Source organism: Aquarana catesbeiana, linkage group LG03 (assembly GCF_042186555.1).
Source record: "Aquarana catesbeiana isolate 2022-GZ linkage group LG03, ASM4218655v1, whole genome shotgun sequence".
Classification (NCBI taxonomy): domain Eukaryota; kingdom Metazoa; phylum Chordata; class Amphibia; order Anura; family Ranidae; genus Aquarana; species Aquarana catesbeiana.
In genome coordinates, this window is record NC_133326.1 from 451876226 (window position 1) to 451948314 (window position 72089).

Here is a 72089-nt window from a genome sequence, read left to right on the forward strand (position 1 = left end):
GTACCACCTGGTTAATATTTTGTATGCATTCTCTTGTACCTGAACGTTTAGAGTTCCCTTATGTACACTTGTGTGGATATTTTCCCACTCTTTCTCTGTAAGGCTAATGGAGAGCTCTTGTTCCCATTTTTTGTTGGTCCAGTGAAGGTTGGAGTCATGGTTTGAGAATAGCATGGTGTATGTAATAGAGATTAAGTGTTTTTGGGGCTCCTCTTTCAAGCATAGGTCTTCGAAGGCCGTGGTACGTCTAGACCATTCTGGCCAGGGTTTAGGATTATCAAAAAAGTGTCTTAGTTGTACATACATCCAGAAGGGGAACGAGGTCTTGGACATTTTAGTAGCCAGTTCCGTTTGTGTTAGAAGGCGACCGTCTACAAAGAAGTGTTCTGCTTGAATGTTCGGGTGAGGCCAGCCATCCTCTAGAAAGGAGGTATGTGTGCCTGGGGTGAAATCTGGATTTTGAGCTATTGGTGTCATTGGGCCTAGAATGGAAGAGATTTTGTGTTTAATGCATGCATCTCGAAAGGTGAGTAGGGTTGGGTTAATGAGTAGGTGGGATTTACATTCTGGGGGAATGTGTTGAGGTGTGATCCATGGAAGTTGGGCTAACGGCAGGGGTGATATTGATTGTTCCAATTGGATCCAATCTTTGTACTTGGCATGTATGTTCCAGTCTATGAGCCTAGCAAGGTGGCTTGCTTGTTGGTATTTTTTTATATCGGGTAGCCCTATACCTCCTTTGAGTTTGGGAGATGTTAGCTTGAGGTAGTTAAGTCTCGGTCTTAGTTTGCCCCACACAAATTTTATGCAAGCTGTACGGTACGTTGAGAAAAAAGCAGACGGGAGTTTAATTGGGATTGTTTGCAAAAGGTACAATATTCTGGGCAAGATATTCATTTTAATGATTGCGGCTCTTCCAAACCAGGAAAAGAGGCCGGAGGCCCATTTTGTTAAATCTTTTGTTATGTTTTGTAGTAATGGTAAGTGGTTCAAGGAGTACAATTCAGTAAGGGATTTTGGGAGTTGTATGCCCAGGTAGGTGATCGCTCTATCATTCCAATTGAATGGAAACATTGTTTGGCAATGTCTGCATGTTGTGGATGGTAGCGTAATGTTTAGGGCTGTAGATTTCGTGAAATTAATTTGTAGGTTAGTTAGAGACCTAAAGGTGTCGAAATCTTTGAGTAAGTTCGGGATCGTGATGAGCGGGTCGGTAAGAAAGGTCGTCCGCAAAGGCCGCTAGTTTGTATGTTCTTTTTTTAATCTGAACACCTTTGACATCTGGATTCTCCCTTAATCTTCTAAGAAGAGGTTCAAGGGTGAGGATGAATATTATAGGGGAAAGGGGGCAGCCCTGACGTGTTCCACTCGATATGGAGAAGGCACTCGACAGGTGGCCGTTTACTCGGACTCTGGCGGTAGGGTGGGAATATAGTGTCATTATGAGGTTTAGCATTTTGGTAGGGAGGCCAATAGCCGGTAAGGCTTCCGTCATGTAGTCCCAAGCCACTCTGTCGAATGCCTTCTCCGCATCGAGGGAAAGTATGAAACCCTGTTGTGTGGAAGTAAGCCAGTGGGGTATGTTGATGGCCTTGAGCGTATTATCTCTCGCTTCTTTGCCCGGGACAAAAGCAACTTGGTTGGGGAAGAAGCGGGAGAAGTCGGTTTGCTATTGTTTTGGCATACCATTTGAGATCTACGTTGAGTAGCGAAATGGGTCTGTAACTAGATACTACCGATGGGTCTTTGTCTGGTTTCGGTATTACGGTAATGTGGGCAGTAAGTAGATCTCGTGGGGGTACCGCAGAGGACGCGAATGAGTTAAAGGATGATAGAAAAAAGGGGGAAAGGATACTCGCATAGGTTTTGTAGTATCCTACAGTCAGACCGTCAGGCCCTGGGCTTTTGCCCGGTTTCATTTGTTTCAGTGCTCTGTCAACTTCTTCTGTGGTCAAGGGATGATCAAGTTCTTGTGCTAAAGAATCGGAGATAGGAGCTGGGCTGTATTGTCGTAGGAAATCAACAATCAATTGTTTCCTTGTCTCCTCGTCTGCTGATGGGGTCGTTGGGGAAAGGTTCTAAAGTTTAGTGTAGTATTTAACGAATTGGTTCGCTATGTCAGGGGTCGAGTTCATTCTTGTCCTAGTGGCATCTGTGATTGAGTGTATCGTTGTTGAAGCTTTTTTGTGTTGTAGGGATCTCGCCAGCATTTTACTAGCTTTGTTGCTGTATTCGTAGAATGTTTTCTGAGAGAGGATGTATTTGCGGCGTATTTGTTTTCCTAAGAGGTCTAACAATTCACTTCGTGCTTGGATAAGATCAGTTAAGGCCGTTACCGCTTGCGTGTGTTTGTGTGCTTTTTCTAGTTTTTGGATCCGCTCAGTGAGAGTTGTGTAGTGTTGTCTTCGTTCCCGGTTACGTTTTGCTGCCGCGGCGATAAGAAAGCCGCGGATCACACACTTGTGGGTTTCCCAATTAGTAATTGGGGAGGTATCAGGGGGTTTGTTCTCTTGGAAAAAGAGTTTGAGACGGTTTTCAACTTCGGCTGCTATCGTAGGATCAGTAAGTAGGGAGGGGCCCAGTCGCCAAATTTGTGAGCGAGAAGGAGAGTCAGGGAATGTCATTATCATGGAGATAGGGTGGTGATCAGAGATGAGCATCGTGTCTATGGACGCTTGTTTGAGCATGGGCAGATCGTTTTGTGACATGAATATGTAATCTATTCGGGAGTAACGGTGATGTGGGGCTGAGTAGAAAGTGAAATCTTTGCCATTGGGGTTTAGTGTCCTCCACGTGTCGTGAAGTAGCAAATTTTGAAGGAGAGATTTTATTGTTCGGAGGGCTGCATAGGGGAGAGAAGAGGTGCCTGATGAGGTATCTTGTGTGGGGTTAAGCGGTATGTTAAAGTCTCCACCGAGGATGAGAATACCTTCCTGGAAGGTGGATAAGGAGTCAGTAATGTTCCGAAAAAATTTAACTTGGCCACTGTTAGGGGCGTATATGTTGGCTAGCGTGATTTACTTATTGAGGTATGAACCTTTTAGAAAAAGGTATCTGCCGTCTTTGTCAATCAAGGTATCCGTTGGTTGAAAAGGGCAGTTCTTTGCAATGAGAACAGAGACTCCTTTAGATTTGGATAGTGGGTTGGTTGCATGATATACCGTTGGATAATGATGGTTATGTAATTTCGGCGTGGTATCGGCGCGAAAATGCGTTTCTTGTATAAAGATAATGTCAGCTTTATTTTGCTGCATGGTCATAAGAAGTTGAGAGCGTTTTTCTCGTATGTTGAGTCCTTTAGTATTAAGTGAGATAATTTTAAGCGTGGGAGTAAGTGCAGGTTTTTGTGAAGCACGCATCTTAAACACTTATCTGCGGGTCTTTTTGTAAGAGGGTGGTAGGTATGGTCGGAGCTGTGGCAGAGAGGCAGATATGTTGGAGGTTTGGGGTCCCACAGCCCGCTGTGAGTATTCCTTAATCTGTGTTAGTCTGCGAGCAGATGGTGTTCTGCGGAAGATGAGGTGGGGTAGAGGAGCGGGTTAAGGAGATGGGAAGGAAAAAAAAAAAAGTTCCAAATAAGAAGGGAAGGGAAAGGCGGGGGTGTTCCGGTGGCAAGTGGCAATTTGCTCACCTGTCTGGGTTGGTGGGATACACAAATGCGGGTAATCCGGAAAATGTCAGTGGCGTGCGATAGCCGGCACTGTGTGGGGGTTGATCTATCAAAAGAGAGATGTAAAAGAAGTTCTACAGTCGGAGTCGTCGGACCTATAGCCTTATTGTGCAAAGAGGTAGGTTGGTAGGGATTGAGTGTATTGGGTGGACGTGTTGGACTTTATCTCGATGGTTAAGTGGTCGAGTTAAGCACGGTAGTACACGGAGAGTGAGTACGTTATGGCTTGTCTCTATAGTACAGTTATGGAGGCAGACTGTTAGAGTGAAGCATTTGTATGAATTTGCTTTATCTGAGCGTGATAAATGTACTGTAAAACACCATCTAGTTGGCAAACGATAAAACTTAACACTTGTAACCTTAAACAATAGTAGATCTTTAGTTAAGTAATTAAATACTCCCTTTTTTAATATTGTGGCATGACTAATGCCCCGTACACACGGTCGGACTTTGTTCGGACATTCCGACAACAAAATCCTAGGATTTTTTCCGACGGATGTTGGCTCAAACTTGTCTTGCATACACACGGTCACACAAAGTTGTCGGAAAATCCGATCGTTCTGAACGCGGTGACGTCGTCGGGACTATAAATGGGGCAGTGGCCAATAGCTTTCATCTCTTTATTTATTCTGAGCATGCGTGGCACTTTGTCCGTCGGATTTGTGCACACACGATCGGAATTTCCGACAACGGATTTTGTTGTCGGAAAATTTTATATCCTGCTCTCAAACTTTGTGTGTCGGAAAATACGATGGAAAATGTGTGATAGAGCCTACACACGGTCGGAATTTCCGACAACAAGGTCCTATCACACATTTTCCGTCGGAAAATCCGACCGTGTGTACGGGGCATAAGAGGGGGTGATACAGCAAAAGGAGAAGCAAGAGAGAAGGGAAGGGTCTGTTGTCTTTTTCTACTCTGCTTCTTTCCCCTCAACCTGTCTTTTTCTGTCTAATCCTTTTTCTTACTCCCCCTTTCCCTTCCGCTTTTTACTGCATTGAGGCTTTTAGTCGGCCTCACGACAACAGGTAATCTGACGTAAAATATCCTTCATATTCTAGTGTACAGAATATTATTTCACAGAAACAGAGTACAGCAGTGAAAATGTGAGGGTGAGGGTGTACGCGAGCAGCCACCACCCATGCCATCCGCGGGGCAATTGAAATCACAGGACATGGTAGGTGTTGCTTCCATCTGGAGGACTATAGGCGTCATGTGCGGGTCGGCTCGCCCCATGGGGATGATTCAGTTGAGGCAACTGGTCCCCCATACTACCAAAGACTCCTTTTGCTGCTATGGAGCGGGGACATGGGCTGAGCTGGGGTTGTGTTCATTTGGCACTATGCTTCTTAGTTCCTAACATTGTTAAGCCTGTGACCTACTTGTTAAAAAAAAAAAAAAAAAAAAAACACAAAATCGAGCAGTAAAAGCTATACGGTACAGTAAGAGAGTAGGTAACCAAAACATTTTCTTTTTTTTTTTTTTTTTTTTTCTTTTAAATTCTAACTACTTACTAAGAATTAATTACCCCAAAAGAAGACTACAGGTGAGAAGAGTCAATGCATAGGCATCCGCTGATCTCCAGTCACAGTGTGTTGTGGTAGATCATGTTCAGTCTGTGACTGTGATTGTGATGCCCGTAGAAGGGAGTAGGTAAACGTTCGTCTCGCCTGGCTATGTAAGCTCACCTTGATGGGATCAGTCTCCTGGAATGGCGTGTGCATTTTTTGCTGAGAGTCTGAAACCCGTGTGCGTATTGGTTCTTGGAGAACTGCTGATGGGGATGTGCTGAGCAAAGAGCAACAACTTTCCTGGTAGGCTGTATGTTTATCGGACGTCTCCTCCGGTGTAGTCAGTAGGCGTCGTCATTCACTATGTCTGTTTCTGCGGCGTGGCGTCTGCTTAGAGCTGGGTTGGCAATGCGGCCATTATAGGACTCCACTTCTTCAGTGCATAGCTGTGTGGGGTAATGTTAGTATATTATACTTTAGCAGAATACGTCGCCTGGATGTCGTGTGGGATGATAAAAAAGGGTGAATAGAACAACTAAAACCAGATAATAAAGAAAAACTGATGAGTAAGATCTGACAAAAACTCATGTACTGAGCCGGGTATTCTTCAGTGCTGTGTCTCTCAGTAATCACGGCGTGCTCTACGGGGCAAGGGAGCAGTCATAGGGCTCGCTGGATGCCGCAGCGGTGTTGCAAGAGAGCCGTGCCTGTTTGCTGAAGGAGATCTGTGTCTCCTGAGGCTCATGTTTTGGGCGTCCATCGGTTCCTCTCTGGAGGGGTGTTCAGGATTAGAGAAGGTAAAGTCCGCGTACCAATTTGGGACATCAACGGAATGTCCAGGGTTTGGCAGAATGTCTCTAGCTCTTCAGGGACTCTCAGTAAGGCAGAGCTACCTTGATACGTGGCCTGTAGACCGAACGGGAACTTCCAGTGGTATCTGATTCCTTTATTCCTGAGGACATCCAGGAGAGGACGTAGATCTTTACGGTGCCGGAGCGTGATCGCTGAAAGATCCTGATAGATGTGGATCGGGCGACCCTCAAAGGTTAGTTGTTGTTTGTCTCAGGCTTTCTTTAGGATACTTTCTTTTAGAGTAAAATCATTTACGTAGCAGACCACATCTCTCGGTGGGTCTGTGTCTCTGCCTCGAGGCCTAAGAGCCCTGTGTATGCGCTCCATGGCAATAGGGGTATGGCGTGGCTGATCGAGGAGGCGGTTGAACAGGTCTGTTACCGCTGGTAGGATCTGGTCGTTGTCAATCGATTCGGGGAGGCCTCTCACCCGAAGATTATGTTGTCTTCCTCTGTTATCGAGATCTTCCACGTGTCGCTGAAGATCTCGTAATTGTAAGGTGTTTGTGTCAACCTTATGGTGCACTTTCCGGATGGCGGACTGGTGTTGTGCCGTTGTATTTTCTACTCTCTGGACTCTTCCCGCTATGGCCTGAATTTCGTGACGGAGATCCGTTATGGCCGCAAACAGAGTGTCCTTAATATCTGCCGCTACCGCTCTGAGATCGTTCAGGCTCGGTTGTTGGTTTAAGGCAGGATTGTTTTCTACCTGTGCTGGAGTTTGAACTGTCGGTGACAAATCCCCGTGGGGATCTGAGCAGACGCTGAGGTGGGTGCGGGAGCCGCCATGTTGGATCTCTGGGTTCTGAAAATTTCCGGTATATTCTGGCTTAGGCGTCCGACAAGTTCTCTCGGTGAGCGGGATCTGGTTGCGGAGGGTCCACGGGAGGAAGTCCCCATGATGGGTGAACTTTTGGTAGCTGAGTTCCCCACTTGAGGGCTTATTGTAGGCTATGGTCCGACGGAGCTCGGGAGTTAAGCAGCCATCTTCCCTCAAGGCAAACCACGCCCCTGTTCTATTTAATCTGTAGGAGATTGTTTGGTGTTGTTGTTCCTTGTTAATTTCACATTTTATGTTAAAAATGTACCTGAATCGTCACAAACAAACTGTCCTTTTTGGATGAAAACACACAGGAGAATATAATTTCCCAAAATAAAACTTTTATTAAGGGCTCACAACTAAACAAAGAGGGAGGCAACACTGGAAAAACAGCAGAAATGGGTGAAGCCTTGGACCCCCAGGGCAGACATCAATTATTTTCAAGCAAAATTGGTGGCCTGAGGAGTCCTTATCTAAGGGAGTGCAGTCTGGTCCAGAAGTCCCAGAGATCCGGAAAGCAGCAGATGACATCTGTGTCCCCAGGCTGTGGTCATACAAGAGACTGCAGCTTTTGTCGGACCAGACTGAACCCAGGTCATCACTTTGCCTTCCACGCCTCCTTCCACGCGGTGGCTCTGGTGGTGGAGTTGTGGCAGCAGGAGGAGGAGGATGGTCCAACTCAATCACGTCGGTCTTGGGTGTTAGTTCCCCACTCACCCCCTTAGTTAGGACTTTATAAATAAGTTGCTCACACAGGAGGCGTTGACCCTCCTGCATTCCCTGCAGTTTGGTGGCAGCCATGCAGGCAAAGGCCTCTTCAGGAGTGGGTAAGGCTCGGAGGGATGCCGAAGCCTCCTGAATGAGCCTGAGCGCTGAATCCTGCATGGGAGTCGCCTTCCTCGCTCTTTTGTATGGAAGGCAGAGGGGAGGAACCTGCGATTCGGTCAGGCTGCGACTGGTCCCAGGCTTCTCCTGGCTGCCACTTTGCCCCGCCTCCTCCTGGCTGCCACTAATCCCCGCCTCCTCCTGACTGCCACATTCCACAACCTCCTCCTGGCTGAGGTCTTCCTGTGTATGAAAAAGGGACATAGTTTTAGTTTTTTATTCATCAATCACACACAATTTTCACCTCCTGACTGTTGCAAATTCAATGTTAACAAATATAACAGACTATACTTCTGAGCCCAGGATTTTTCATTCTTGTCCCAATTTTGGGTGCCCACTACTGTCTATTGATATGTAAAACACTTTTTTCAATCAGCAATTAGTGATCAATAATAACATCTAATAAACATCATTTATTTATTGACCAGAAATCAGTAGAACAATGCTATACCTGACTCCAGCTGGGTTCCTCCACTTCTTCCTGGCTGAAAGGCCCAGGTTGGACATCGGAAGCCTCAGCTGGGGTGGAAGGAAGAGTGGAAGGAAGAGTGGAGAGGGATTCCCTGACTTCAGTGTGGTCTGACAGAAATCGCAGTCTCTCATAGTACCACAGCCTGGGGACATAAACGTCATCTGCTGCTGCTCCAGACCTCTGGGAATCCGTGACCTTCTTGCGCTCCCTAAGATAAGTGCTCCTCAGGCCACCAATTTTGGTTTTTAAATAGGGGATGGTTGCTGTGGGGACCACCGGCTTCACCAACTCCAGCAGTTTCTCCAGCGCTGCCTGCCTCTTTTGTTTATTATTGTAATGGGGATGTCTCACCTGCCAGAGACAGGGCAGCTCCCTGTATTTGTCTATGAACAGGAGGAGGAAGTTGTGGTCATTGAAGCCATCCATTTTCTCTGCAAGACACAACACAAGACAAACCCTAAGGTCAGGCCATACTCCCCTAATCTGGTTACAATATAGGCTTCCATTTCGAAGCAGTATAGGCCCAAGTTTAGATCTTACCTTCGTTATCACGATCGGCGCTTTCGATGCTCCTTCCTCCGCTCACAGATCGTACGTAATACGCACGCGTGTTACGCTTTATACACACTGCGCATGCGTGTAACTCCGCCCGCCCCTGACGTTCTTTCTAGTCTATTCCCCGCCCCTTTTCGTTCTGCACAGTGGGGGTAGAGCACATGGCGGATACACAGCAGGTGCGTGCTAATTATAGCAACGAGGAGGAAGGGGAGGAAAGCCCGGAGCCTGAAACGTCCCGATCCAGAAGGAGACAACTTAAGGCATCAAATATGTCCTTTGGGGAGATGTTGGAGATGGTGGACATCCTGAAGAAGGCCGACTATGATGGGAAGTATGGACTTTACCCCAACCCCAATGTCAGAAAGGCCAAGATCATGGCGAAAGTGGTCAAGAGTCTGCACCGGAAATTCGGGGTACGACGATCGAAAGATCAGCTCAGGAAGCGGTGGTCGGACCTGAAATTACGCGAACATGAGCAGTACAGAAAGATCCGGAGAGTGCAGCAAAAAAGTAAGTAGTTGTCCTGTGTTCCTATTCTTTATGTTTCTTATGTTCGTGCTGCTCCATGTGGTTTTCTTACAAGTGTACATTTTTAAATGGCAACTTTCATGTTCATGGGCACATTATTCGTTCGTCTAAAACATTTTTCTTTCGGCCTATAAAACACCATTGTTTAGGCCATATGCATTTGGCCACAATTTTTACGCCCTACTTGTCTGAAACTATTTTGGTTGTGTAGATGGCTTTGTTACTAGAATGAAATGCAAACTAGATTCTGTATAAGGAGAGGACACTCAGCAGCTGTTTTCACATCTGGACACTGGAGCACTAGTGTGGGACACAAGAACACCATTTTTATTAGGGGGCCACACAGGTGCTCCAGTGTATACTATAGGGGGGGGCTACATCTGTGAAGCTTGTACCAAACAGGTAAAGTATTGAAGCTTGACAAAGGACACTGAAAATGCTCCATTTTGGAACTCTGCCAAAATAGACAATTGTACCCCACTTCCAAGCAATGTTTCCTATTTATAGTTCTGCCATCAAATATCTGTGTGTTAAGTATAGCATTTTTGTTTTACATAGGGGAAAAAAGACTCGGAGGACACCCCTCATCCGAGGAGACCACAGACCCCCCACCTCTGGAAGAAGGGGAAATCCCACCAACCCAAGAAGAGCAGGAAGAAGAAGATGTGGTGGAACTAGTCACCACAACAGGTGAGTGTCTGCGACCACAGGCTCAGGTAAGAGATGGATGCCGGCATATTTTTGATACCTTTTTTTTTTGGGTTTCTCTCTTTTTAGTTGATCGTGATGTTGCGGATCCAGATCCTTTCACATCAGAAAGTGCCCAGATCCTGATCGGGGAGATCATGGGGTGTAATTTACAATTGGAAAACCTCAAGAAAAACATCAATGATGTTATTCAAAAAAATAAAAACATCATTGATGTTTTGGGGCGAGTTTAAAACCCCTCCAAATCCCTTACTTTTTTGTGTGCTACAATGTTCAAAATGTTTTCGCAATTTTTAGAAAAGCCTAATTTGGAGGATGCACACAGTGTGCCAACATGTGCTATCTGCCATCACAGGAGATCAATGGACACGTTTTGGGGGTGCAACCCCTTCCTCAATAATAAAGTAGCTGAGAGGAAGGGGTTTCTCCCCCAAAACACGTCCCTTGATCCCTCGTGATGGCAGCTAGCACATGTTGACATTGGGAAATTTGTGTGCATCTTCCAATTTTGGCTTTTCCTGGGGTGACTTTACCCCATCTGAACGCAATATCAAACACAGTTCCTAAATACTCATGTCTGATATCGCCTTCAAGTTCTACCAAATGTGAACTTTGTAAGTTCAAGATTTTTGTCTTTCTTGTTGGTTTTACACATGCCTGTTTTATCTTAAATGGACATTTCTATTTTTTATAATGCTACCTCAAAAATTGTTATACAACAAACATGTTGGTTTGTTTGAAAAACCTTTTCTAAATGCACATGTGATTGTGCAGGTATTAAAAAGATTGTTAAGCAAGAATGTGTGGATTATTGTGTCAACGCTAAAACACTTTGGTGGTGATGTAATTGTTGTTTTCTGTGAAAATGGGTGTTATTTCCTAAGGGCAAATCCTCTTTGCACTACAAGTGCAGTTTCAAGTGCACTTGTAGTGCAAAGTGTCTTTGCCTTTAGTAAATAACACCCAACAGTGCTTTGTATAAGGTTACACAATCACGCCATTTTCTGGACTCAACACATTTCTGTCAGGATCAGCTAAAACAAACACAAGCAGTAAATGTCCACAAAGATGTTCTTTTTTTTGTTTTTTTTATTTGATAAAGGCTTCACAAATTTGCTGGCATATTGATGGCCCCCCTACCTGCAAAGAACTCCAGGTATCGTACCCGGACCTCACGGTTACTCAGGGAGGGCAAGCCAGGACGGCCACTTTCAAGCGCCGTCAGTGCTGTTTCATGTATCATTCTGGCCTCAGGCCCAACTGAGCCAGCATAGTTGGCCAAATGTTTGCGTAAAAAGTTATGCAGAATACAGCACGCCAGGATTATATGATTAAGTTTATACTCCGCCATATGGATGGGTGTCAGAAATAGGCGGAACCGGCTGGCCAGGATTCCAAATGTGTTCTCCACCACTCTTCTGGCTCTGGCCAGCTGGTAATTAAAAACCCTCTGTTCCGGGGTGAGGGTCCTCATAGGGAATGGCCGCATAAGATGGTCCCCCAGTGCAAACGCTTCATCAGCAATGAAGATGAATGTGAGTCCTTCCACATTGTCCTCTGGAGGTGGCAAGTCCAAGCTGCCATTCTGGAGACGCCTGTAAAACTCCATCTGGGTGATGACTCCGCCATCTGACATCCGGCCATTCTTCCCCACATCCACATACAAGAAGTCGTAATTAGCCGACACCACCGCCAACATCACAATACTATTGATCCCCTTATAGTTGAAATAGTACGACCCCGAGTTGGGTGGTGGGACGATGTGGATGTGTTCCCCATCAATTGCCCCTCCGCAGTTAGGAAAGTCCCACCGCTGGGCAAAGTGGGAGGCCACAGTCTGCCATTCCTGTGGCGTGGAAGGAAACTGTTGAGGAAAACAGAAATAAATTACTATTTTGGCACATAAACATGGCAAGCAGATTTGACACAAACATTCTTGGCCAACCTCCAGATAGCATTTATTAAGGGGAATTTAACAACACCAAATTATAAGGTACACCTATCATATTCCCCCTCCCCCCCTCTCATGGGCCATTTCTAACATTATGGGGGGCGGGGGGAATCTTGGACAGGTAACCCTCTCCACTTCATTGAGAGATGAATGCCTAAATACAGGGTATTACTTGGAACAGCCCCTCCTTAGTTACACTATTGGCAGCCCACTGGACAGGTAAGAAGTGTCATAATACAAAGATATAAATACACACTGTACACATTTGAGGACATTTGGACATTCTGCTATTACCTGTCAAGATAATAACAGGATACAAAAACTTTAAACAGTACCATTTGAAAGTATACAGGCAGGCCCTTGCACTACATGCTTTGGGTAATTCGTCCATAAATCTGAGCACAAAAGAGATGGGTATAGTGTGTATGGGTTTGGCAAAGTCAGCAGATAGATGATTGAGGATAGATAGAGAATTGGTATCAGCTGACTTAGCAGTTGGGGGGAGGGAGGGTTAATAAAAATGATTTGGGGACACCACAAAAAAAAACCTCTGGCACTCTGCCTGAATTTAAAGCACAAATCACATTTCTAAACATTTTAGGGGTTGTTTGGGGTAAAGCACTACTATGGAGCTGATAAAATACATTGTTAAGTGACTACATGAGGTGAATATAGGGGCAGGAGAGCATGCTGGGGAGGCTATTGAAGGCCAATCTGTATGAAGGACTAAAAAATTAATTACAGAAAAATCAAGCATGCATGAGGACAAAGGGGACATTCACAGCATATTCCAATCATGGTAATTAGGGAATGAGGAAAGAAATACAAGATATTAGCAAACATTCACTACAATAAAATGTGATATTAAAGGATAAAAATCTTACCTTCATATATTCCTTCTGCAGAACCTGGATGATGGCAGAACAGGTCTCTGGGATAATGATCCCCAGAGCCTGGGGGGAGATGCCTGTCGAGAACTTGAGGTCCTGCAGGCTTCTCCCTGTCGCCAAGTACCGCAGGGTAGCGACGAGCCTCTGCTCCGGAGTGATGGCTTGCCTCATGCAGGTATCCTGCCTGCTAATATAAGGGGTCAGCAACAAACAAACCAACAAACAGTGAAACACGGGGTCCGTCATCCTGAGAAAGTTCCTGAAATCATCAGGATTATTCTCACGGCTCTCACGGAGCAAAGGCATATGAGAGAACTGGTCACGCTGAAGCAACCAATTCTTGGTCCATGAACTCCACCCCACCCTGTTCATGGACTGGACTTGTGTCAAGGTCAGGACCCCAAAACCAAGCCCCCGCACAGCACGAACTCTACGAGGAGCACGTATACGCAACATGGCTAGAAAACGGTCGGCTGCTCAGAACGAAGTAACAAAACGCACTGAAGAACAGCAAGGCCTGTGAAGAGCGACCTGAAAAACAGTAACTAACGAACAAGAACACAATGACTAATTAAAGTCACGCGGAACTTGCTTGCACACACTGAAGAGCAGATACAAACCCACAAGCACAAACTGAACCGCAGAAAACGATCTGAAAGCCACGAGTCTGAAAAAGCGTGAATCGTCTCTCACCAAACTTTTACTAACACGAGATTAGCAAAAGGAGCCCAAAGGGTTCTGCGCTTGGTTCTGAACTAGCCTTTTCTAGTCTCGTTGTACGTGGTTGACGTCACCGCGTTGTTGGCGATCGGAAATTCCGACAACTTTGTGCGACCGTGTGTACGCAAAACAAGTTTGAGCCAACATCCGTCGGAAAAAATCCTAGGATTTTGTTGTCGGAATGTCCGAACAAAGTCCGACCGTGTGTGCGGGGCATAAGAGTAGGCAAGATAATTGATAAAGGTATTTAACAAATGTCCTAACATATGATCTTACTTAATTAATATTTACAATATAGTAAGCAACAGAAAAATCCTGAGTATAAGGGTGGAACCAAAAAATATATCCCCTACAAAAATTCTGTCACGTACCGGATAAGAGACTGAAATGATGAGGTCGGCCTCTCTTGTATCTCCTGCCCAGGCCCCACTGAAGTTGGAGCAGAGGGTACAGAGGGACAGGAGGAACATGAGTGCCTGTGGAAGTTCATGGAAGAACTTGCAGCAGGAGATGTGATTTCAAGGAGACTGTTGAACCAATGAATCAGGAACACTAGAAGTGTTCAGAAGTCTAGTCAAGGTTAAAGAGGCATTGCGCTGGCTGTTCAGGACATGCAGCTTGTCAGGGCTCTTAGCAGACTTGAAGCAAGAACACTCAGCGGTGCACAGTGTTGGTACAGCAGACAGCTGAACAGGCACTTGAACAGGACAGGAAGCCAGGATCAGAGACAGAAGTGTGGTCACAGGAAAAGCCAGGGTCGTCAACAGACGGGCAATGAGGTACTAAATCATGAGCTAAGCCTAAGTCAGGAACGGAGCCAGGTCAGGAATTATTGACAGATCAGAAGCAGAATCCAAGATCAGGTCAGGAGCTAGCTGAGTCAGCAACACAGGGATCATACATGATAAAAACGCAGGACACAGAAAACAGCTGAAGATCAGTCAGCACAAAACATCAGCATCCTTTAAATAATCCTTTAAATAGCCTGTCTGACACCAACAGGAAATGTGTGCATGCGCATTCACGTTCGCAAATTCTTGTGCGCATGCACGCGTCTGTAAGCCATTCTGCAGGAAATACCATACGCATAGCTGCACACCAGACATCTGACAGGGATTCCTGGACAGATGCTATCTGACAAGTCAATAATATTCATGAATCCTTATAATGTGAAAAATAGCTGTGATTAAATAAATATAATATACACTCACAGGCCACTTGTTTATGTACACCTGTTCAATTGCATGGTAACACAAATTGCTAATCAGCCAATCACATGTCAGCAGCTCAATGCATTTAGGCATCTAGACGTGATGAATATGACTTGCTGAAGTTTAACCGAGCTTCAGAATGGATACAAAAGGGGATTTAAGTGACTTTTAACGTGGCATGGTTGTTAATGCCTGACGGCTGGTATGAGTATTTCACAAACTGCTGATCTACTGGGATTTTCACACACAACCATCTCTAGAGTTTACAGAGAATGGTCCAAAAAAGAGAAAATATCCAGTGAGTGGCAATTGTGTGGACAAAAATGCCTTGTTGGTATCAGAGGTCAGAGGAGAATGGGCAGACTGTTGTTTGAAATTATAGAAAGGGAACAGTAACTTAATAACCACTTGTTACAACCAAGATATGCAGAACACCATCTTTGAATGCACTACACATCAAACTTTGAAGCAGATGGGCTACAGCAGCAGAAGACCACACTGGGTGCCACTCCTATCAGCTAAAACAGGATACTGAAGCTACAATTCGCACAGGCTCACCAAAATAGGACAACAGAAGATTGAAAAAACGTTGCCTGGTCTGATGAGTCTCGATGTCAGAATTTAGCATAAACAACATGAAAGCATGGATCCATCCTGCCTTGTATCAATGGTTCAGGCTGCTGGTGGTGGTGTAATGATGTGAGGGATATTTTCATGGCACACTTTGGGCCGCTTAGTACCAACTGGGGATCCTTTAGGCTGGGTTCACACTGCTGCGGTGGCAGACATCGTATGTGATTTTTGCTGTTCACATCACATGCGATGTCTGTGCTGTGCGATATCAGCCATACAGATAGTATGGCTGATATCGCACCGCATTCGGTCCAAACTCGCACAGGAACCTTTTTTTTTGTTCGGACCAGAATCGGATCGCATGGGTGTTCACACCTATGCGATCCGATACATGTCCGAATTGTCAGTTCGCAGTGCGATATGTGGGCTGAACTGGGGGTGTCATTAACATTGTATGACACTCCCCAGCAGTTCTCATATGGCAGTGTGAACTGCCGTGCGAGTTGGTGCGATGCGGGAACCCGCAGTAAATTTGCTGCGTTCCCGCACCGCAGCAGTGTGAACCCAGCCTTAAACACCGTGACCTACCTGAATATTGTTGCTGACCATGTCCATCCCTTTATGACTATAGCGTATCCATCTTCTGATGGCTACTTCCAGCATCATGTCACAAAGCTCAAATCATCTCAAATTGGTTTCTTGAACATGACAATGAGTTCACTGTACTCCAATGGCCTCCACAGTCACCAGATCTCAATCCAATAGAGCACCTTTGGGATGTGGTGGAATGGGAGATTCACATCATAACTGCGTGATGCTATCGTGTCAATATGAACCAAAATCTCTGAGGAATGTTTTCAATACCTTGTTGAATCTATGCCATGAACAATTAACTGCTTGCTGACCGCCGGCCGTCAATTGACGGCCAGGCGGCGCAGCTCTCGTGGCGGGCGGGAGTCATATGACGGCCTCGCTTTCCCAGGCCACCTGGGGATGCGCGCGCACCCGCCGTGTCACTAAGCACCCAGTGCGCGTGCCCAGCGGCCGCGATGTCCGCCGGGCACCCGCGATTACCGGTAACACAGCAGGACCGTGGATCTGTGTGTGTAAACACACAGATCCACGGTCCTGTCAGAGGAGAGGAGACCGATGGTGTGTTCCCAGTACAGAGGAACACCGATCGGTCTCCTCCCCTAGTGAGTCCCCACCCCCTACAGTTAGAATCACTCCCTAGCAAACACAGTTAACCCCTCAATCACCACCTAGTGTTAACCCCTTCCCTGCCTGTCACATTTATACAGTAATCAATGCATTTTTATAGCACGGATCGCTGTATAAATGTGAATGGTTCCAAATATGTGTCAAAAGTGTCCGATGTGTCCGCCGCAATATCGCAGTCACGATAAAAATCGCAGATCGCCGCCATTACTAGTAAAAAAATTTTAAAAAAATTAAAATTTTATAAATCTATCCCCTATTTTGTAGACGCTATAACTTTTGCGCAAACCAATCTATATACGCTTATTGCGATTTTTTACCAAAAATATGTACAAGAATACATATCGGTCTAAACTGAGAAAAAATTTGTTTTAAAGAAAAAAAAATTGGATATTTATTATCGCAAAAGGTCAAAATTATTGTGTTTTTTTTGTAAACTTGTCACTCTTCTTTTGTTTATAGCACAAAAAATAAAAACCGCAGAGGTGATCAAATACCACTAAAAGAAAGCTCTATTTGTGGGGAAAAAATGATAACAATTTCATTTGGGTACAGTGTTGTATGACCGCACAATTGTCATTCAAAATGTGACAGCGCTGAAAGCTGAAAAATGGCTTGGGCAGGAAGGGGGCAAAAATGCCCTGTATTGAAGTGGTTAAGGCAGTTCTGAAGACAAAAATGAGTCCAGCCCAGTATTAACAAGGTGTACCTAATAAAGTGGCCGGGGGGGTGTAATATCCACATACACAGACAATGCTAAAACATTGTGGACTTTGAAACATTGTATTATTTGTAACACATATTTGGAGATTAAAGCTGGTTGTGTATGTCGATATAATAATATAAGTGTTGAACCACTACCAAATGCACAAAGTGCAAGAGTCTGGAGTAACATAAAGAGTGCTGCTGTCAGCGTCAGGTTTAGGAATACATTGCACAGATTGCAAGCATCATGGGTGTGTAATACACATAGTTCAGGAGCCCGGGATGTGTAATATAAAGAGTTCAGGGGTCAGAAGTATGTAGTGCTGCAGTAGTGTACATACAAGGTGGTATCAAAAAGTTTAAAGACTAGTTTTGTAACATGCCAACAGATGGCAGCACAGGGCTGCACGCAGTCACAGTGAGCACCGACCTTCATAAGTCAGTGTGCCAAAAGACATCCTCCTGTGTAACTCGGAAGCTGTGAAACTGGTGCTATTCTGACCACGCGCGTTACCACTTCTATTTCATCATGGACAGAAACTTAGAACAAAGACCAAATGTGAAATTGTATGTGTAATTGGCCAAATCTGCCACGGAGACGTTTGACATGATTCTGCAAGTTTATGGTGATGCTGCAATGAGTTGAAGATCCAGCTCAAAGGTTGCCGCTTTGACACGATTGCAAAGATCCAGCGCAAATAACATAGGGTGCTTGACACACTTCGAAAAGAAGATTTCAAGGACATATTCCAGAAGTGGCAGGAATGCTGGTAGTGCTGTATTGCTGTGCAAAGGGACTATTTTGTAGGTGATAGTGTGTAAACGTAGATAAAGTACTTTCCTGTAAACAGAGCTTGTCTCAAAACTTTTTGATACCACTTTGCTCTCAGTGGAGGAGATATACTAAAACTGGTGCACACAGAATCTGGTTTAGATGTGCATAGTAACTAGGGATGAGCTTGATGTTCAGGTCGAACATAAGTTTGACTCGAACATCAGGTGTTCACCCATTCGCAGAACAGCGAACATTATGGGGCATTCATGGGAAGAGATTGCAGTGCATTGCCGTATGATGATTGACAGAAAAACACAGAATTGTTGCCAATTTTGCAGATTTATTAAAAAAGAAAAACTGAAATATCACATGGTCCTAATTCAAACCCTTTGCTCAGTATTTTTGGGAAAGATGCAACAAGTTTTTCACATCTGGATTTGGGGATCCTCTGCCATTCCTCCTTGCAGATCCTCTCCAGTTCTTTCAGGTTGGATGGTAAACGTTGGTGGACAGCCATTTTTACGTCTCTCCAGAGATGCTCAATTGGGTTTAAGTCAGGGCTCTGGCTGGGCCATTCAAGAACAGTCACGGAGTTGTTGTGAAGCCACTCCTTCATTATTTTAGCTGTGTGCTTAGGGTCATTGTCTTGTTGGAAGGTAAACCTTTGGCCCAGTCTGAGGTCCTGTGCACTCTGGAGAAGGTTTTCATCCAGGATATCCCTGTACTTGGCCGCATTCATCTTTACCTCGATTGCAACCAGTCGTCCTGTCCCTGCAGCTGAAAAACACCCCCACAGCATGATGCTGTCACCACCATGCTTCACTGTTGGGACTGTATTGGACAGGTGATGAGCAGTGCCTGGTTTTCTCCACACATACCACTTAGAATTAAGGCCAAAAAGTTCTATCTTGGTCTCATCAGACCAAAGAATCTTATTTCTCACCATCTTGGAGTCCTTCAGGTGTCTTTTAGCAAACTCCATGCGGGCTTTCGTGTGTCTTGCACTAAGGAGAGGCTTCTGTCGGGCCACTCTGCCATAAAGCCTCGACTGGTGGAGGGCTGCAGTGATGGTTGACTTTCTACAACTTTCTCCCATCTCCCGACTGCATCTCTGGAGCTCAGTCACAGTGATCTTTGGGTTCTTCTTTACCTCTCTCACCAAGGCTCTTCTCCCCCGATAGCTCAGTTTGGCTGGACGTCCAGCTCTTGGGTTCTGGTCATCCAAAAAATCTTCCATTTAAGGATTATGGAGGCCACTGTGCTCTTAGGAACCTTAAGTGCAGCATAATTTTTTCTGTAACCTTGGCCAGATCTGTGCCTTGCCACAATTCTGCCTCTGAGCTCTTCAGGCAGTTCCTTTGACCTCATGATTCTCATTTGCTCTGACATGCACTGTGAGCTGTAAGGTCTTATATAGACAGTTGTGTAGCTTTCCTAATCAAGTCCAATCAGTATTAAACAAACACAGCTGGACTCAAATGAAGGTATAGAACCATCTCAAGGGTGATCAGAAGAAATGGACAGCACCTGAGTTAAATATATGAGTGTCACAGCAAAGGGTCTGAATACTTAGGACCATGTGATATTTCAGTTTTTCTTTTTTAAAAATCTGCAAAAATGTCAACAAATCTGTGTTTCTCTGTCAATATGGGGTGCTGTGTATACATTAATGAGGAAAAAATGAACTTAAATGATTTTAGCAAATGGCTGCAATATAACAAAGAGTGAAAAATGTAAGGGGGTCTGAATGCATTCTGTCCCCACTGTGTATATATATATATATATATATATATATACACACACTCTGCATTTAGCATAGACTATATATTCAGTGTTTACTCTATATTCAGTCAGTGCAAGAAGCCGATGGAGGAAGTGAGAGGGTGTATCTCCTTAACATACACCTGTCGGAGAAGTGTTTACAACTGGACCTGGATTATCTGCTGTCCCCAGGCCGTTTACCATTGCTGCAAAGGAATCAGTGGAACCTGCCGGATACGCCTCTTCATCGAACACCTATTTGGATCGATTGATCCACAAGCCTGTACGACACCTAGCCATAAGGCAAACGTGTCAACCTGTTCCGGTAAGCGTATTTGCTCCAGATATTTCTTGCTGTGGATACTGAGTATTGGAACACCATCTCTGTGAACCACGTAGCACCCCTGAGAAATCTTTCACCTATTTTACACCTATACCGTTCACTTTTGTTGGACATTTATATGGCCATAATGTTCACTTAATTGGACATGTACATGGTCATGGACTTACCACATTATTGTTTTTATTTTTATTTCTCTATATTTGGTCATTATACTATCACGCTGCACGGTTGATAGTCACATATGTGTGGATTACCCAATCCTGATTTTTATGCTTAGCGCTGCATTGTTTCTTCCCAATATTTTTTACATTGTCACTACTTTGTTGATGCTGGCTGCTATATGTGTCATCTGATACTCTTTTCACAGTAGCGCAACTACACTATTGTTTTATATTTTGCAACAGTAAAGTTTGACCAATTTTTTTTATATTGTGAAAGATAATGTTACGCCAAGTAAATTGATACCCAACATGTCACGCTTCAAAATTGCGCCCGCTCGTGGACTGGCATCAAACTTTTACCCTCAAAAGTCTCCATAGGCGAAGTTTAAAAAATTCTACAGGTTGCATATTTGCATTACAGAGGAGGTCTAGGGCTAGAATTATTGCTCTTGCTCTACCGATTGCGGCGATACCTCACATGTGTGGTTTGACCACTGTTTTCATATGCAGGCACTGTATATGCGTATGCGTTCGCTTCTGCATGCGAGCTCATCGAAACGGGGCATTTAAAAAAAAAAAAAATTTCTTATTTATTTTTACACTGTTTTTTTTTAAAAAACTGGGTCATTTTTATTCCTATTACAAGGAATGTAAACATTCAACATAAAAGAAAAAAGCATGACAGGTTCTCTTAAATATGAGATTTGGGGTCAAAAATATTTTGACTTAAATGCAATAAAAAAAAAAAAAAAAAATTGTCATTTGATAAAATGACATTGAAAAAATGTGCCTTTAAGAGGTATGGGCGGAAGTGATGTTTTGATGTTGCTTCTGCCCTGCAGTGTCATGGAGACGGATGGGGGCCATCTTCCCTTCACTCGTCTCCATGTCAGCCCAGGGGACAGACGCGATCGCCTCTGCCACTACCGACGGCTCTGGTAAGAGGCGGAGTGCACCAAATCGCGGTGGGAGGGGAGTGCCTCTCTCCCGCCACTGATAAAAGTGATCTCGCGGTGAATCTGCCACAGAGACCACTTTTACCTTGTAGCCGACCGCCGGCCGAACATGGGGATACTGGGGTTATGGCAGCTAGCTGCTGCCATAACAACGATATCCGTCCCCAAAAAAGGGACGTATATGTACATGCGGTGGTAGGCAAGTGGCTACAGTCAAGCATCGTGGTGGGAGTGTCATGGTCTGGGGCTGCATGAGTGCTGCCGACACTGGGGAGCTACAGTTCAGGGAACCATGAATGCCAACATGTACTGTGACATGCGGAAGCAGAGCATGATCCCCTCCCTTCGGAGACTGAGCCGCACGGCAGTATTCCAACATAACGACCCCAAACACACCTCCAAGATGACCACTGCCTTGCTAAAGAAGCTGAAGGTAAAGGTGATGGACTGGCCAAGCATGTCTCCAGATCTAAACTTTATTGAGCATCCGTGGGGCATCCTCAAATGGAAGGTGGAGGTGTGCAAGGTCTCTAACATCCCCAGCTCCATGATGTCAATATGGAGGAGTGAAAGAAGACTCCAGTGGCAACCTGTGAAGCTCTGGTGAACTCCATGTCCAAGAGGGTTAAGACAGTGCTGGAAAATAATGGTGGCCACACAAAATATTGACACTTTGGGCCCATATTGGACATTTTCACTTAGGGGTGTACTCACTTTTGTTGCCAGCGGTTTAGACATTAATGGCTGTGTGTTGAGTTATTTTGAGGGGACTGCAAATTTACACTGTTATACAAGCTGTGCACTCGCTACTTTACATTGTAGCAAAGTGTCATTTCTTCAGTGTTGTCACATGACAAGATATAATAAAATATTTACAAAAATGTGAGGGGTGTACTCACTTTTGTGAGATACTGTATATATATGCACACACTAGACTGTCTGTTGTATTATATACTGTGTACAACGCCTGAAGTGTATTAGAAAGTATACACCACCGAGGAGTGCGCATGCACGAGAGCTCCAACATGGCTGCCTGAGCCAGGAGCTCCGCTCCACCCCAGACCGACGAGCCGCACACCAGCCGCCTCAGCCCACTAACGGCGACACAGCTCCCCACCCGAGTAGGGGAACAGCTGGGGACCCGAAGGAGATGTCGGGGCCCCCTGCGAGACGCGATCTTGGCCCCCAATTTGCTTCGGCAGGCGCGGACGGGAGTCCCAAGATGGCCGCCAGCACGGACGGGCCGCTGCAACAGGCAAGCATCCACTCCAGGATACAGGAGAACAGGCCAGTACTCTCTCCTCCGACCCTGACCTACGCACAGGCAGCACAGGGACCCTCACAAACACCCCATTTACCCCCGCAAGGCCACACGAAGCCCCAGGCCACAGCAAAGGCCCCCACTGTGACGCTGAGCCTCTCACAACAGGAGATGTACTCACAGGCCCTCCCTGCACAGGCCCAACTTCCACCTCCAGCCATACAGCAACCTGGCTTCTCAGTAACTGACCTCACAGCAATGCAGGAAGACATGTTTGCTAAATTCTCATCCCTTTTAGAGAAAGGACTGGCTAATACAGCAAAACAGATCACCAACACTATTAAAGCAGACCTGTCCAATTTAGGCGCTAGAAATGAAGCCATTGAGGATAAAGTGGAATGCACAACTGCTAGAACCAACCAAAACGCAACATACCTCATGACCATTCAAGAACAATTAGATGTCACCCTCTCTAGGATCGACAAACTCGAATACCGGTCTAGGAGGTATAACTTTCGGATTAGAGGCCTCCCGGAAACTTTTTCGGACATCCCCTCCACGGTTCAGAACATTATTGCAGCCCTTATTCCTAACATACCCCCCCAACGTCTTGAACTTGACAGAGCACACAGGTCTCTTGGCCCCCCCAGACAAGATGGCTCCCCAAGGGACATAATTGTCAAGCCGCACTTCTATGCGGTAAAGGAAGAGGTCATGCGTCAATCTCGTCAAAAGCCTAAGCTGCAACACCAGGGTCACCAGATCCAGATTTTTGCTGACCTCGCCCCTACAACTATCCAAAGATGCAGGACGCTAAAACCGCTTCTCACGGTCCTCTCTCAACGGGACATCAAATACCGCTGGACCTTCCCCTTTGCTGTAAAGTTCACCATCCAGGGCAAGACCCCCTAGCCTCCAGGAAGGGGAAAGGCTGTTTCTCGCCCTCAGGCTGATTTCCCATGAGGCTCCAATGGACTTTTCGTCTGCTTCCTCGGGCTCCACTAAACGCCCTCCTCCAGGCAGCCCGGTATCCCCACTCTGGATGAAGGGCCCTTCCAAGAAGAGCAAGGATGGGAAACCACCCTAAGGATGGCCTAACTCATCTCTTTCCTTCAGTCTCTGTAGAGACATTTTTGGGCCAGTTCTCCCCCCAAGTTGATGGAGCAGGTGCTCCAAAACCTTCTCACGTCTTATGGACATGGTAAACCCCACATCTAAATTCTCATCGAGTTTCACTGTTTTGTACCCCATTTTCTACATTTGCAAAATTATCTCGATAAAGGAGGACTGAAACATTCACTTACTTCCCTTTTCTTCAACCTGCTTCCTGCAAGAACCAGCTAACTTAGCTGGCAACCTTCCCAGAGGAAGAAGACTTCTACAGAGAATATGCTCCTACATGAAGACCACGGTTCCTCTAACATAAAGATCAGAATACAGGACTAAAATTCCAGTGTTAATTAAGCTAGGTCATTTCTTAGTTCAGTTAGAAGTCTCGGTTTGTCTGAGATACCCATATATCTTCCCCACTTTCAGAAGGAGGTCATGTTCGCTAGGCCATTAAGGCCTCCCTCATTTTCAGGGGACCCCCAGGAATTTTCCCTCACACAGTCAGTTAGGGGGCAGGGGGACTTCTGAGGATGAGAAGGGGGCGGGATTCTCAGGTTCTTGATTATATGTTCCTGCCTGGGTTGCATGTTGTTTCAGGTGTTGAGAGCCCCGTAAATAGGGCTGACACTACAGTTATTCTGTTTACCATTATTGTGTGTTTATTTTATGGTTCAAATTTGACATTACAAGGGTCCGGGGTGGACCCCTTGTGCCTCCACTCGATTCCAAAGAACCGTTGGTGTCCTTTGGTGTTGGAACTTCAGACGCCCCACAGGGCGGTCTGAAGTGGTTCATTGGGGCTATAGCGGATTATGATTCGCATAACCCCAAGGGTATTTTCATGGTACCCATGTCTTTGTTTGTGTCTTTATTTGTCAGTAAGTCTCTTATCTTTTTCTTCCCCATCTCATCCCTTTTCTTCCTTCTAGCCATCCCGGGGGGGGTTCCCCCCACGCCCCAGAGTCGATCCTGGGACTACTCCGCACAACCTGGCCTAAATCCAGTATCAGAAGACTCCCAAGGGTAAGTGACTGCGTGATTACTAGCTTCTATCCCCTCTGCTCCTATGGCTGACCTGAACGTGAAGGGTAATGACCTCAAGATAGGTTCCCATAACGTCCAGGGCCTAAACTCTCCTAGGAAAAGGAGACTAGCTCTGGATCATTATAAATCACTGAGAATTGATGTGGTGCTCCTGCAGGAGACGCACTTCCACACCCCCAAGTTCCTACATGCACACTTTCCAACATTTTATTTAGCGAACGCCCCTAATAAGACGAAGGGGGTGGCTATTCTCTTCTCTAAAAATTGCAAATTTTCACATCTCTCTGACTTCAGGGATCCAGAGGGCAGATTCATTTTGGTGAAAGGTACCCTGGAAGGCGTTTTATATTCTTTCGTCTCATACTACGCCCCAAACAAGGGCCAAGCGTCATTCTTCCAGGACCTGTTCTCAACTTTGGAACCGCTCCTGGAAGGCAAAGTTATCCTGGGAGGGGACTCAAATGTTGCGTTTGATCAGGGTCTAGACAAAACCAAGCCCCCTAAAGACCAACTCACACGCCCCACAAAACTTAGCATGAGGATCGCCAAAATGGTCCACTCACAGGGCCTGGTAGATGCATGGAGGGAAATGAACCCCAACAAAAGGGACTACACGCACTTTTCCGCTCCCCACCAGTCGTACGCTAGAATTGATCACATCCTCACCCAGACAGCCCTCATTCCCTTGTCAACTAAGGCAGCAATACTAGACACTGCATGGTCTGATCATTCATTGGTTATCCTTACCCTGAGAAATGTTCTGTCTGGGCGAGGAGGTTTCTTTTGGCGACTAAACGAATCCCTTTTAGCTGACCCTAGCCTGGTTCAGGAAATAGCTAAATCTATCAAAGAATATTTCCTCTTAAATGATGTGGAGAACATCTCCCCCGAAACCCTGTGGGCAGCCCACAAGGCAACTATTCGAGGAGTTATAATTAGATTAGCGTCCAAATTTAAGAAGGAGCGATTGATCGACATTCAAAGACTCGAAAAATCCTTCCTCCAACTAAAAGCGGAACATAAAAAACACCCGTCCAGGACCCTTTTAAGTAAACTTGACGCCACCAGACTTGAGCTGAATCTCGCTTTAATGGCTAAAGCAGAGAAAAATCTTAGATGGTGTGGAGCCAAATTTTACTGCCACAAGGATAGATTCGGCTCAATGTTGGCATCTAAACTCTCACCTAAATTTCGTTCTCTCTCCTTCCCCAAATTGAAGATAGCAGGTCAACCTCCAACAGCAAATCTGATCAGTATTATGTCTGCTTTCCACGATTTTTATGCTACTCTCTACAACCCACCCCAACCAGAGAAAGGCCCCTTAGTTAATGAGTTCCTGTTGAATCTACAACTTCCCTCACTCTCCAGAGAATGTAGAGACTTAATGGAAGCTTCCATCACGGAGGCTGAAATTAGGGAGGTAATTAAAGGTCTTAGATCCGGCTCTGCCCCAGGGCCAGACGGCCTCTCAGTCCCCTACTATAAGGAATATAGCGCTATCCTAGCCCCGTATCTGGCGAAGTTCTTTAATTCTAAAAAGACAGGATCCCCCCTGGAAACCCAACTAAACACAGCATTCATCTCAGTGATCCCCAAACCCAACAAAAACCATGAGGAAGTTGAGAACTACAGGCCCATATCTTTAATTAACAATGACCTCAAAATTCTTACTAAAATTCTTGCCAACCGCCTTTCCTCTTTCATCAATCTCTATGTACACAAGGATCAGGTTGGTTTTATACCCGGTAGGCAAGGACCCGACCAAATTAGGAGAGCAATAGATATTGTATCCATTCTACAATCTAACTGGGAAGGGGGGCCGAAACAAGAAGGTATGATCCTCTCGCTGGATCTCCACAAAGCTTTCGACTCGATCGAATGGCCTTATCTCTTCTCCATACTGGAGAAGTGGGGCTTTGGACCCAACTTTTTAGGGACCCTAAAATCACTATACTCCTCCCCTCAAGCGGTGATTCGCTTACAAGGTCAATACTCTAAACCCCTAACCATTGCAAGAGGCACTAAGCAGGGATGCCCACTCTCCCCCCTAATTTTTGCTATTGCGATCGAAACGTTAGCAATAGCAATAAGAGCAGATCCCAACATTCAAGGGGTTGCCTGTGGTGACCAGGTCCACAAATGTGGGTTGTTTGCGGACGATATGCTCCTTTTTATCACGTCCCCAACCACCTCCCTTCCGAACCTTTGCAAGCTCCTGAAAGAGTTCTCGAAGGTTTCTGGGCTGAAGGTCAATTATGCCAAATCTTCAGCCTTGAACATCTCCCTTAACCCATCTTTACTGGCATCCCTGCAGAGTGCCTTTGAATTCAAATGGAGTGACTCATACATTGATTACTTGGGGATAAGGCTCACAGCTAAAACAGAACTCCTTTATGCAACCAACTTCCCTCACACATACCGCAAACTGGAGGCAGACTTATCCAAATGGGCTAGGGGGGGTTTATCCTGGTTAGGGAGGATTCATGCAGTCAAGATGACTTTGCTCCCCAGAATCCTCTACCTCTTTAGAGCCATTCCAATCAACATCAATAAAGAGCACTTGAAAGCGTTCCAAAGGAAAATAATAAAATTCATTTGCGGGGGGAAGGGGTACAGACTTCAACAGAGCACATTATACTTAAATAGACCACAAGGGGGATTAGGCCTTCCGCAGCTATTTTGGTACTACCAATCAGCCAGGCTAGCCCAGATTTCAACGGTATACGCGAAGGCGGAGAGACCGGATTGGATACAGATTGAGAGACAGGCAGTTCCTTCTTTCACTATCGATTTTCTTTTGTGGGTCCCCCCCAAAAAACGTCCCCCCATTTTATCCCCTATCCTCTCGCAATCCTTTCAATTATGGGATTCTCTAAGAAACCTTCAAACCATAACTTCCTACAGACACCCACTGGCTCACATCTTCAATAACCCTGACTTTCCCCCGGGAACTGACATTAAAGCATTCCGATGGTGGTTGAACAAGGGGATGTACCGGATTGGACACTACTTCACATCAATGGGGCCTATCACCAGGGCCTTCTGTGTGAGTCAGCTGGAGATGCCTAGCTCTGAGAACTTTCGTTTCCAGCAGATCAGACACTTCCTCACTCATATGGGAAAAGACAATTCTTCAAACCACTCATTCACCCCTTATGAAATATGGTGCGGTCAGTCTACAGAGCAGAGGGGTGGAATCTCCATCATCTACCAGTCACTCTCTAATCAAACCGCCAAGACCTCATACATGTCAGCTTGGGAGTCAGACTTATCCTTGGAGTGGGACCTAGAGAAGTGGAGGGTCACTTTTAATAGGGCATACAAGAGCATTTTGAACATCTCACTGGTTGAGTCCAGCGTAAAGGTCATCACAAGATGGTACCTTCCACCGGAGAGACTGGCCAAAATGTTCCCCTCCACGGACCCCAGGTGTTTTAGGGGTTGTCTACTCAGGGGCTCCTTGGCCCATATCTTTTGGGAATGTCCACGTCTGAGGTCTTTCTGGAGTAGGATTTTTCACATGATTAAGAAAGTCACTGGAGTTCAGATCCCGAGAACCCCCGCCTTAGCGCTTTTAAACGATCATTTACCTAAGACTCCCAAACTGGCCCGTAAATTGATACACTTCATTATGCTGGGAGCTAAGCTATCTATAGCCAAGGCATGGAAACAACCCAAGGTGTCCTTCAAAGCGGCTATCCGCAAAATTTCGTGGATCATGGCCCAAGAGAAGCTTGCTAGTACCCTGAACAATACCAAAGAGAAATTTGAAGCTATTTGGAAACCATGGGCTAATTTCATGGGCATTTCCTTGATCCCAGGGGTTCAACCTTGAAGTGTCAGGCTGTCTCGGGGTCTGGAGGGACTCCTCCCGTGGACTGGCTTTCGACTACTTTCTCCTCTCCCTCTCTCCCCCCACTCTCACACCCATTTCTCCTTTTTTTCTTTTCCTCTCTTTTGTTTTTTATCAGGTTGATTTATCAAGACGATGTCTTACCTGTTTTAATTTAAACCATTGTAGGGACCCCTGGAAGTCTCGCTCCCAAGGGAAGCATACAAAGTAGGTCTTTATTTCCTGGTTCGTTGACAAGAGACCTTTAGCACTAACTAAGGGGGTGCTAGGGGCAAGTTGGAGTGCTCCGTTCAGGCACAGTGTGTTCCCAGTTGGGGTGCAGACGGTCTCTCCTTCTTTCCCTTCTCCCAACCATCTCAAGTCTCAGGGTTCTATGGTTTAAGTGAACGAATTTTGACCCATAAAGGTATTAATGCAAGGTCACAGACCGGTGATATACTCATATCTACTGTCGTAAGTTTGACTTGTAACCCCTAAGGGGTTCGAATTTTTCTGCTTTGTACTCCCTCATTTAACGCTAATGATTTGTATGTTTTTTTTTGAAAACTCAATAAAATATTTTGAAAATAAAAGAAAGTATACACCACCGAATGCACTGTATATATAGGCTACACTGAATGAAGAGTATATATACTAGACTGTATATATATTAATACACCGCCTGTATTAGAAACTGTACACACTGTATTAGATACTGTGTACACCACCTGAAGTGTATTAGAAAGTGAGCCGAACACCCCCCTGTTCGGTTCACAGCAGAACATGCGAACAGGCAAAAAATTTGTGCGAACAAGCAAACACCGTTAAAGTCTATGAGACGCGGATGTGAAAAATCAAAAGTGCTCATTTTAAAGGCTTATATGCAAGTTATTGCTATAAAAAGTGTTTGGGGACCCGGGTCCTGACCCAGGGGACATGTATCAATGCAAAAAAAAGTTTTAAAAATGCCCATTTTTTCGGGAGCAGTGATTTTAAGAATGCTTAAAGTGAAACAATAAAAATGAAATATTCCTTTAACCACTTGACGACCGCCTCACGCTGATGTATGTCAGCAGAATGGCACGGGCAGGCAACATCACGTACCTGGTACGTGATTGCCTTCCCGCGGGCGGGGGGTCCGATTGGACCCCCCCCCCCCGGTGCCAGAGGCGGTCATCATCTCTTCCCGGGCGATGAGAGGTGAGGGGGAGGCCATCCATTCGTGGCCACCCCCTCCCGATCGCTCCCGGTGAATGAAAACCCTTCCTGTGCCTCTGTAATGTAAACAGAGGCACAGGAAGTGATGTCATCCCTCCTCGAGCCGGTCTTTTCGATCCGGCGCCGAGGAGAGAAGACATCAAGTAAGTCTGCACAACACTACACTGTCAGTAGAACACGCCAGGCACACTTGTCACCCCCCTTCACCCCCCGATCACCCCCCTGTACCCCCTGTCACACTGACACCAATAGCAGTTTTTTTTTTTTTGCATTGGTGTCAGTTTGTGACAGTTATAAGTGTTATGGCAGTTAGGTTAGCCCCCTTTAGGTCTGGGGTACCCCCCTCTAGGTCCAGGGTACCCCCCTAACACCCCCTAATAAAGGTTAACCCCGTGATCACCCCCCGTTGCCAGTGTCGCTAAGCGATCGTTTTTCTGATCGCTGTATTAGTGACACAGGTGACGCTAGTTAGGGAGGTAAGTATATAGGTTCGCTGTCAGTATTTTATAGCGACAGGGACCCCCATATACTACCAACTAAAGGTTTTAACCCCCTGATTGCCCCCTAGTTAACCCTTTCACCAGCGATCACCGTATAAGTGTTACGGGTGACGCTGGTTAGTTAGTTTGTTTTTTGTAGTTTATTATAGTTTTAGGGCACCCGCCATTAATTACCTTATAAAGGTTTAACCCCCTAATTGCCCGGCGGTGATAGAAGTTACGTTTTTATCAGATCAGATCAGATAAGGTCTGCGTCGCCCCAGGCAACATCAGATTAGCGCCAGTACCGCTAACACCCACGCACGCAGCATACACCTCCCTTAGTGCTATAGTATCTGAACGGATCAATATCTGTGTTAGCGGGATCAGCCCAGATACCTGCTAGCACCTGCGTTTTGCCCCTCGGCCCAGCCCAGCCCACCCAAGTGCAGTATCGATCGTTTACTGACACTTACAAAACACTAAGCACACATAACTGCAGCGTTCGCAGAGTCAGGCCCGATCCCTGCGATCGCTAACAGTTTTTATACAGTCGCTAACAGTCAGGAGCTTTTTTGCCTGTGAGTCTCACTAGTGTACCCCTAAATTTAGAGCCCAAAATGGCAAATCGAAGGTACACTAGTGAAGAGGCCTACACGTTTCTGAGCATGACAGATAGTGAAGAGGAAGTCACTCATCTGTCAGATTCAGGCTCAGAATACGATCCTGTAGAGGACAGCGGCTCCATGACAGATAGCTCTGACGATGGAGTTGTGGTCCCTGCTAAGGTCAGGCGTACCACACCCCAAACTTCTTCTTCTGTCCTTGAAGTGCAAGAACTGCAGTTCCCTCGTATGGAGCAGAGAAGTACTAGTGCCGCTATTCCTTCTGGTGAACTGGCAAGCACCAGCGGCCTAGTACACCCTGGTCGTATATCCAGCACTGCAGTATCACGTGGTGATGTGACGAGTCCCATAAGTGCAGTTCAAGCTGGTGAGGTGGCAAGCACAAGTAGTGTCCCGCTGCCACCAAGAAGACAAAGACAGGCCCATCGTGCCCATAGTGCCCTTCCTGCTGCATTCGCCAATCCAAATTGGGAACCCACCACTTCTGCAGCACCCGTACGTCCCCCATTCACTGGCCAACCCGGAATTCAGGTGGAAACAGTTGATTTTACGCCACTGGATTTTTTTTCGCTGTTTTTCACCGAAGATCTCTATAGATCTATTGTGGACCAAAGCAATTTATACACTGGTCAACACATCGCCGCTAATCCCCAGTCCTCCCTTGCCAGAGATTGGAGACCAATTACGGTCTCCGAATTTAAGATCTTTCTGGGCCTTTCCCTCAACATGGGCTTGAATAAAAAGAGTAAGTTGCGGTCATATTGGTCCACTGACCCAATTTACCATGCGCCCGTGTTCTCTGCCTCTATGGCCAGGGCACGATCCGAGCAGATTTTGCGGTTCATGCACTTCAACGACAATGAACTCTGTCGTCCTCGTGGAGACCCTGGATACGATCGGCTCTACAAAATTTGGCCCCTTGTAAACCACTTCAACCAACGTTTTGCAGACTTGTTTACTCCCCATCAAGTTGTCTGCGTTGATAAGTCCCTGATTAAATTTTCTGGCCGCTTGTCATTCAAACAGTACCTTCCCAGCAAGCGTGCCAGATACGGGGTCAAGATGTATAAGCTCTGTGACAGGGCCACAGGCTATACATGTAGTTTTATGGTTTACGAGGGCAAAGATAGTCACGTAGAGCCGACAAACTGCCCTGACTACATAGGAAGCGCTGGCAAGATAGTGTAGGACTTGGTGTCACCCTTATTCGGAAAGGGGTACCACTTGTACGTGGACAATTATTACACGAGCGTGACACTTTTTAGTCACCTTTTTGATTAACAGATTGGAGCATGTGGCACCGTGCGACCTAATCGCCGGGGCTTTCCCCAGCGGCTTGTAGATTCCCGTCTTAGGCTGGGGGAGAGAGCCTGCTTGAAGTGTAATAACTTGCTCATTATGAAGTGGAGGGACAATAAGAATGTTTTCGTTCTTACCTCCCTTCATGCAGACACGACGGTCCAAATTCCTACGGCGACTGGTGTTGTGGAGAAACCCCTCTGTGTCCACGAATATAACCAAAATATGGGAGGGGTGGACCTCAATGACCAGTTGTTGGCGCCGTACCTAGTTGCCCTTAAGGCCAGACGCTGGTACAAAAAAGTGTCTGTTTATTTATTTCAATTGGCTTTGCTGAATGCTCATGTGCTATACAGAGCTTCAGGATGGACTGGATCCTTCCTTAAATTCCAGGAAGAGATCGTCAGAGCCCTTCTGTATCCAGAAGGTGCTCCACCTCACCATCCCCAACCAAATGCAGTAAGCCGGCTGCATGAGAGGCATTTTTAATATGTCCTCCCGAGTACCCCTACCCAACGAGCCCCCCAAAAAAGATGTCGTGTCTGCAGCAAGCGTGGATTTAGGCGTGACACCCGGTATTAATGTCCCTCCTGTCCTGACAATCCTGGTCTTTGCATGGGTGAATGTTTTGAATGCTACCATACACGAGTATTAGCGTAGGGTACAGCACTGCACAGACTAGGACACACTTTCACAGGGTCTCCCAAGATGCCATCGCATTTTGAGAGACCCAAACCTGGTACCAGTTAAAAAAGTTAAAGTTACAAAAAAAGTGTAAAAAAAAAAAAAAAAAACACAAAAAAAATATAAAATAAAAAAACCAAAAATAGTTGTTGTTTTATTGTTCTCTCTATTCTCTCTCTATTGTTCTGCTCTTTTTTATTGTATTCTATACTGCAATGTTTTATTGTTATGTTTTTATCATGTTTGCTTTATAGGTATGCAATTTTTTTATACTTTGTTTTTTTATTGTTAACCACTTTTTTGTTTTCAGGTACGCCATTCAGCTGCAGAGCGGATTTATTTATCTTGACAGCAACAGCGTTTGCTGTCAGAGGTGATTTCACCACCACAGTTACATACTTCAGCATATATGCCGAAGCGTGGGGGCAGCAGTGGGTGGAGGAGCGATTTGCTCCTGCCTTTTTCGGGAGAATGCCCCCATGCTTTGACATATATAAATGGTGCATGTATGCCCATGATTAGAAGTGGGTGGATGAAGGGAGGTATTCTAATGGTGGGCATACCCACCGATCAATATCTTTTTTTCGTTCAGCCCACAGGCTGCATGAAAAAAAAGTTTACAATATATGCCCAACAAGGACCAGCAACGTACTGGTATGTTGCTGGACTTTGGGTGGTTATACCAGAATGATGCCTGCAGGTTTAGGTATCATCTTGGTATCATTCTTTTCAGCCAGCATTCGGCTTTCATGTAAAAGCAATCCTAGCTGCTAATTAGCCTCTAGACTGCTTTTACAAGCAGTGGGAGGGAATGCCCCCCCCACCGTCTTCCATGTTTTTCTCTGGCTCTCCTGTCCCAACAGGGAGCCTGAAAATGCAGCCGGTGATTCAGCCAGCTGACCATAGAGCTGATCAGAGATCAGAGTGGCTCCAAACATCTCTATGGCCTAGGAAACCGGAAGCTATGAGCATTTCATGAATTAGATTTCGCCGGATGTAAACAGCACCATGGGGAAATTGGGAAAGCATTTTATCACACCGATCTTGGTGTGGTCAGATGCTTTGAGGGCAGAGGAGAGATCTAGGGTCTAATAGACCCCAATTTTTTTTTAAAAGAGTACCTGTCACTACCTATTGCTATCATAGGGGATATTTACATTCCCTGAGATAACAATAAAAATGATTAAAAAACATAAAAATGAAAGGAACAGTTTAAAAATAAGATAAAAAAATCAAAAAAATAATAAAGAAAAAAAATAAGCACCCCTGTCCCCCCCTGCTCTCGCGCAAAGGCGAACGCAAGCGTCGGTCTGGCGTCAAATGTAAACAGCAATTGCACCATGCATGTGAGGTATCACCGCGAAGGTCAGATCGAGGGCAGTAATTTTAGCAGTAGACCTCCTCTGTAAATCTAAAGTGGTAACCTGTAAAGGCTTTTAAAGGCTTTTAAAAATGTATTTAGTTTGTCGCCACTGCACGTTTGTGCGCAATTTTAAAGCATGTCATGTTTGGTATCCATGTACTCGGCCTAAGATCATCTTTTTTATTTCATCAAACATTTGGGCAATATAGTATGTTTTACGGCTTTATATATTGTGGGAGCAAACGCTGTTGCTGTCAAGATAAGTAAATCTGTGCTCTAACTGAATGGCGTACCTGCTAAGCAAATGATGGTTAACAATAAAACAAAGTAACATTACAGTATAACAGTAAGACTTACCATACCTGCAAAGCAAATACAAAAAAAAACATAGTAAAAAATAAAACATTTAACGCAACCTGTGCCTAAAATATATATATGCCGAAGCATGGGGGCATCCTCCCAAAAATGAAACACCCACCATTTTAATCTGTAGGGCATTTGCTTTAAAAAAAATATATAATGTTTGGGGGTTCAAAGTAATTTTCTTGCAAAAAAAAAATAATTTTTTCATGTAAACAAAAAGTGTCAGAAAGGGCTTTGTCTTCAAGTGGTTAGAAGAGTGGGTGATGTGTGACATAAGCTTCTAAATGTTGTGCATAAAATGCCAGGACAGTTCAACCCCCCCCCCCCCCAAATGACCCCATTTTGGAAAGTAGACACCCCAAGCTATTTGCTGAGAGGCATGTCGGGTCCATGGAATATTTTATATTGTGACGCAAGTTGCGGGAAAAAGACAATTTTTTTTTTTTTTTTTTTTTATGCACAAAGTTGTCACTAAATGATATATTGCTCAAACATGCCATGGAGATGTGTGAAATTACACCCCAAAATAAATTCTGTTGCTTCTCTTGAGTATGGGGATACCACATGTGTGAGACTTTTTGGGACTTTTTGATTTCACTCTTCACTGCCTATCACTGTTTCGGAGGCCATGGAATGCCCCCCCAAATGACCCCATTTTGGAAAATAGACACCCCAAGCTATTTGCTGAGAGGTATAGTGAGTATTTTGCAGACCTCACTTTTTGTCACAAACTTTTGAAAATTGAAAAAAGAAAAAAAAAATACATTTTACTTGTCTTTCTTCATTTTCAAAAACAAATGAGAGCTGCAAAATACTCACCATGCCTCTCAGCAAATAGCTTGGGGTGTCTACTTTCCAAAATGGGGTCATTTTGGGGGGTTTTGTGCTATCTTGGCATTTTATGCCCTTCGAAACTGTGATAGGTAGTGAGGAGTGAAATAAAAAATTTACGCCCTTAGAAATACTGAAGGTGGTGATTGGATTTCGGGGCCCCGTATGAAGCTAGGCTCCCAAAAATTCCCACACATGTGGTATCCCCGTACTCAGGAGAAGCAGCAGAATATATTTAGGGGGGTAATTCCACATATGCTCATGGCATGTTTGAGCAATATATCATTTAGTGACAGCTTTGTGCAAAAAAAAAAAAAAATTGTCACTTTCCCGCAACTTGTGTCAAAAAATAAAATATTCTATGGACTCAACATGCCTCTCAGCAAATAGCTTGGGGTGTCTGCTTTCCAAAATGGGGTCATTTGGGGGGGTTATGTGCCATCTGGGCATTTTATGGCCTTCAAAACTGTGATAGGTAGTGAGGAGTGAAATCAAAAATTTATGCCCTTAGAAATCCTGAAGGCAGTGATTGGTTTTCGGGGCCCCGTACGTGGCTAGGCTACCAAAAAGTCCCACACATGTGGTATCCCCGTACTCAGGAGAAGCAGCTGAATGTATTTTGGGGTGCAATTCCACATAGGCCCATGGCCTGTGTGAGCAATATATCATTTAGTGACAACTTTTTGTAAATATTTTTTTTTTGTCATTATTCAATCACTTGGGACAAAAAAAATAAATATTCAATGGGTTCAACATGCCTCTCGGCAATTTCCTTGGGGTGTCTACTTTCCAAAATGGGGTCATTTGGGGGGGGGGGTTTGTACTGCCCTGCCATTTTAGCACCTCAAGAAATGACATAGGCAGTCATAAACTAAAAGGTGTGTAAATTCCAGAAAATGTACCCTAGTTTGTAGACGCTATAACTTTTGCGCAAACCAATAAATATACGCTTATTGACATTTTTTTTACCAAGGCCATGTGGCTGAATACATTTTGACCTAAATGTATGACTAAAATTGAGTTTATTGGATTTTTTTATAACAAAAAGTAGAAAACATCATTTTTTTCAAAATTTTCGGTCTTTTTCCGTTTATAGCGCAAAAAATAAAAATGGCAGAGGTGATCAAATACCATCAAAAGAAAGCTCTATTTGTGGGAAGAAAGGACGCAAATTTTGTTTGGGTACAGCATTGCATGTCCGCGCAATTAGCAGTTAAAGCGACGCAGTGCCAAATTGGAAAAAGTCCTCTGGTCCTTATGCAGCATAATGATCCGGGGCTGAAGTGGTTAAATATTGTGCTTGGAGGATCTCCTTAGTCTGCCTGTCCCATGTTTATAACAGTACTACAGCAAAATGACATTTCTAAAGGAATAAATGTAATTTTAAATTGCTTGCGGCTGTAATTTAATTCTGCAAAATGAGCCCAAAATGTCAATATTTTGTGTGACCACCATAATTTTCCAGCACTGTACTAACCCTCTTGGGCATGGAGATCACTAGAGCTTCACAGGTTGCCACTGGAGTGCTCTTCCACTCCTCCATGATGGTAGAGACTTTGCGCTCCTCCACTTTACATTTGAGGATGCCCCACAGATGCTCAATTGGGTTTAGCATGGGGACTAGGGATAAGCTTCGAGTTCGGGTCGAACTCATGTTTGACTCGAACATCGGCTGTTCGCAAGTTCGCCGAACAGCGAACAATTTGAGGTGTTCGCGGCAAATTCGAATGGCGCGGACCAGCCTTTAAAAGTCTATGGGAGAAATCAAAAGTGCTAATTTTAAAGGCTTATATGCAAGTTATTGTCTTAAAAAGTGTTTGGGGACCTGGGTCCTGCCCCAGGAGACATGGATCAATGCAAAAAAAGTTTTAAAACCGTCCGTTTTTTCAGGAGCAGTGATTTTAATAATGCTTAAAGTGAAACAATAAAAGTGTAATATCCCTTTAAATTTCATAGCTGGGTGGTGTCTATAGTATGCCTGTAAAGGGGCGCATGTTTCTCGTGTTTAGAACAGTCTGACAGCAAAATGACATTTCAAAGGAAAAAAAAGTCATTTAAAACTACTTGCGGCTATTGCATTTCCGGTCTGACAATACACATAGAAGTTCATTGATAAAAACGGTATGGGAATTCCCCACAGGGGAACCCCGAACCAAAATTTAAAAAAAATGATGTGGGGGTTCCCCTAAATTCCATACCAGGCCCATACCGGCCAAAATGTAAAAAAAAAAATGACGTGGGGGTCCCCCTAAATTCCATACCAGACCCTTCAGGTCTGGTATGAATATTAAGGGGAACCCCGTGCCAAAATAAAAAAAAAAAACGGCGTGGGGTCCCCCCAAAAATCCATACCAGACTCTTATCCGAGCACGCAACCTGGCAGGCCGCAGGAAAAGAGGAGGGGACGAGTGAGCGCCCCCTCCTCCTGAACCGTACCAGGCCACATGCCCTCAACATTGGGAGGGTGCTTTGGGGTAGCCCCCAAAACACCTTGTCCCCATGTTGATGAGGACAAGGGCCTCATCCCCACAACCCTGGCCGGTGGTTGTGGGGGTCTGCGGGCTGGGGGGCTTATCAGAATCTGGAAGCTCCCTTTAACAAGGGACCCCCAGATCCCGGCCCTCCCCCCTGTGTGAAATGGTAAGGGGGTACAAAAGTACCCCTACCGTTTCACTAAAAAACTGTCAAAAATGTTAAAAATGACAAGAGACAGTTTTTGACAATTCCTTTATTTAAATGCTTCTTCTTTCTTCTTTCTTCTATCTTCCTTCATCTTCTTCTTCTTCTGGTTCTCCTGGTTCTTCTGGTTCTTCCTCCGGTGTTCTCGTCCAGCATCTCCTCCGCGGCGTCTTCTTCCCTTCTTCTCCTCGGGCCGCTCCTCATCCATGGCATGGAGGGAGGCTCCCGCTCTTCTCTTCATCTTCTTCTCTTCTTCATCTTCTTCTCCGGGCCGCTCCACATCCATGCTGGCATGGTGGGAGGCTCCTACTGTGTGACGCGTCTCCTCTTCTGACGGTTCTTAAATAATGGGGGGCGGGGCCACCCGGTGACCCAGCCCCCCTCTGACTCACGGGACATGACGGGACTTCCCTGTGGCATTCCCCGTGACGTCACAGGGAAGTCCCGTCAAGTCACCGGGTGGCCCTGCCCCCCCTTATTTAAGAACCGTCAGAAGAGGAGACGCGTCACACGGCGGGAGCCTCCCACCATGTCAGCATGGATGCAGAGCTGCTCAGAGAAGAAGGGTTCCATACCAGACCTGAAGGGCCTGGTATGGAATTTAGGGGGACCCCCCACGTCATTTTTTTTTTTTTTTAATTTGGTTCGGGGTTCCCCTGTGAGTAATTCCCATGCTGTTTTTATTAATGAACTTCTATGTGTATTGTCGGACCGGCAATGCAATAGCCGCGAGTAGTTTTAAATTACTTTTTTTCCTTTGAAATGTCATTTTGCTGTCAGACTGTTCTAAACACGGGAAACATGCGCCCCTTTACATGCATACTATAGACATCCCCCAGGTATGAAATTTAAAGGGATATTACACTTTTATTGTTTGACTTTAAGCATTATTAAAATCACTGCTCCCGAAAAAACGGCCGTTTTTAAAACTTTTTTTTGCATTGATCCATGTCCCCTGGGGCAGGACCCGGGTCCCCAAACGCTTTTTATGACAATAACTTGCATATAAGCCTTTAAAATTAGCACTTTTGATTACTCATGTTCGTGTCCCATAGACTTTAACGGTGTTCGCGTGTTCGAACGAACATTTTTCCTGTTCGCATGTTCTGGTACGCACCGAACAGGGGGGTGTTTGGCTCATCCCTAATGGAGACATGCTTGGTCAGTACATAACCTTTACCCTCAGCTTCTTTAGCAAGGCAGTGGTCATATTGTAGGTGTGTTTAGAGTCGTTAACATGTTGGAATACTGCCCTGCGGCCCAGTCTTCGAAGGGAGGGGATCATGCTCTGCTTCAGTATGTCCAGTACATGTTGGCATTCATGGTTACCTCAATGAACTGTAGCTCCCCAGTGCCGGCAGCATTCATGCAGCCCCAGACAATACACTCCCACCACCATGCTTGACTGTAGGCAAGACACACTTATCTTTGTACTCCTCACTAGGGATGGGCCGAACAGACCCCTGTTCGGTTTGGACCAGAACTTCCGAACACCGTGAACCTTTGTACCCGAACACCAAACTCCATTAAAGTCAATGGGACCCGAACGTTAAATAACAAAAGTGCCCATTTTGAAGGCTTAAATACAAGTAATTAGGCATACAATGGTTATGAGGGTCGGGGTCCTGTCCTGGGGGACATGGATCAATAAAAAAAAGTTTGTGAAAAACGTCATTTTTAAATGAGCAGTGATTTTTTTTTATTTTTAAAGTGAAAGCCTAAAAATTAAAAATTCCTTCCAATATAGTGCCAGGGGGTTCCCCTTAGTCTAACTGTAAAGTGACAGATCTGTACCATGTCTAGAATCTGCTGCAGCAATAATTGAATTTATAAAGCCAAAAAAATGACATTTTTCCCGCAAGCTACCTTTATTTTGCTCAGCAACAGCTGGGGAGCCAGTGTGTATGATGAGACCACAATGTAGTGCACTGGGAACAAGATTAGAGATTTTTGGGATACATTCTGGTGTCACTTCGACTTTGGATAGAAGTAATGGGTGCGTTAAAATTGGTCTTTGGGTGTCGGTGGAGCGTTCCCACCGTAACCCTATAGAGATAATCTTGATGAAAGCAAGAATTTGCCTTGCTGTAAAAAATTGCAATGATATGCACCTGTCAAACAGGTGAAGAAAAAATGGTGTTTGGGTGTCAGTGGTGCCTTCCCACCGTAACCCTATAGAGGTACTCTTGATGTAAGCAAGAATTTGCCTTGTTGTAAAAAATTGCAATGATATGCACCTGTCAAACAGGTGCAGAAAAATTGGTCTTTGGGTATCGGCGGTGCCTTCCCACTGTAAACCTATAGAGGTACTCTTGATGTAAGCAAGAATTTGCCTTGTTGTAAAAAATTGCAATGATATGCACCTGTCAAACAGGTGCAGAAAAATTGGTCTTTGGGTATCGGCGGTGCCTTCCCACTGTAAACCTATAGAGGTACTCTTGATGTAAGCAAGAATTTGCCTTGCTGTAAAAAATTGCAATGATATGCACCTGTCAGACAGGTGCAGAAAAATTGGTCTTTGGGTGTTAATTGTGCCCATGAAACCTATACCAAAAACATTCTTCCAGATGAAATGATTGAACACCCTCAAAGCTAGGCAGCTTCAAAGTCCTGCAGAAATTCCACTTCCCAAAAAGACTTAATCAGTTACATCAGGGGCTTCCTAGCTGGTAATCCAGGAGTGATTCATTTTTATAAAAGTCAAACGGTCCGCAGAGTCTGTGGACAGACGTGTTCTGTGATCAGTAACGAAACCTCCTGCAGCACTGAATGCCCGTTCTGAAAGCACACTGGATGCAGGGCAGCCCAACAAATCAATAGCATACTGGGCAAGTTCTGGCCAGTGATCTATTCTCATGACTCAGTAAGCCAGTGGATCGTCAGCTGGAAAGCTCTCCATCTCTGTTTTGGCCCCAAGGTAATCGTCCATCATGTGATGCAGACGCTGCCGATGGGATGTGGAAGCTGATAGCCCTGGGCGGCGAGGACTAAAAAAATTCCGAAATGCTTCACTTAGGCGGATGCCTTCTCTAATGCTCCTTTCTTGACCAACGGAAGACTGAAAACGGCGTTTTCCACCACACTGTAACCTACTAGAGTCAGGAAAAATGCGCCTCAAATTTGCAGAGGCTTGAGAAGCCTCAGGGTCACTCAGGATGACAGCATCTGGAACTTCCTCCTCCCAGCCACGTACTAGTCCCAAGGGTCCTGGGGTTTTAAAGCCATCGCTTACAGATTGACGCATGTCTTCCTCTTCTTCAAAGCCTATGAATGTGCTAGAATCCTCCTCCTCATCCTCCTCCCCTCTCTCCTCCTGTGTGTTCTTCTGAAATGATGGTGTCTGCATAAAGTGGGCCTTGAGAGGAAAGGAAGTCCTCCTCTTCCTCCTGCTGCTCTGCCTCCAGTGCCCTGTCCATAATGCCACGCAGAGTCTGCTCCAGCAGGAACACAACAGGGATTGTGTCACTGATGCATGCACTGTCACTGCTCACCATCCTTGTGGCTTCCTCAAATGGTGACAATACAGTGCATGCATCCTTATTGATCAGCCATTGGCGTGGGGCCAAAAAGCCGAGGGGGCCGGAGCCTGTCGTCATGCTGTACTGACACAAGAACTCGTTGGCGGCCCTCTGCTGCATGTATAGCTGCTGCAGCATTCCCAAAGTTGAGTTCCACCTGGTGGGCATGTCACAAATCAGGTGGTTTATGGGCAGGTGGAATTCCCGCTGAATTTCAGCCAACTGAGCACTGGCTGTGTATGACCGCCTGAGATGGCTACAGACTCTTCTGGCCTGCTAGTACATTTTGCAACCCTGGGTACGTACTTAGGAAACACTGCACCACCAAATTGAGGAAATGTGCCAGGCATGGCACATGTGTCAACTTTCCCTGTCTAAGGGCGGACAGGAAGTTTGAGCCATTATCGGACACCAACATTCCTGGCTCCAACTGGCGTGGTGTGAACCACCTTTGGGCCTGTCCTTGCAGAGCTGCAAGAATCTCTGCTCTGGTGTGGTTTCTTTCCCCTAAATACACCAGCTGAAGCACTGCATGGCACCTTTTAGCCTGACTCTGGGAAAAGCCCTTTGAACGCTTAGGGGTACCTGATCATAGGACAATTCTGCAGAGGAAGGCATGGAGGTGGTGAAGGAGGAGGAGGGAGTAGAGCTCACAGGTTTGGCATCATCACCACTGGCTGTATGGAGACGTGGGGGCACAACAAGCTGCAGCACTGAGCCCTGTCCTGCATCCTTTTGAGTTGCAAGCAGCTTTACCCAATGTGCTGTGAAGGAAATATATTGTCCCTGCCCATGCTTGCTGGACCACGTGTCAGCAGTAAGGTGGATTTTACGGCTGACTGCCTTGCCCAACGATGCCAGAACATTCCCTTCCACGTGATGGTAGAGAGATGGAATGGCCTTACGTGAAAAGTAGTATAGACTGGGAACCTGCCATTGTGGTACAGCACATTGTACGATTTCACGGAAGGGGGCAGAATCCGCCAGGCTGAAAGGCAGAAGTTGGAGAGCCAACAGCTTTGACAAGCTTGCATTCAAGCGTTGGGCATGTGGGTGGCAGGGACTGTATTTTTTTCCGCTGCAGAAGATGGGGCAGAGAAATTTGCCAGCTACAGTCTACAGCTGGTGTGCTGCTGGTAGATGAGCTGCTAGGACCTTGGACACCCTGTGCTATACCATCATCCCTGTCAGTGGAGGCTGCTGAAAGGTAATGACTCGGTATCGCAGGGGCAGACTGAAGTGGGTAAGGAGGCGGAGGAGGAGGGACAGATTTGTGTCCCTTTTGTGTGGCTTTTAGGTGCTCTTGCCAACGGGCTGAGTGGTTAGACCTTAAATGCCTTGTTAGGCATGTGGTACCTAAATGGTTGGTGTTTTTGCCACATTTGATGTGCCTGTGACACAGTTTGCATATAGCAACAGTGCGATCTGCTGCAGATGTGCTGAAAAAGGCCAAGACAGCTGAGCTGTGGGGAGTGGGCCGGGAGATAACAGCTGCAGAATGTGATGGAATAGGGTGGCCGCTCTCTACTCTTTCTTGATGCCGACCTCCTTGGGGTTGTGCCGCCTCACCTTCAGTTTCCTCCTCTACTGTATCTGGCACCCAAGTCGCATCAGTGACCTCATCATCATCATCTCCATCTCCTCCATCTTCATCATTACCACTGGAGACAACTTGGCAATACGTTGCAGCTTGGGGAACATGAATGCCAATTTGTTTACCAGTGTTCCTCCCTCTCTCTAGGCTCCTGTTCCTGTCATCCTCAACCTCAGAACCAGCATCTGAATCCAGTAATGGCTGGGTATCATCAAGGGGCAAGTGGCTGACGCTGTGGTCAAATAACTCAGCTGACTCCTCAATGGCTGATGTTAGGGCTATGACAGAAATAGATGTGGACAAGGAGGCATTTTTATCCACTCTGGCAACTGCAGGGAACTGAACACTCTCTGCTTGTGTGACAGAGGATGAGGAGGATGAGGAAGGTTTAGTAAGCCAGTCCACTACCTCTTCTGCATGCTGTGGCTGGATAGCACGGGCAAACTCCCAAAAGAGAGGAAATGATGCCCTGCCTGAGGACTGACCACCACGTCCACCTTTGCCTGTGAACACATTTGTTGCTGGCCCCCTTACAGTGCCAAGGGAACGTCTGCCTCTCCTTGTTGTTCTCCCAGACATTATTGGGAGGGAGAGGTGGTGCTTATAAGCAAATGTAAAGGAGAAGTTGAAATCTGTACGTAGATGCACTTTAATCAATGTAAAGAGGTGTTTGGTGCCCTTTAATTTGAGTACTCACACACTCCACGGATACAATATAATTTACTGCAATATAATGCGCCAAACGTACAGTGATGCACATAACTAAATGGCGTTAAAATGGCAGTAACGCACAAAACTATATGGCTTTAAACTTGTAGTAATGCACACAGAACTATATGGCGTTAAACTAGCAGTAACGCACGCAAAACTATATGGTGTTAAACTGGCAGTAACGCACGCAATACAATATGGCGTTAAACTGGCAGTAACGCAATCAAATAGACATTGTTCAATCGTCACTACACTGAAGCTATCTGAACTTTCCCTACTCTAACTATATACTAATGTCAAGATTACTGACACGGTCTCACTACACTACACTGCAGCTATCTGAGCTGTCCTTACTCTAGCTGCACACTATGAAAAGCTGAATGATGGTCCTCCTCACTACACTCACACTATCCAAAGACTGACACTAAACTAATATTCTACACTGACAAGCAAAATAGTACAGTATAGCACACTAACTAATAGCACTGAACAGAGCCCTGTTCTATCTCTCTCCACACTAAAATCACACTGAAAATGGCTGCCATTGAAAGAATATTTTTATACCGTGGGGTGGGAATGAGCTGTGATTTGATAAAGTCATGATGATAGTGTGCAATCATGACTCTGACAGTGCTCTGTGCCCTGATTGGCTGAAGCTTTCACTGCTTCAGCCAATCAGGGCTTGCAATGCACTGTTCAATGCCACAATGCATTGTGGTCGGTTCGGGGGGCCGAACAAACAGTCGAACGTTCCCTTTGTTCGGCTGTTCTCCGAACGTCTAAACAATGAAAGTTCGGCCCGAAAATATGCTTGGGACGAACCGTTCGCCCATCCCTACTCCTCACCTGGTTGCCAGCACACACGCTTGACACCATCTGAACCAAATAAGTTTATCTTGGACTTATCAGACCACAGCACATGGTTCCAGTAATCCATGTCCTTAGTCTGCTTGTCTTCAGCAAACTGCGGGCTTTCTTGTGCATCATCTTTAGAAGATGCTTTCTTCTGGGATGACAGCCATGCAGACCAATTTGATGCAGTGTGCGGCGTATGGTCTGAGCACTAACAGGCTGACCCCTTCAACCTCTGCAGCAATGCTGGCAGAACTCATACATCTATTTCCCAAAGACAACCTCTGGATATGATGCTGAGCACGTGCACTCAACTGCTTTGGTCAACCATGGCAAGGCCTGTTCTGAGTGGAACCTGTCCTGTTAAACCACTGTATGGTCTTGGCCACCGTGCTGCAGCTCAGTTTCAGGGTCTTGGCAATTTTCTTATAGCCTAGGCTATCTTAATGTAGAACAACAATTCTTTGCTTCAGATCCTCAGAGAGTTCTTTGCCACGTGGTGCCATGTTGAAGTATAAGTGACCAGTATGTGAGAGTGAGAGCGATAACACCAAATTTAACACATCTGCTCCCCATTCACACCTGAGACCTTGTAACATTAACGAGTCACATGACACCGGGTAGGGAAAATGGCTAATTGGGCCCAATTTGGATATTTTCACTTAGGGGTGTACTCACTTTTGTTGCCAGTGGTTTAGACATTAATAGCTGTGTGTTGAGTTATTTTGAGGGGACAGCATATTTACACTGTTATACAAGCTATACACTCACTACTTTACATTGTAGCAAAGTGTTATTTCTTCAGTGTTGTTATATGAAAAAATATAATAAAATATTTACAAAAATGTGAGGGGTGTACTCACTTTTGTGAGATACTGTATGTGTAATATGTATGTGTAATAAATATATATATATATATATATATATATATATATATATATATACACACACACAATACAGTGCATCCATAGTACCGTTGCTACTACTTTTCTGGTGGTGTACACAGTACACAATACAGTGTAGTGTGGTGTTGCAAAACAAAATCCCCATCATGTCTGGAAGGCCAGCAATGAGAGGCAGATGCTCACAGCTCACTAAACTAAAAGAGGGCAAGCAGGCTCTGTGTCTACAGTCAACAGTGCTGGTCGTGGACATGGTGCATCCTCTGCAGGTGGCCGTGGGGCACGCTTGTCTTTTTTTTCTGCTGCTGGGGCAGAAAAATTGGGCCTTTGGTGGTGGTGGTGCCACAACACTGTAACCCCTCACAGATACTCTTGTTGTGCGCAGGAACGAGCCCTGCTGTGAAATATTGGATCAAAAATTGTAATTACATGCCCTTGTTAAACGGAGACAGAAAAATTTGGGCCTTGGGCAGTGGTGGTGGTGCCCTAAACCAAAAATATTGTTGGAAGCTAGCATCATCAAGATTGAGGAGGAATAGGATAGTCACTCAGCATAGGCAGTCTTCAAGGGATCCCACATCCATAGAAAAAGCAATCAGTTACATCAGCATCAGGTGCTTGATAGCTGCTGCTGATCCAAGACTGATTCATTTTTATGAATGTGAGCCTGTCAGTGGAGTCTGTGGACAGGTGCACTCTATGATATATGATCTGTTACAAACCCTCCAGCAGCACTAAATGTTCGTTCAGAAAGAACGCTGGATGCAGGACAGGCCAGTAGCTCAATTGCATATTGAGCTAGTTGTGGCCATTGGTCCATCCTCCATCCCCAGACCCAGTAACCCAGTGGATGCTCTGTTGGAAAGGACTCCAAGTCTGCTCTTGCCCCTAGATATTCCTGCACCATGTAATGCAGACGCTGGTGATGGCTGCTTGAACTGATCAGACCTTGGCGTTGAGGACTGAAAAATTGTCTAAAGGGATCAGTCAACCGGCCACCTTCTCAACCGCTCTTCCTCTGACTGAACGAAGCCTCAGCAACAAGTTGTCCAGCACCAGGAAATTGTAACCTCCCAGGGTCTGGAAATGCATTGCACAAACCTTTCTTCGAGGCTTTCTGAATATGTTTCATCCTCTGCTCCCTCTGCAAAGGCAGGTTCTGCAACCATACTCTTGCACCATAGATCAAGAAGGGTTGCCAGCCAGTAATGATCCCTCTCTTTGATACCACGAATCCTAGGTTACGCTGCATGGCCTCCCTGATTCTGCAAAGCCTGCAAAAGTTTGCAGAGGCATTCGATTCTGAGTCCTCTGGGTCACTAAGGATCACATGATCCGTAACAACCTCCTCCCAGCCACGTACAACTCTTTGGGTTTCTGGGGACTGAAAATCATCCCTTGAAGACTGCTGTTGAGTGTTATCTTCCACGTCCATGCTGACACAATCCTCCTCCTCCTCTTCTTCCTGTGTGTTTGGCGGGCCGCAGGAATAATATCTGAATAAAGGGGGCCTTGAGAGGTAAGGAAGTCCTTCTCTTCCTCCCGCTGTTCTGCCTCAGGTGCCCTGTCCATTATTCCATGCAGCGTGTGCTCCAACAGGAAGACAAGAGGGACGGTATCACTGATGCATGAATTGTCGCTACTCACTGCCCAGCTGGGGTCTGATTTTGAATCTATAGATACCTCTACAACTCACAATAAAACGGATAGACCAATACCCAGTTTCTCTGGGCACAGCTCTACTGGAACCTAAGACGCCATTCTACTGCCTGGTACTACATGCCTATTACCCCTGCAGGGGTGTAAGGAGCTGGTGAATGGGGACCCTTGAGGGGGAGCACCGCAAGTCACTGGATACCAGTTGTTTTTTCACGAAAGTCACTAGTCACAAGAACTTTGTTTATGTTGGAACTTTATTTTTGCAGATTTTCAAAGTGTTTTATATATTTTTTTCACTACACATGATGAACTGATTCCAAGATTTATATCCCTTATCTGTCCAATTTGCAGTATGGATGGGAGTGGGTTTAACACGGACCTTAGATTTATGTGATATATTTGATATATTTGATTAACTTGGTGAACACTACTTGCACGTATTTATTTATATCATTTAATTATTGGTATCTGCAGATTGTTCACTATACTGTCCTTATACCACTTGCTTGGGGGATTTCTTCTATTAAGACCCCTCTCCATGCAATAGGTGGGGGCTTTTATTTAAACTTGGATGGTTCAGTTACACTTTTAAGTTATATATGAGTGATTTTTACTGGCCTGTACACATCAGCACGGTTTATTAATTTTAATAGGCTGTTATACACATTTAAAATGTGGTTTTTACCGCTCTGCACACACGAGCACGGAATATTAATTCCAAACAGGTACCCCGGCACAGGTAGCGCCACTTACCCCTATCCATCTTCTCTTTACCAAAGGAAAAATACTCCCGAAAGGGATATCGACCCCTGGGAGCAGCTCGATCAGGCAGTCATAGGAACAGTGAGGTGGAAGGGAGCCTGCTCCCTGCTTACTGAAGACATCAAGGAATTTGTGGTATGGCTCAGACGCAGACTGGCATAGATTCTGATCAAAATCCAGACATAGTAAGGTACAAGGCGGGTCGGGGGTTCAAACAGGCAATGCTCTTGGCAGTAGAAAGACTGGAACTTCACCTCTCCAGTGGCCCAATTGATGTGGGGGTTGTGTGCTTGGAGCCAGGGTATGCCTAGGATCACTGGAAACAGTGGAGAGGAGATGGCATCAAGGGTCAAAAGTTCCTTATGCTGTGAGGGAGTAGTCGCAAACAGAGAAAGGGTCTCCTGGGTTACTCGCCCTGATTTTATGCGAGAACCATCGGCCAGGTAAATAAAAAGTGCATGTGATTTCTCTTGCAGGGGAACGGCTTGTTGGCTGGTGAAGGTGGCATCAATAAAGCAACTTCATGCTCCAGAATCAATGATGGCGTTGACTGGAATTGTCTTTCCCCGGAACTGCAATGAGAGAGGGAGAGCAAGATGGGTTTTGCTGGCAGATAAAGTTGAAAGACTGGCAGGAACAGAAGGAAGACACTTACGCATCTTGACGGGACAGTTGTTCACGTAGTGACCTGATCCACCACAGTAAAAACATAGGTTCAACTGAAGGGGTCGTGCTCATTCCTCTGAAAGCAAGGTTGGTCACATCAGTCCTAGCTGCATGGGCTTGGAAGTGTCAGGAGCTGGACTGGCAGAATTCAAACAATGTGAAGTCAGGTAACGGGAAGCAGGAACTGGGGCTTTAGCAGTCATCCAAACTGGGCGGTTTTGTTGGGAAGAACGTTCAGACCGACGTTCCCGGAGTCGACGGTATATTTGGATGGCCAAAGTAATCAGGCCCTCGAGAGTATCGGGTATGCCAACACGAGCAAGTTCATCCTTTAGTCCCTCAGAAAGGCCCATGCAGAACTGGTGTCGTAGGGCTGCGTCATTCCATTGAGTGTCTGCGCTCCAGTGTCTAAAGTCCATTGGGGATCTTCATAAAGTTGAGCTATGGCTTCAAAGAAAGCAGGCAGAGAATGAGTCTGAGCACAGTCCCCCTCAAGAAGTCAGTGGGCCCGGGTCTGGGGTTCTCCTTGCAACAGAGAGATCACAAACCCCACCTTTGTAGCTTCCAGAGAACAGGTCTGGATTTGGAGGGCAAAATAGAGCTGGAAAGCATTGCGGAAGGCTTGGAATTTTGCTCGGTCCCCAGAGAACCTCTCTGGCATGGGAACTCTAGGTTCAGCATCACAATGAAGGTTGGGGGACAGTCTGTGTAGGTATGGCAGAAGATGCAGAAACCGTATTACTGAAAGCAGAGAGATTCTGAACCTGTCCTTCAAGCTTGACATAGCCTTCCTGTAGAGATTTCATGGCTTGTGTGAGGGCCGCAAGATGTGTGCAGATCTCCTTCATGGCAGAGGTTTCTCCTGCAGGTTCAGTCAAGGCTGTTTCGTACTGTTATGTACCTGGTAATAGAGCCTGACTGGTGGGAGAAGACCTCTCTTACAACTCTGGTTCAAGAGCCACTGGAGTGGGAACAGTGGTCTCGAGAACACAGGGGGGTAGGAGTGCCTTGGAAATTGTGGCAGCTGGAACTGTAGCAGGATGGAGATCCTTCAGGGATGGCTGGAACTGCGGAGACAGCTGAAGCAGTAGCAGGTCAGCGACCTGAAGAGCTGGTGGATGCGGATGCAGCTACAACTGGAACTGGATGAGAAAAGGCAGAGGACACGGCACACACACACACACACTGGATAGGGCAGCAGAGAGGTCAGACACGCCGGGTCAATAATGGGTAATCAGGCAGGCAGATACAGCAGGCAAAAGCAGGATCAGATAACAGGCAGAGTTTTGGCAACAGGTATCAGGCAGAAAAGTCCATAAGCAGGGTCAGGCAAGCCGAGGTCGGGTCAGGAGAGAGCAGGGAGGTCAAACAGGAGCCGGGTCAGTAGATAAGATCAGTAAACAGGTTTCAGATTACAAGACTCAGAGCTGCAGACGAAACAGCGCTGCACAAGTGCAGCTGCAATCCTTTTAAAGCCCTCTTGGCTCCAAACGGCGCTAGCGTGAACGCGCGCACCTGTTGTGCACGCACACGCACCTGCTGCATACACACGCATTCCTGAGGGGCCCACTGGCGCACAGAGGGAGACAGGCGCTGGTGTTCAAACCAGCCAGGGGAGCGCACGCATGTTCGCCCGTTCTGTTCTGGCAGGCCCCTGACAGTAATCAATGCATTTTTATAGCATTGATCACTGTATTAATGCCAATGGTCCCAAAAATGTGTAAAAATTGTCCGATGTGTCCGCCATAATGTCACAGTCATGATAAAAATCGCAGATCGCCGCCATTACTAGGCAGCCACCAGCAATATACCCCAGGATCAAATTCCCAGGCCCAGTACCAGCTCTGCTGCCAGCGATAGCACCCAAAACCAAATACCCAGTACCAGAGCTGCCGCCAGCGAAAGGCCACAAGAAATGCCCAGTACCAGCACTTCCACAGCATCACGCCCAAATGCCAGCACAGGAACTCCAACTACCAGCACTGGAGTTCCACGTTCCCCAAGAGCCAGGGCCACTACATATCTCCCAGATGGTCTTGCCAATCCAACATGGCTGCCTTCCGACTCAGGATCAGCAAGAATTCCCCCTTTTACCACATAGCCAGGTGTGCAGGCCAATACCCAAAATTTTTTTGAAATTGATTGTTTTAATTTATTTTTGCCCAACACTTTGCTGCAACTCATTGTGGACCAGACCAATTTATATGCCCAGCAGCATATTGCCAACAACCCCCAATTTTCATACGCCCGTCCATTCGAGTGGAAGGATTTGACTCTGGAGGAGTTCAAAATGTTTATGGGCCTCACCATAAACATGGGGCTTACAAAAAAAATATGAAGGACATGCCTGTTGGTCCACCCACCCCATTCACCACATGCCCATTTATTCTTCTGTAATGTCCAGGTCCCCATTACGAGATGATAATGCACTTTCTTAATTTCAGTGACAACACCCAGTGCCCTCCCCGCAATCATCCAAATTATGATAAATTATATAAAATTAGCCCACTCATTAATTTCTTTTCCCCATGATTTGTAGAACTCTATGCCCCTGATAAGCATATATGTGTGGATGAGTCCCTGGTACCCTTTTCAGGCCGGCTAGGAATAAAACAATATATTCCTAGCAAAAGGGCCAAATACGGAGTGAAATTTTATAATTTCTCACTTTGCGAGAGAGTCACGGGATATCTGTATGCGTTCCGCATATACGAAGGAAGAGATTCCCAGCTCCAGCCCCCTGAGTGCCCGGCCTACATGGGCACAACTGGTAAAATGGTATGGGACCTGGCCTACCCACTGCTGAAGAAAGGTTACCACATATACCTGGATAACTTCTATAAAAGCCTGCCCCTTTTCAAACACCTATACCTCGTACAAACCCTGGCCTGTGGAACCTCCAGAAAGAATAGGAAGGGCTTCCCACAAGCCATAGTAAATAAGAAATTGCGCAGGGGAGAAAGAGCAACTTTGAGATGCAACGAAGTGCTGGCCTTGAGGTGTAAGGATACCAGGAATGTGTACATGATGTCCACCATCCATGACAACACTACAGCTGAAGTTCAGAGAAGACGAGGTCCCATTGTAAAGCCAAAATGTGTACAAGATTACAATCTATAAATGGGGGGTGGATTTCAATGACCAAATGCTTCAGCCCTATTTAGCAATAAGGAGGTCCCGTTTCTGGTACAAGAAAGTAGCACTCTATTTAATTAATTTGGCCATTTATAATGCCTACATAATTTACACCAAATCCACCGAAAGCCCTGCCCACTTCCTAAAATTCATTGAAGAAGTTGTCATGTCCCTCATCTACCATCAAAGACCCCCCCCCCAGAAAACCTTCGCTCTGATGCTGTTAGCCGACTTCATGAACGCCACTTCCCGGACCACATTCCACCATCTGAAGCAGGCCGAAGACGCCAAAAAAGATGTTGAGTATGCGGCAGTAAAGGATTTCGAAGAGATACCAGCTACCATTGTCCCCAGTGTCCCCTTGAACACGGCCTTTGCATTGGTGAATGCTTCAGACTATATCACACATCCCTAAAATATTAGCCCATATTCTTAACCATTTCCCCATTTTCATCATCTGTGCTGACCATTTCCCATGCTTCCTCAAATAACCATGCTACTGCCTTCTACGTGAACTGACCCTGGCCTGTTTTTTGACTATGCCTCTGCCAACCGTTTGGACTGCTTACATGTGAACTGACCCTGGCCTGTTTTACCAACTACGCTTCTGCCCACCACTTGGACTGCTTGCACGTTATCTGACCCTGGCCTGTTTTATAGACTATGCATTTGCCAACCACTTGGACTAATCTGTTGCCCTGCTACTGTAGGACACAGGGGTCTCACATGTGAGGGGCTCCAGAAATGTTTTTCCGGATGGAGAAAACAATTTTTTTTGTTGTCTCCGGGTTTCGTAATTTCCGGATTAGGGTCTGGAGTCCGGAGGCTTCATAGAGATTTGGGTGGGTCGAAGCCTCTGCACAGCTCTTACCTGATTGTGGCCCTCAGCCTGCTGCTGACTTACTGCTGCCACCCCCCTGCCTGCAGCATAAACTGACCATACCTCTGCCTGCTACCTGGACTAAGGAAATAATTAGCTGTAGCAAGAAGCAGTATGTTTACGAAGGGCAGAAGAGATTTACAATAATGAGTGCAGGGAGGTAACGGTGTACCAGGACCAATATTATGGCTGTGCTGGCTGTCTCTTGCCTGGACAATTTCTATGGACAAATGCTTTGGCTGTGCTCACGATATCCTTGTGCTGACTATAGACAATATTCCTGCCTGCTGCCTGGATAATTACTATTGTTGCTAAGCACATCTCTGACTGCTGCCTGCTGCCTGCACCAATTCTCTCCTCTGGGGACACTACTAAAACCACAGGTAATACTTTTTTTTACCCTTTCCTCAATAGAATTTATTTTGGAGTGTAATTTTTGGAATGTAAATGCTATGTGTTAGAAATATAAGGGCCTTCAAAAATAATAGGTTGTCAGTAAATTAGATGTGTAATTCATGCTTGTAGAATGCCTGAAGGTGCTACTTCAATGGTGGGCCTCTGTGTGTGGTCAGGCTGTGTAAAAGTCTGACACATGTGGTATCGCCATACTCAGGAGGAGTAGCAGAATGTATTTTGGGTAGTCATTTTTGCTATGTACATGCTATGTGTTGAAAATATCTTAAAAATGGACAACTTTGTGGAAAACAAATGCGTTTTCATTTTTTTTCCACATTTTCCAAAAACTGGAAAAAAAATGAACAGTTCAAAAGACTCATTATGCCTCATAGATTATACATTGGGATGTCTGCTTTCCAAAATGGGGTCATTTTGTGGGCGTTTCCATTGTCCTGGGGCTCCAGGGCCTTCAAAACTGTAATAAGTGGTTGAGAAATAAGATGTGTAATTTATGCTTGTAGAACGCGTGAAGGTGCTACTTCTCTGGCAGGCCTCTGTATGTGGCCAGGCTGTGTAAAAGTCTCACACATGTGGTATCGTCATACTCAGGAGGAGCAGCAGAATGTATTTTGGGGTGTCATTTTTACTATGTACATGCTATGTGTTGGAAATATCTTAAAAATGGACAACTTTGTGTTCCACATTTTCCAAAAACTTCTGGAAAAAAATGAACAGTTCAAAAGACTTATTATGCCTCATAGATTATACGTTGGGGTGTCTGCTTTCCAAAATGGGGTCATTTTGTGGGTATTTGTACTTTCCTGGCTTGTTAGTGTCTCAAGAAATGAGATAGGTCTTCAGTACATCAGGTGTGATCAGGTGTGATCAGGTGTGATCAATTTTCAATGATTCGCACCATAACTTGTAGACTCTATAACTTTCACTAAAACCAAATAATATACACGAATTAGGGTTATTTTTACCAAAAATATGTAGTCGCATAAATTTTAACCAAAATTTATGAAGAAATATTACTACTTTGCAAAATTTTATGACAGAAACAAAGAAAAAGGCACTTTTCACCAAATTTTTAGTCTTTTTTTATTTATAGCACAAAAAATAAAAAAAACCCACTAGTGATTAAATACCACCAAAAGAAAGCTTTATTTGTGTGAAAAAAAGGACGCAAATTTCATTTGGGTACAGTGTTGCATGACTAAGTAATTGTCATTTAAAATGTGAGAGCGCTGAAAGTTGAAAATTGGTCTGGTCAGGAAGGGGGTGAAAGTGCCCTGTAGGCAAATGGTTAATGGTGTTCACGTGTTCGAACAAACTTTTTTGCATGTTCGGATGTTCTGGTGCAAACCGAACCGGGGGGGGGGTCTCATCCCCAGTCAGGACTACAAAATGAAAGGAGTTCAGGAGTCAGATGTGTGTGATGCACAGGATAAGGGTCAGAAGAGAGCAAAATTTCCCCCGCAGTCCTAACACTACTGAATTTATAAGTGTCTCCACAATGGAAGCACATTCATTAAATGGATAGATGAGAACAGGTGGGCCTGGAGGCAGCCCAATCCCCCTTTAAAGGAACAGGAGCACACTGGACACCCAGCAATAGCACAATGGCAGCAAAGGTGTACAGTGTGTCCCCGGACCAATATACATCAAAAACAAACAAATGGCTCCTGCCCCCACCTATAACTGGCCTTAATAGCAAGGAGCACATGGAAGGGCTATCACATGAAAGACAAAAACAGAACATTCCATAGCTCAACTTACCAACCAGTCTGCCAACCAACCAAATTAACCTGTCCAACAGTCTGCGTTAAAAACAGGGGTTTAGTTAGCACGCATTTGCAAAGGCCAGTTATAGGTGGGGGCAGGAGCCATTTGTTTGTTTTTGATGTATATTGGTCCAGGGACACACCGTACACCTTTGCTGCCATTTTGCTATTGCTGGGTGACCAGTGTGCTCCTGTTCCTTTAAGGGGGATTGGGCTGCCTCCAGGCCCACCTGCTATCATCTATCCATTTAATGCATGTGCTTCCATTGTGGAGACACTTATAAATTCAGTAGTGTTAGGACTGCAAGTATACACAGGGTGCCGTGAAGAGGCCTTGCAGCTTATGCATGCATTTGCAAATGCGTGCTAACTAAACCCCTGTTTTTAACGCAGACTGTTGGATAGGTTAATTTGGTTGGTTGGCAGACTGGTTGGTAAGTTGAGCTATGGAATGTTCTGTTTTTGTCTTTCTGGGCTTTGATTAGGCCATTCCAACACACTTACATATTTCCCCTTAAACCACTTAAGTGTTGCTTTAGCAATGTGTTTGGGGTCATTGTCATGCTGGAAGGTGCCGTCCTAACCTCAAATCACACACAGAGTGGTACAGGTTTTTCTCAAGAATATCCCTGTATTTAAAACCATCCATCTTTCCCTCAACTCTGACCAGTTTTCCTGTCCCAACGGCTGACAAACATCCCCACAGCATGATGCTGCCACCACCATGTTTCACTGTGGGGATGGTGTTCTTTGGGTGATGTGTTGGGTTTGCGCCAGACATATCGTTTTATTTGATAGCCAAAAAGTTCAATTTTAGTCTCATCAGACCAGAGTACCTTCCTCCCATACATTTTGGGAGTCTCCCACATGCAAGTGAAGAAAAAAAACTAAAGTCCCTCACACATGAACAAGTTGGTTATTTACTCCAAAATTAAAGGAATAATTCTAGAGCCATCATTTATGGTTACATTTAGGTTTAAGACCAGTGAAGACTTTTAAACATTACCCTTGGATAATTCTGGGTATCGTAGTTTGTGGTTGTGTTGCATCTTTTTTTTTTTTTTTTTTTAGAAAGTTCTGTTTGCATGTGCTAAAATTATTATTAAAATAATTGTAAAGTCTCTTTTTTTTAATTTAACAAACATATCATACTTACCTGCCCTGTGCAGTGGTTTTGCATAGAGCAGCCCAGATCTTCCTCTTCCAGGGTCCCTCTTTGGCTCTCCTGGCTTCTCCCTCCTGTTGAGAGCCCCCACAGCAAGCAGCTTACTATGGAGGCACCCGAGCCGAGCCACAGCTCTGTGTGTCCATTCAGACCAGTCCATTCAGACCAGTGTGTCCATTCAGCGCCCTTTCTCTCCACATTCGCTGACTGACTTTGACAGCAGCTGGAGCTGATGGTGTCATGCTGCTGTCTCAGCCAATGAGGAGGGGAGTCCTGGGCAGCTGAGAAATGCCTACAACCTCGCTGGCTCTAGATGGGGCTTAGGTAAGTATTAGAGAGGCAGAGAGGGGCTGCTGCACACAGAAGGCTTTTTATCCTAATGCATTAAGATTAAAAACCTTCTGCCTTTACAACCACTTCAATGTATATTTTTATACAAATATGCTAATATCTTGCAACATAAAAAATTGCAACTACGTGTTTTTTTTTTCTTTTAATCCTCTGCTTTCAGAAAATATATATTTTGGGTTTTTAAGAACATAGTGTGAGTAAAAAAAAAAGAAAAAAGTAAAACGCAAAAAAGTACCCTGGCTAAAATCCAACTTCTAGTTGCTAAAACAAAAAATAGTAAGGGTCTCACCCTTAAAACTGTGGTTACCTGCAATGTGTGTTACTGTTAAAGGGACCGTCATATATTGTTAATTAGTGGCATTCAACATTCATTCTTCTTTTTTTTTTTTTTTTTTACATGGATGGTTCTGAACAGCGTATAAGACAGCATAAGGCTAACACAAATAATAAAATATATAGTGCACTGTTTGTAAAGAGCTCTTCCCTTTCCTATAGCCCCTCAACCTTTTTGTGGTCATCAATGACTCCCTACTCTCCAGAACCGCCACGGCAAAAACCATTGCAGAGGACACTAAAAACTACTTCACTCCTAATGAGGGTTCAGTCTCCTCACCTGTTTTGCTCTGGGAGGCACATAAAGTGACCATTTGGGGGATCTCTTATCCAATTGGCCTTGTGCCTCAAAAAGGAACGGGAAGCCAGTATTATGACTTTCCTCCCATATGGCCTATCTGCAATTAGATTGGAAGAAATGCCTGTCTGCCTCCCTGGGGATACATGTGGCAACTGAACTTGCTCCTCAATGAAAGGGCTGAGAAGCAGAAGCATAATTTTTACACCAGGGTAGAGTTGGGTAAACAGTTTGAGCCAAGCAAAAGTTCGGCCTGAACATGAATTTGTGGGGCGCTCGGCAGGATGTCCACCCCACAATGCACTGCACGCTGTACAGTGCATTCTAGGACTCTAATTGAATGAAGCAATGCACCTGACCGCTGGTCAGGTGCAAGGCTTTGCCCAATCAGGACACAGTCGGAGCCATGACTGGACAAATTCATGATGACTTTGCCCAATCATGGCTCAGTGCTCACAGTCCTACCCCACTTTATAAAATGTTCCTTGCCACAGGAACCTTTTGCAGTGTGTTGTTAAAGTGAAGATAGATAGAGCAGGCCTCTATTTGCTACTAGAGAGTTAGTGTGTTATTGTGACTCTGCATGTAGAGTGTCCATGTAGTATGAGTATAGTGTGAATATAGTATAGTGTAGTGTGTCAGTGCAGTGTGAGTGTAGAGTGAGTATAGTGTAGTGTCAGTGTAGTGTGAATGTAGTGTTAGTGTAGTACAGTGTTGAAAACAACATTACATAACATTTAGTGCTGTATACCTCCCTTTTTTTGGTTCCTGCTTTTTTTTTGTTTTTTGGCCCATGCCTGCCCCCTTTTTTAAATTGTCAGCGGCAGTCCTCAAATTAAAGTACATCAGACACCACCTTTCATTGAATAAAGTGCATCCAATTACACATTTCCCAGTATTTAAAAGATTTGGGTAAAAAGCCACCCCCCCATCATGTCTGGGAGGCCAACAAAGGGAGGCAGATGTTCCCATGCCACTATGAGGGGGCCAGCAGCATCTGTGTCCACAGGCAAAAGTGGACATGGTCCGTCCTCAGGCAGAGAACGTTTTTCTATGTTTAGTGATGTTGCCCATGCTATCCAGCCACAGCATGCAGAGGAGGTGGTGGATGGCTTACTAAACCATGCTCATCCTCTATCACCCAAGCTGAGACTAGTGTGCAGTCCACCGCAGCTGCCAGAGTGGCTTATTCTGCCTCCTTGCCCACAGCTACTCCTGCCATAGCCCCAGCATCATGAATGGAGGAGTCAGCTGAATTTTTTGAACACAGCGTCAGCAACTTGCTTCTTGATGATTCAAAGGTATTATTTGATTCTGAGGTTGAGGAAGGGAGCAACATGGCTGCTGATAAAGAATGCATGCACGTCACTTTTTGAGGAGGTGACAAGGATTGTGAGCCGTGACAATGCACGCATCAGTGCACAGAATGAAATATCTTGACAACACCTTAAAGAGGAGTTTATGTAACACCTTTCCTGACTCTGGTAGGTTACAGTCTCATGGAAAAAATAGTTTTGAGGCTTCTGTTGGTCAAAGGAGGAGCGGTGGAGAAGCAAGCTGCCTAAGTGATGCATTTAAAAAAAAAATGTGGTCCTCCGCTCCCAGGGCTGTCAGCTTCCACATCCTTGTTGGCAGCGGCTGCATCATATGATGGAAGATTATCTAGGGGTGAAAAGAGACATGGAGAGCTTTCCATTAGATGATCCACTGGGTTATTAGGTCATCAAAATAGACCTGTGACCAGAACTTGCCCAGTATGGAACTGAGCTGCTGGCAGGGCTGGGCTGGACTGGGACAAAAATTTGGCCCTGGACTTCATCCAGACCGGCCCACTTTAATTTTGCAAACACGCACAAAAACAGTTTATAAACTATACGCATTTGTGAAAAAAAAAAGTAAAAACATTCTACTGTCTTTTTATATGAAAATGTGTTAGCTGAAAATATACTCTAACTCCTCACTCACCTCTTTTGATATTTCACTTATTCCCCTCTGTATCTTTCTCCTCCTTCTCACATCACTGCGTGAAGTGGGAGGACTAAACTTACCGACCAGCCTGCAACCAACCAAATTTTCCTGTCTAACAGTATGCGTTTAAAACATGGGTTTAGTTTGCACACATTTGCAAATACAAGCTACAGAGCCCCATCAAGGCACTCCAGTGTTTTCTGTAGTCCTAACTCTAAATTATGAGAGCCTCCACAGAGGTTTCCAACCAATTATAGGCTTACACCACAGACAATCCATAACGTACACACCACTCTGGGTGTCACTGCTTTAGCTCTGCCCCTCCGCTAAAGCCCGTTGTCGACTGCTGTCACAGAGCTGATCCAGGCTCTGCAGGGATCATGGCCAGTGGTTCAGGTGGCAATAAAACCATGGCTCAAATGCCTGCTTTTTTGCCCCCTTACTGCAAATGTAAATGAACCCTTACATTGATTGGTGGCATATACAGTCAGGTCCATAAATATTGGGTCATTGACACAATTCTAATCTTTTTGGCTCTATACACCACCACAATGGATTTGAAATGAAACAAACAAGATGTGCTTTAACTGCAGACTTTCAGCTTTAATTTGAGGGTATTTACATACAAATCAGGTGAATGGTGTAGGAATTACAACAGTTTGTATATGTGCCTCCCACTTTTTAAGGGACCAAAAGTAATGGAACAATTGGCTGCTCAGCTGTTCTGTGGCCAGGTGTGTGTTATTCCCTCGTTATCCCATTTACAAGGAGCAGATAAAAGGTCCAGAATGTATTTCAAGTGTGCTATTTGCATTTGGAATCTGTTGTTGTCAGCTCTCAATATGAGATCCAAAGAGCTGTTACTATCAGTGAAATGAGCCATCATTAGGCTGAAAAAACAAAACAAACTCATCAGAGAGATAGCAAAAACATTCGGTGTGGCCAAATCAACTGTTTGGAACGTCCTTAAAAAGAAAGAATGCACCGGTGAGCTCAGCAACACCAAAAGACCTGGAAGACCACGGAAAACAACTGTGGTGGATGACCAAAGAATTCTTTCCGTGGTGAAGAAAACACCCTTCACAACAGTTGGCCAGATCAAGAACACTCTCCTGGAGGTAGGTGTATGTGTGTCAACGTCAACAATCAAGAGACTTCACCAAAGTGAATACAGAGGGTTCACCACAAGATGTAAACCATTGGTGATCCTCAAAAACAGGAAGGCCAGATTAGAGTTTGCCAAACAACATCTAAAAAAGCCTTCACAGTTTTGGAACAACATCCTATGGACAGATGAGACCAAGATCAACTTGTACCAGAGTGATGGAAAGAGACGAGTATGGAGAAGGAAAGGAACTGCTCATGATCCAAAGCATACCACCTCATCAGTGAAGCATGGTGGTGGTAGTGTCATGGAGTGGGCATGTATGGCTGCCAATGGAACTGGTTCTCTTGTATTCATTGATGATGTGACTGCTGACAAAAGCAGCAGGATGAATTATAAAGTGTTTTGGGCAATATTATCTGCTCATATTCAGCAAAATGCTTCAGAACTCATTGGATGGCGCTTCACAGTGCAGATGGACAATGACCCAAAGCATACTGTGAAAGCAACCAAAGAGTTTTTTAAGGGAAAGAAGTGGAATGTTATGCAATGGCCAAGTCAATCACCTGACCTGAATCCGATTGAGCATGCATTTCACTTGCTGAAGACAAAACTGAAGGAAAATGCCCCAAGAACAAGCAGGAACTGAAGACAGTTGCAGTAGAAGCCTGGCAGAGCATCACCAGGGATGAAACCCAGCGTCTGGTGATGTCTATGCGTTCCAGACTTCAGGCTGTAATTGACTGCAAAGGATTTGCAATCAAGTATTAAAAAGTGAAAGTTTGATGGATGATTGTTAAACTCTCCCATTACCTTTGGTCCCTTAAAAAGTGGGAGGCACATATACAAACTGTTGTAATTCCTACACCGTTCACCTGATTTGGATGTAAATACCCTCAAATTAAAGCTGAAAGTCTGCAGTTAAAGCTGTTCATTTCATTTTGAATCCATTGTGGTGGTGTATAGAGCCAAAAAGATTAGAATTGTGTCGATTTGAAACCGAATATATACCTCCAAATGGGATTTTTGGGGCAATGCAATGATTGAAATTAAATTTAAAAAAAGTTTTATTAGTACAAAAACGAATAGGATATACATAAACCTACACATTAATATATAATTAGGAAGTATTGAATAATTGTAAAAACATCAGATACATGGAAACATATGATGCATCCTACTGCTAATTGCAAGTACCACCCCAGATTGGTGTGATGGCGTCCTGATAGCGGATTTCCAATCTGCTATCAGGACGCCATCACACCAATCTGGGGTGGTACTTGCAATTAGCAGTAGGATGCATCATATGTTTCCATGCATCTGATGTTTTTACAATTATTCAATACTTCCTAATTATATATTAATGTGTACGTTTATGTATATCCTATTCGTTTTTGTACTAATAAAACTTTTTTTAAATTTAATTTAACACTTTCAATCATTGCATTGCCCCAAAAATCCCATTTCGAGGTATATATTCGGTTTCAAAAGTTATAAGGGACCATGGCAATGACACAGCCACCCTCTGAGTCATACATTTGTGTAAAGAATTGTGTCGATGTCCCAATATTTATGGACCTGACTGTATATTTATCAGATTAGGAAAAAAATCCTTTACGGTAACATGAGGAGGGAGAGGGAAAGGTCACTTTATTTATATTGAAATTTATTGTGACACAACCTCAGCAATGTTAGGGTTCATTCACACTAGCGGTTAGGGGGCTGTAAAATGCTATAGTTGAGCCACATATTTATCACTCCCAACTGCTACTATTTTAGCTGCATAGGCAGCAGCTGGAGGTGATCACATGCTGTGGTCTTGATGATTTTTGTCATGGCAGGAACCTTTGGCTTTTGGCAGGTGCTTCCACCCACTGAACACAACCCATTTAAGTGAATAGGGCTGCTCTGCAATGCACACAGTTGTTGTGCACTAGTGTGGGGTTCAAGGAGATAAAGCAGGCGGGGAGGAGTGTTGTGGAAAATGTTATATTAATGTATTGTCATAAGAGTCTCCCAGTGTCTGTCATCTCGCAGCCCGCTCTAAAGAGCTGACTGGGGCAGACTGACGCTGGTTGAGACCTGTTAGGTAGTGGAAAACTTCCTGGTGTTTGGAGAGAGGTGTTTGCGGAGAGAAGACATGTCCGCCAGCAAAGGGCCCCTGTGCAATGCACAGAACGATCGTCTGGTGGGGGTGTGTTCGCTCTGCAAAGACATTATCGGTTTAGCGGTTGTTTGCTCTTGTCACCCCTGGTATGCCTGATCAACATATTTGGGGTGCCATGACGTACACCTGCAGATAATATCCCATGCACGAGGAACTCTAGTCATCGTCATTTGGTTGTATGTATTTTGTTGTGTTAAATCCTTATATGGCCATTCACATCCAAGCTTTGTAAGAGGTGTTCGGCTATTGGAAGCCCAACCCTCGAGCTTTGGGACTTCCTGTTGATATGTTAATAAAGGGACGCTCTCATGGCTGAGGGGGAGAGAGAGTCTTGTCTTGCTGGAATGATAACGTGAGGATGTGTTGTGTCTATTTGTGAGGATGGGGCACACACCAGAGGACGGTAGAAGGAAAGACATATGATCAAAAGGTGAGATGCATTTATATCATTAGACAAAATTGTTATTATTATGAGAAACAGGAGATTTGGCTGTGTGCTCTGCGTACAACCAAATTTCCATAGCAAGGAGGTATTACAACACCTTCTCACCACCTATCTAATGTTCTCTAAAGAGCAATCTAAATGTTGATTGCTCTTCAGAGGGCAAAACTAGTGTGAATGAGCTGTAAGGGTTAAAGATAGAGCTAGCAGAGACAGGGAAGGGACAGAATGCACAGACCTCATAGATTATTTTCTCCCTATCACAGAAGTTTCTGTAATAAACATGATTTTTGCTGATATAGATCAATTTATGAGGTCTGTGTGTTCTGTCCCTCTAATGCTGAAGATCTAACAGCCTGGTAATTACAACATGCATAACTTGTAAGAGCATGTTTTCCTCTTGTCCTCTCCCCCTATGGAGAACACTGCTGCCTGCACTAAGCCACAAACCTATCACTGTCCAGGCTGCTGCACAACTTGCTTCTCCCCTCCATGAAGTATACATTAAAAAAAGACTCACATGAGAGTTAGAAAGCTGAGGAGTTTGGCTTCTTCTTTTTCCTCTGGAGCTGTCTGAAATCAAAACATAGCGGCAGGGGAAGTGGGAGGGGTTGTAGCACAGGCACAGCATGATTGGATGAGACTGAGCAGGTGATTCCAAGATCCCTCCCTTCCTATGCTGCATGGAGCACATGAATGAGATCTAGCCCTGCATCTGACATGCTGTTTGCTGATCTCTGGACACACAGGGGGCGGGCATGCCGCTGGTAGCAGGAGACCCGGGCTAAAAACAGTAAATATCTTCCTGAGGTAGCTGCTAATGGGGGTGCTATGTGAAATTTTGGGGGAGCTAAAGCACCCACTTGGCACCACCCCGCAAGTTATAGGCAGTACAACAGTGCTGAACTGGCCCATTGAGCCATCGGCCCATTGGGGAAACTCCCGATGGCCAGAACATGCCTGGCTGCTGGGCTGCCCTGCGTCCATCGTGCTTTGCAAATGGGAATTCAGTGCTGCTGGAGGTTTTGTGACAGATAAAAGAGCGTTTCTGTCCACAGACTCCGTTGCCTGGCTGACATTTGTCAAAATGAATCAGTCCTGGATTAGCAGCAGCTATCAAGCCCCTGATGCCGATGTCGCTAATTAAATGTTTTTGAGATAAGTAATTTTTTTATATAGGTTTCATGGGCACAAATAACACACAAGGGCCAATTTTTCCACATCTGTTTGACAGGTGCATATAATTTCAATATTCTACAGCAAGGAACAATTCTTGCTTTCATCAAGAGTACCTCTATAGGGTTATGGTGTGTGAAGGTACCACTAATACCCAAAGCCCAATTTATCTGCACCTGTTTGATAGGTGCATATAATTTACATTTTTTTACATAAAGGCCAGTTCTTGCTTTCATCAAATGTACCTTTATAGGGTTACAGTGTGAAGGCGCCACCAATATCCAAAGCCCAATTTTTCCACACCTGTTTGACAGGTACTTATACTTAAACATTTTTACAGAAAGGACAATTCTTGCTTTCATCAAGAGTACCTCTAGCCATTTTCTGCTCTCTCCGGCGGTGTGTTCTTGGAGCAACCAGACGTAATCGGGTGACCCCGCCCCTTCTGACATCATGTGACGTCAAATGATGTCAGAAGGGGTGGAGTCACCCATTTATGACACAGGGTGGCTCCGCCCTTGCCATGTAGGAGTTGTCAAAGCGATGAGAGAGCAGTCGGCAGGAGGCCTCCCATGAAGGCAGAGTGTTTTCCATTTTTGATATTTTTCGAGTCCGTCGGGCAAAATGATTGACGGATTTAAATTGCAGGACACTTTTTTCATTTTTTATTTTTTGATAAGGGATTTGTCAAAAACTGTCTCTTGTGGATTTTACTTTTTGACACTTTTTTGGTAAATGGGTAGGGATACAATGTACCTGATACTCATTCACATGGGGGGGCAGAATCTGGGTGCCCCCTTGTTAAAAAAGCCCCCACCCACAGACCCCGACAACCACAGCCCAGGGTTGTCGGGAAGAGGCACCCCAAAGCACTCTCCCCATGTTGAGGGCAAGCGGCCTGGTATGGTTCAGGGGGGGGGGGGCGCTTGTCCATCCCCCATCTTTCCTGGCCTGCCAGGCTGCATGCTCGGATAAGGGTCTGGATTAAAAAAAAAATGGCGTGGAGTTCCCCTTAAAACCTATACCAGACCCAAAGGGCCTTTGGATTATGGATTTTGGGAGGGACCCCATGCAATTTTTTTCTTAATTCTGTCATAGGGTTTCCCTTTACCACTTCAAGATACTGAATTATATACTCTGCACTGCACTGTATTATATACTGTGCACTGCACTGTATACTCTGCACTGCACTGTATTATATACTCTGCACTGTGATATACAGTCAGGTCCATAAATATTGGGACATCAACACAATTCTAATCTTTTTGGCTCTATACACCACCACAATCGATTTGAAATGAAACGAACAAGATGTGCTTTAACTGTAGACTTTCAGCTTTAATTTGAGGGTATATACATCCAAATCAGGTGAATGGTGTAGGAATTACAACAGTTTGTATATGTGCCTCCCACTTTTTAAGGGACCAAAAGTAATGGGACAGATTAACAATCATCCATTAAACTTTCACTTTTTAATACTTGGTTGCAAATCCTTTGCAGTCAATTACAGCCTGAAGTCTGGAATGCATAGACATCACCAGACGCTGGGTTTCATCCCTGGTGATGCTCTGCCAGGCCTCTACTGCCAATGGACCAATCAACACTATTCTGTACTCCTACTCCTGGACCTCTCTGCTGCCTTTGATATGGTTGACCACCCCTCCTTCTCAAAAAACTACACGCACTGTACACTTCGCTGGTTCTCTTTCTACTTATCCAACCGCACCTTTAGCGTTTCTTATAACTCTGCTTCCTCCTCTCCTCTTCCTTTCTCTGTTGGGGTCCCCCAGGGTTCTGTTCTTGGACCTCTCCTACGCTGACGACACCCAAATCTATTTCTCTATCCCTCAGCTCACTCCCTCTATCTCCTCATGTATCACTAATTTACTATCAGATATATCAGTCTGGATGTCACACCACTTCCTCAAACTCAATCTATCCAAAACCGAACTTATAATTTTTCCTCCCCCATATGCCCCTTCCCCTGATCTCTCTGTCAAAATCGATGGCACAACTATAAGCCCATCCCCACATGCCAAGGTTCTAGGTGTAGTCCTAGACTCTGAACTCTCCTTCAAGCAACACATCCAATCACTGTGCAAATCCTGCCGCCTCAACCTCCGCAACATCTCCAAAATACTCCCCTTTCTAACCAATGACACAACAAAGCTCTTAATTCACTCGCTTGTCATCTCTCGCCTCGACTACTGCAACTCCCTTCTCATTAGCGTGCATCTACATAGTCTATCACCTCTTCAATCTATCATGAATGCCGCTGCCAGACTCATCCACCTTACCAATCGCTCCGTGTCTGCCACTCCTCTCTGTCAATCCCTCCACTGGCTTCCGCTCGGCCAAAGAATTAAATTCAAAATTCTAACAACTACGTACAAAGCCATCCACAATTTTGCCCCCAGCTACATCACTAGCTTAGGCTCTAAATACCAACCTACTCGTTCTCTTTGTTCCTCTCAAGACCTCCTGCTCTCTAGCTCCCTCGTCACCTCCTCCCATGCTCACCTCCAGGACTTTTCCAAAGCCTCTCCAATCCTATGGAATGCCCTACCCCAATCTGTCCGCTTATCTCTTACTTTACTAGCTTTTAGACGATCCCTGAAAACCCTTCTCTTCAGAAAAGCCTATCCTACCCACACCTAACAACTGTATTTTCATTTTTTCCATCAGCTCATCCCCCCACAGTTATTAACTTTTGTCTCGACTTGACCCTCCCTTCTAGATTGTAAGCTCTAACGAGCAGGGCCCTCTGATCCCTCCTGTATGGATTTGTATTGTAAGTGTACTGTTTGCCCTCGTGTTGTAAAGCACTGTGCAAACTGTTGGCGCTATATAAATCCTGTATAATAATAATAATACTGCAACTGTCTTCAGCTCCTGCTTGTTCTTGGGGCATTTTCCCTTCAGTTTTGTCTTCAGCAAGTGAAATGCATGCTCAATCGGATTCAGGTCAGGTGATTGACTTGGCCATTGCATAACATTCCAGTTCTTTCCCTTAAAAAACTCTTTGGTTGCCTTCGCAGTATGCTTTGGGTCATTGTCCAGCTGCACTGTGAAGCGCCATCCAATGAGTTCTGAAGCATTTTGCTGAATATGAGCAGATAATATTGCCTGAAACACTTCAGAATTCATCCTGCTGCTTTTGTCAGCAGTTACATCATCAATAAATACAAGAGAACCAGTTCCATTGGCAGCCATACATGCCCACGCCATAACACTACCACCACCATGCTTCACTGATGAGATGGTATGCTTTGGATCATGAGCAGTTCCTTTCCTTCTCCATACTCTTCTCTTCCCATCACTCCGGTACAAGTTGATCTTGGTCTCATCTGTCTATAGGATGTTGTTCCAGAACTGTGAAGGCTTTTTTTTATGTTGTTTGGCAAACTCTAATCTGGCCTTCCTGTTTTTGAGGCTCACCAATGGTTTACATCTTGTGGTGAATCCTCTGTATTCACTCTGGTGAAGCAGATAATATTACCCGAAACACTTCAGAATTCATCCTGCTGCTTTTGTCAGCAGTCACATAACACATACACCTACCTCCTGGAGAGTGTTCTTGATCTGGCCAACTGTTGTGAAGGCTGTTTTCTGTGGTCTTCCGGGTCTTTTGGTGTTGCTGAGCTCACCGGTGCATTCTTTCTTTTTAAGGATGTTCCAAACAGTTGATTTGGCCACACCTAATGTATTTGCTATCTCTCTAATGGGTTTGTTTTGTTTTTTCAGCCTAATGATGGCTTGCTTCACTGATTGTGACAACTCTTCAGATCTCATATTGAGAGTTGACAGCAACAGATTCCAAATGCAAATAGCACATTTGAAATTAACTCTAGACCTTTTATCTGCTCCTTGTAAATGGGATAATGAGGGAATAACACACACCTGGCCATGGAACAGCTGAGCAGCCAATTGTCCCATTACTTTTGGTACCTTAAAAAGTGGGAGGCACATATACAAACTGTTGTAATTCCTACACCAATCACCTGATTTGGCTGTAAATACCCTCAAATTAAAGCTGAAATTCTGCAGTTAAAGCACATCTTGTTCGTTTCATTTCAAATACATTGTGGTGGTGTATAGAGCCAAAAAGATTAGAAATGTGTCGATGTCCCAATATTTATGGACCTGACTGTATATACTGTGCACTACACTATATTATATACTCTGCACTATATACTCTGCACTGCGTTATATACACTACACTAACTGCACTATATTCTCTGCACTGTGCTATATACACTACACTGACTGCACTATATGCTCTGCGCTGCATTATATACACTACACTGACTGCACTATACACTCTGCACTGCGTTATATGCACTACACTGACTGCATGATCAATCCACTAACTACCCTGCCTAATCGCTCTTCATTAATGCACATATACACAGCCACCGTTGGAAGAAGCCTTATATAGTGTGGGGCATGGATTTAGCCCACGAGCCATGATTGGCCAAAGGCACCCTGACTTTGACCAATCATGGCTCTCCCTGTGCATCGTGCTGTGATTGGCACCAAAGCATACAGGTCAGGTCCATGCTTTGACAATCAGCAGCCATCAATGCACTGTGATCTCGCAGTGAATTATGGGGCGCTCGACAGCAAGCTAACGTCCTGGGATTGCTCCATATGTTCGTTTGTTCTACGAACAAATGAACACCCGATGTTCGTGTCCATCTCTAATCCTGACTTAACCCATGACATCCTTGTCCAACCTCTTTTCTACCTTACTGCCCTTCACTTAAATTTCAAATCTGCACATTACTGAAGACAAGTCGGTGGACCTAAATATCTCTCTACCTTCCTCTACTCTTGCCATGTTACAGTCTTCTTTCCACTTCTCTTGGGCATTACACCATCTGGAATATTTGAGGATCCCTCGATATTCGGATTTGTACCCAGCTAACTATATCCCTACCATCCGCAATTTAAAGACTCTGTTGTCCACCTGGTCTCATCTTTCCATCTTATGGTTGGGCAAAATTAATTCTAATCTCAATCTTCCCTAATCTTCTATATCTTTTTCACACCCTGTCTGTCCCAGTCTCTTTGTTTGCCCTATGGTCTTTCCGGAACCAGGTGATGGTCTTTGTCTGCCATTCTCACAGGTCATGTATTCTGAGGGCAACCATGTACATCCACAGATGCCAGGGCAGCCTCTGGGTTCCCAACTTCCTAAGTACTACCAACCAGCTCAGAATGCCCCCTTGACTGCTCTGTATGCCGCTAAAGCAGTCCCCTTATGGGTAGAATTGGAATACACTTCTTGTGGCGAAGCAATCCACAATCCCTATCCCGAATTCCCTTACATATGTGGCCACCAATGTGTACTTGAGACCGTCCCATATGTCCAGTATAAAGGGGGAGAAGTTCACTTGGAAGAAAGTGTTCAGCTTAGGCCGGAGAAACACCTGTGAAAGTGGTAAGTAGGACTCCATTACGATCATGTTCATGAGCGTTATTGTGACCTCCAGAGGTGTATCGTCATGTTTGCGATGTCGTAGGAGCTGCTTCCTGCATGTCGGGCTCTCTTGGCAGGTCCGATATGATCCCCCATGTGTGGAGAAGCTTCATTCCATGGTGGAGGATATATACAAAATGAGACCATGTGCAGTGATGGCAGTATTTCTATTCTCATGCGTGCTTTAGCTGGGCTGCATGTCTCTGGGCTGAGTAGAGCCAACCTAACAGAGGACCTGCTGGTAAAGAGAGAGCTCTCTGGGGCATGCCTGGCTGATCTGTGTAATGCACTGCCGCGCTGGAGGCCATGGCACTGGTGCCATCTTGGCCATGTTGTCCCAGGGCACAGGTTGCATAAAGAAATCCATGAGCTTGTGGGGACAATGATCGTCCTTCCTCTTCCATGACATCAGCAGCAGTGGGTGTTAACAGGGAGGTAACAACGGCTTTGGATGTGGCAGCAGTGGTGGGATGGAGACTTGTATGTAGTTGCTGTATTCCTCTCTCGACCAGCAGAGCTAAGGTCTCAAGCATCCATATTGGCTGCAGGCAAAAGGCACCCACTTTTGATATTTTACATGTGTAGGGGTGTGCCTACACTGAAAGGGGCAGCTTCAAAGATTAAGGAACATTTCTATTGTTTATTGTTTTACTGTTTAATTAATTGCAATTATTAGATAGGCACCTTTATAATTTATATTTTATATGATTTATTTGACATATATTTGATATATTGTTGATCACTGTGTTACGAGGATAGTTTGCTCTGTATGACTCATTAAAACCGTTAAATATACTGAAATATAAAAACATGCAGTGCACACTACTACCATATATGTTTATTATACATTTTACAGTATACAACAAATATTAAACACAGGTGAGGAAGAGTCTGCCATTTTACAGTACTTTGCATTGCTTCAGGATGGGAAGGAGAGGACTGTAATGCCATTATCTAGATGACATAAAGATTACAAAATAGGGTAATACTGTGACATTGGAGGTGGGCTTTAAAAAAGAGGCACTTTAGTATAAAATAGTGATCTTCACTCTTACTAAAAAACTGTTACTCCATTTGGGCAAAATTCATCACAGGCAGGTGAATTACTAAACCCAAACATAAAAAAACGGTCACATCAATCGTCAACAAAATTCTCAGGAATTACAGAAAAAATATGAATACGTGCAATTAATGTCATACTATGGAGCCTACTAACATGTGATGGCTATCTATTGCATTATGATTCTAGGCTTGCACCATAACAGGTGCTCTCTTTCTATAATCTGCATTTTGGATTCCCTTTACTACTGTATATATTACAGAGCTTAAAACGAAATTTATGGAAAAGCTACATAAAAATCGATATACAAACTCCAGGCAGGTTGCCCAGTACTCCAATACATTTTTCTATATATAGTCTAATTTTGCAAGAATTAGGCAAATCAATATATATGGAGAGTACATACATACAGGACAGAGAAATAAATATAATTGCGGGAATGGCTTGGTAATTGTGGTTTATAAATATATATAAATCTAGCCATGATTGAGCTTTAAAACCTATTTGGAGCTCATCAGTTATGCTATCTATACCTGCTATTAGAACAAGAAAAAGTTGTTTGTGGACAGAAGGTGGCAGTATTGTTCTGTGTGAAGAGGTGACCTACTAATGTACCCTATGTAAAGTACTTTTTAAAATGAAGAAGCAACTTTTATTAACTCCATGTGACTCAAACAGAATCATGTGCAGAATATTTAGTTTTACTCTGCATTAAATATCTCCACTTAATTCTGTTTCAATACACTTCACTGTTACTAAATACAGGAAATCAAGCACTGAGATGCAGTAGAGTTCTTCAGTTACCGCCACAATTAAAACCTCTTCATCTAAACACTGTGGTCCGTAGAGATACACATGTGATCTGATCACATAAATGTATACAGTATATAAAAGCTGGGAGCATAAATCTATTAAACATATAACTCACATATACAATATTTGTGGTAGAAACAAATTCACAATTCCAAACAACGTAAAGCATAATCACATATTACAATGCAGTTGTTAATAGTAGGAAAATTACATTAAATACATATACTTGCCTGACAAATGTACAGCATATATATATTTCACTAGGAAAAAATGAGAAATTTATGGAATTTAATTTCATTTTTTAGATAACAGAGAAGTACATATACAGCAATTCAGGCTTCCCAGAAAGGGACAACATCTAGACAAATATACAGCAATTCATAAAATAAATTATCCCTCTTACATACATTTACAAATCCAAAATCCTATTAAATTGGTAACAAAGACAAAAAATGATTAAAAGGCTACTGTAGCAAGCCATTTAAAGCGGACCTTCAGTAATTTTTTCAACTTTTTGTCTATTAAATATTCTGTCCTTGTTGTTTTAACCTTGGTTAGTAAAACATTTTTTTTCTGCCAGTAAATACCTTATAAGGCCCACTTCCTGTTTCTTGTCTGGTCATTAGCCTAGGCTTACGACATCATCATCAGCACAGCTCTTTAGCTCACTTTCGTGAGAGTTTGCCAAGAAGGGAGGTGTCAGGAAAGGTCTCCTCCGCTGGTGATATCGATTATTTGGCATGCAGTACTGAGGTCCACCAGCAGGTGTCTCCTGGCAGTTCGGAGCTGTCAGAAGAGCTCTTTCCTGCAAGCA